The following is a 72,089-nucleotide window of genomic DNA, read 5'->3' as shown; positions in this document are numbered from 1 at the left end:
AAGACTGTAACAATTGAGCCTTATGAAGTGACAGCCAGTGCTTATACTTTTGCTTCCTCTTTCTAAGCTGTTCAGGTCTTTCATTCAGAAGAGCCCACAGTACAGAATCTGCATTGCTCGACCTACAATCAGAAATGCTGGCCATCCTGGACAAAGGCAAGTCAGGCTTACTGATCCTCCTGGACCTCTCGGCAGCTTTCGATCTGCTGATTCATCGGAAGCTCCGAGAGGCCCTGGAATCATCAGGGAACTGCTCACAGGAGGCTATTGACTGGGTGTCCTCTTTCCTCCAAGACAGAAATTCCAAGATTATATGGGGCGAGTACGCCTCATCAACCAGGCCAGTAGATTGTGGCGTCCCACAGGGGGCAAGCTTTGCTCCACTGCTCTTCAACCTGTACTTGCGTTGTTTACCTACACTGCTAACTCAAGTATGTTTATTTTTTACCAACTTCGCCGACGATACGCAATTGATCCTTGAGCTCAGCGGAAACTACAGCCAAGACAGCGAAAAGGTGTCAACTCTATACAATATCATAGAAACATGGATGAAGGCAAATTGGATGTGCCTTAATGCCACCAAAACAGAGCTCATGATTTTCGGCTCCCCCAGCGCCACAAAAAAGCTTGACACTGCATATTCCTCATTCAAAATCAAAGAGACGGTAATCAAAGTCTCCGAAAAGTTAAGACTCTGGGCATTTTCTTACAGGCATCATTGGGGGTAGAGGCCCAAGTTACCTACCTCAAAAGAAATTGCCAGTACCACTCCTTAGAAACATCAGACCTCTGCTCAACAAACAAAACAGTATAACAATAACTAGGGCCACTATTCTCTCTCGACTTGACTACAGAAACTCCCTCCTACTTGGAGCCAGCAATAAGAGTATAAAACAATGCCAGATAATTCAAAACACCATAAGAACAATAACTGGTCAAATTAACAGAGAACACATTTAAGGTGAAAGGAGGGACTTCCATTGGCTCACCATAGAAGAGTGAATTGTATTTAAATCCTTGACATTAGTCCATCGCTGCCAGGTCCCAGAATATCGAAAGAAACAATTTGCCTGGTATGAGCCCAATCGCAATTTGAGATCTAGAGACAAAGGACACTTACGTGTCATGCCGGCAAGAAGAACAAAGGGCCTAAGCAGATCTTTTTCCTCCAAGGCTACCACCAAATAGAATGAACTACCCTTGAACTTAAGAACCGAAACAAATTACTTATGTTTCCGGAAGAAACTAAAGACTAAGCTCTTTAATTAAAATCAAAATATCAAAGCATAGGTATCAAACTTTAACCTTCACTCCTTGTCGTCCTGTCACAAAGTCAACTGTCTCATTGTAACTCGCTCTGTTGCCTGTGGGCTGCAGCGCTATGTAAATACACAAAATAAATAAATAAATAAATTAGTCTTGGAAACTTTGATCGTCCGAAGGTACTTCCACAACTGCTTTTTTTCTAGGACTATCAGCTTGTCATAACAGTGCTTGGGCAAAAAATACAATCTAGTTCCTCTCTTGTCACTTACCCTAAAATCCCAGATGAGTGGAATATAATTTATCTCCCTTGGGCTACTCTGTAATTGCCTAGTACATTTTGTCAGGAGTTCGTCGACCTCCTGCGGTTTCATACATAGGTGATTCCTTACCAGAGAGATGTCCACATTTGGCCACCAGGTTATATTTTTTTGTTAAAACCCGTAGCCCAAGTCTTTTCCAGTAACGCATGGTAACTTTGGCCCCTGGATGTTACCTCAAAGGTTTTTACGGTATTTACCACGTTCCTTGTAACAAAGAAATAATCCAAAACTCTTGAGTGATTCCCATTGGACCAAGTGGGCTTACCCGGAATGTCAACAGCCGTTTGGCTATTAAGCACGTAAAAATCCCTAGTGTCCATTGCATTAGACCATGAGTCCAATCTCTAGTGTCCCTTGTTCAGCAAGCTACCAGCATCCTTAGTGAACGTACCATTTTTATTAATACAAGAAAGGTTCAAGTCCAAATAATCATGAATAAGTTATTAAATATGTTAGTAAAAGTATCAATAATGTCTGTCATAGAGTCCACCAAAGAGTCCACAAATACATCAGAAGCAAGGGCCTTAGGGCTCCAGTACACAGTGAAAATCACGTACTAGCTTGTTGTTTCCGAAGACTCCTGGGTGATTTTACAAACCTTACGCACCACCTAATAACTAAAGAGGATAGGAAGGGAATGGGGAAGGTAGTAAAATATTGAATGGACACAAAAAGAGAGGAGAATGGCAACTTGACTCCCTCCTGCACAGAACCTGTGCACTCAGACTAAGTACACACAGCTGCTGCGGCTCAAGATTTTCTCCAACACGTCCACGATCCCCCATCACAGCAGCTGGTCTACTCCAGCAGTCGTTGGTAAAAGTGAATTGTCTTTGTTTAATGTCCTCAATCTTTGACCGCAGCAATTTCATTCCTCAGCATACCCTTGTTTTTATTTCTCAGTATGATCCCATGGGTCCGGGCTTTGGCATTTCTTTGTCCTGTAGACTGTAGTGTGTGTCTATGTCTATGGGGAGGCATAACTAAACAGAACCCAAAGGCATAGAAACCAATTCCAGGACTGGCCTTCTTAAACCCTCCATGGGAGTATGTATCTTACTTGAGGGGCAGTTCACCCTATTGGCACCATAAATAGTCTGTCGTTATCACAGCAGGGTTTGGTTAAACTATCCAAAAGGCAGTTCAAGAGACCAATTTGTTTCTACCCCAACCCCTCTGTGGTAATTTCCGTTATGTTAAATCTGTCCACTCACTGACCATTTGCTATGAACATCTGGGGTCAGATCGGGATCCAGCTTTGAAAATGTAAGGATAAGAGCTGGAGTGCTGTGCTGTTAGGGACGTTCCTAGCTCATCACGCACCCCACACGTTGGTCAATACTCTTGTGGACCCCTTGAGAGTTAGAGGGTGGGGATATGAGAAAAAACACGCCATATCTTGTACAAGCCCTGCTGTTGTTGGAGGTCCAGATGCAAGTGATAATCATGTGCCCTGCAGCTTTTTTCCTGCAGAGCAGTGTGCAGAGGTTGACAGGGCGCTCTCATCCGAGGTAGTCGCTATAACACTGCACATTGCATGATGATCAGCTCTCTTTTTTCAGGAAGACACATCATTTTGTTTAAACTTTTTCAAAGTGGTATCGAACCCCAAATGTCCCCATATGTCCCAAGCAGCACCCCAACATGTATTTTCCTCGCCCAATTCACACATACACACAGGCGTGGCTAACTCTGAAGTCAGTGTTGCCAGGTCAGAAGGAAAATATAAGCTGAATGCCCCTTCAAAACAAGCCCAAAACTAGCTGACACCCAAACAAATAAGCTGAGAAAACAACCACACCTCTAAAACACTGTGGCTAGGTCTTAAAAGTAAGAAGAATAACAATAATGCTAATATACATAGAGAGAACACAAACATAATATCTTAGAACAAAAAGCATTTATTAAAATGGCATTTTTTTTTCAAATATATTGTGTCTATTTAGATCCTTGGCTTCTCTGGTCCATCGTCCAACTGGTCCTTGATTCATTACTCTCCTCCGGTCCTTGGCTCCCTTGCATACCTAATAAGACTGGATAAACACTAAGCACATGTAGTTAATTATAGAGTCCGTGGTGATTAGCGTATTTGTTATGTTGATTAGTGATCGTATTGTTGAGTTTTTGAGGTGCAGGGGAGAAACAGACAGCCTTGGCATCTAGGTTGTAATACAGGTTCCCAATTAGGGAACTCCCATCCCCTGCACACTATCCAACGTCTGAAAAAATACAGACAAATAATTTACTGAAATTTTAACTGACATTTTAACCTTGGTTCATTAAGTAATTAATCAGAAGATATGGTTAAGACAACATTCAATAGATACTGTTCAAAAAATGACATTTCAACATAATTATGCACATTTCTTCTTTTTATTCTTTGTAGTAAGTAAGGCCCAACGCGTTTTGAGAAAGAACTCTTCAACAGGGGCATAAACAGTCGTTTTTTTCTAAAGAAAAAATAGTATAACAGTAAGCTAGATTTATGATCTAGTTTTGTACAACCAGCTGAACTTCTTACCATTTTTTACATTTGTAAGCACGATTTACATCAAAAACTTTTTTATGTGTAATTAAAGCTTCACAAGTAGGGAACACTTTGTTCATCCTACCTCGACATTAATAAAGCAGAACAACAGTAACTTGTGGATAACATGACACAAGGGGGGTCATTACGACCTGGGCGCAAAGGGATACCGGGCACCGGTAATGACACCGGTGCCGGTAATCCCTTTGCGCCCTATTCCGAGGTCCCTTTGCGGGTCCTCCCTTAACGCCTGGTTTTACCAGGCGTTATGGACGGGACACTTAAAGGGATCCCGGGGTCAATAACGGTACCGCAATTTGCGGTACCGTTATTGCCACCTTCCCATTGAGCCCTATGGGGGCTGAAATGGGAATGGGGAATGGCTCTGGTGAATGGGGAATTACCGGTCCCACCGACCTCGGACTGGACCGGTAATTACTCCCTTCACCAAACCGGAGTCAGACCGATTTTAGAGGCAGCCATGGCGCTAACAGCGCCATGGCTACCTCCAAACTCGGAATGAGGGCAAATGTTTTAGACATGAATATGACTCGATGGATTACTCATCAACTGTGTAGATCTAATTCTTAGGATGAGTGTATTCTTTCAACTGCGAGTTCCTATATTAGCACCTAGCTGTGGCCAAAAATGTATAATTACTGACTGGGTCAAAAAAATCCGTTTACATATGGATATGCTGACCTTTTCTGATTAAAAGAACTTCTGTGAAGAATCAGTTCAGCCGAATACCAACAAACAAGAAGACAGAATCATACCAAACCAGTAGAATAATAATTGTCAAATGCAATAGTCCTGTTTTTATAATATGCCATATGTACACTTGTATGCCTGGACAACCTACTATGACAGATACTGCCTTTATGTACCATGTGCTGGCATCTTACACCAGCACACTGTCAAATATCCAGCTATAGCCATCACACAAAGAGGTACAGCTATTGTATGGCTCTTGTGTGGTCAGGTGTTTCCATGAAATGTCCAAGTGCAGCCCATGGTTACATAAGTAAGTAAGCACAGGTTCTACTACCATATGCCCTGTTATAGCGTCACAAGCTCAGGCTTTGCCGTCATGTGTCTGGTACTGGTTCACATGCTAGTGAAAACTTTCTATCACTTGCTGCTGTCATAAAGTAGCTACATCCCGTGTATGCCTATGGAAAGCTGTGCCACTCTGGCCCCACTCCCTCCCCCCGCCTCCTCAGCTTAAAAGGGAACTGTCCTTTTTAGTTTAGGTTATTATAAGCCATAACTATTGCATTAGAGTACAGATAGGAAGAAATGGAATATGAGAGACACACAGCTTGTAGGTGTTGTTTGGTTAATAGCCCACCCATTGACCTCCCATTGCCATGCTAATCCTTATGGCCATTCCCAGCCAGTTCATGCCCAAAGCCCCTTCTCATGGGAACTCTTTGAGCTCCATTTAATCAAGCCTTGATAATAAACTTTGCACTCGAAGTGCATGCCAGTGTTTTTTTCAAAGCAGTCTTCTGCGAGTTAATGACTTAATTTGAGCTGTAAACGCTAATGGTATAGTACAAATGGCTTAACCAGGTCTGCCTTCAGTCAATCGATATACATAAGCATTGTGCATGTTCTTCAGTGAAGTCCTGGTAAAAAAAGCATTGACAAAGCCAGCAGTTTTTGGCTTGTGTATGTGTATTAAGCATTTGCTAGGCTAATAGATGCCCAGAGTCAGAAAAGTATAAGCTTGTCCAGTAGTACTTTTGCTGCAATTTCCTCAGTTCCCTTTCCTTTTCTTCCTTTAAAGCAAGACTGTCCCGTCTAGTGATTTGTACCCTGGCATTGTCAAGACATGATCAAATAGAAACTGTATACATTATTTTCAAAACAATCACTGTGTCCAGAAAATGCAGCAGTTGACCCAGTGTGCTGTGTGCAATCGAATATGCATGAAGCATTTTTTTTAATGTATATTATATTTGTATAGTACTTATCTAGCAATTATATATATGTAGCAGCAGGGGTCGGCGCTGCAGCGGTGAAGTGAAGAAGCACAACAGTAACCCACAGGGCAGTTAACTCCTAGAACATGATTGAAATAGGAGTGAACTTCCCCGTGGCTAAATTGTTGTTGTGCTTCACTTCACCTGTGGTGCTGACCCCCTGGTGCTAAGTTTCATTAGAAATTATATACTTAGCAGCAGGGGCCAACGCTGCTGCGGTGAGAACTTCCCAGTGGCTTATTGTTGGCTTCTTACTTGACTTCACCGGTGCTGCTGCGCCGACCCCTGCCGCTAAGTTAGGTAACTCCTATTTCAATCATGTTCTAAATTAGAACATGATTGAAATAGGAGTTAACTTCCCTGTGGCTTATTGTTGCTTCTTTGCTTCACTGATGCGGTGCCGTCAGTGACACTTGCTGCTAATGAAACTTAACAGCAGCGGTTGCAGCGCCACAAAAGGGGGGAAAATGAATAAAAGGGGTGATTTAACTTTGGAAACGAAAAGGGAATGATAAAGTATGGTGTAAGGAAGGCATGGTATCAAACATTGGGACAGGCAAAAGTGATCACAGTTCAAGGTAGTTTATTGAACTTCAATTGGGTTTGAAAAACGCCTATTTAACCCTAAATCTAAAGATGGGTGCAAACTACGACCATCAAATAATAATAACGCAGTCCTAGTGGTGTCTTGTCAAAATAAAAGGGACTACACTAATAAACCTATTGCCAATCCTTACTTCTAAATACAAATAGTGTGGGAAACAATGTTATGCAAAAGAAAAGTGTTCAAGAAATAATATGTCAGGATACTCAAGCCGTTAGCTTCCCTTGCAGACGATTTCCGCATGGGACAAGGCGACACTCTCAAGCTTAGCACAGTCTCTGTCTTCTCTAGCACGAGGGTGCAGTTCAAAACTTCAACATCATGCCCTTCCGTGCCAAAGTCTCTTTGCCATTCAAAGTCTCTTTTCCAGAGGGCCTGATGGAATACGATAAACAACAAAGTTCCTTTCTCCTTAGGGTTTCGCACGTACACATTCTCGGGGTATTCTCTGTTCACCCCGTATCGCCCCCCCTGCCGGGCTCAGACCCACTTCAACACAAACCTTTCAAGTGATCTCCCTCTGCCGGGCTCGGACCAACTTTATTAACTTTGCCACAAATGTTCTTTACTGTATCAACATCGAAGACTTTCGCTTGTGCGCAGAGTTTTGCTTGACCTGTCGCAGGACCACTTTGATTCACAATTCTCTACAACTCTTTTACTTTTCAGCTGGATACCTAACAGAGACCTTCGATTGAGCACCCACGTGGTGCCGGACCACTCTGTCAAAGGTATCGTATCTTTGTTTCAAAGTTCAATCACTCATCAGCAGTTCAACTTTACTTGCGTCTTTTATCACACATTTTTCAAACAATGGTCGTTCCAGTGCTCGCCATCCAAGGTTCCCGTTTGCAACCTTGGCTTCAACACGGACTTCAGCCTGTTTTCTTGGTCTTACGCTTTCCAATCTCGAGGGCTCATGAAAGCAACAGTTCCTTGTCGAAAAGGTCAAGAGAACTTCCCTCCTTGCAATACCCTTCTGTTTCGGCCTCTTTCTCCTCTTGTTAAACTGCCATCTTGGAACTGCTGTTTCCTTGTGTGCTTTGCCACACTCTGAGTGTGCTCTCGTGCTGCGCCTTTTATCCATGTGGAGAAGCTTAATGGAAGTCAGGTGTGTGTGATGGTCAGTAATTGCCTGACCTTGCCTGACCATTGTGTTGAGACACGTTAAGGTATTCGGCTCGGGTGTTGTTCCGTTTTCTCTCATAGCGGGCTCTCTGTGAGAAAGTGTTTGTGTTGTAAAGGGGAGTGGGTGATTGGAGTTCCTAAATATCCTACTTGGTAGGATGGGGTAAATGTGTGATAAAGAAGGTGATACTGAGTCTCACCATCCGGTGTCCCAATCCCATTCCTGAAGAGGCATCACCCAGATGATCCTCCCGCACTGGTCCACCCCCAGGAACTGGATCCAAAAGCGATGTCCGTGTCCTGGCCACCTGGATGACAGATCCCTGGGGACTAGTGGGTGAGACACCTTCTGCTTTCTCACAATGGGGAGTCAATAAGGGGAGTGGAACCCCACATTTACAAATAAAATGGTCAGCAAATGGACTAATTTTCTCATTTTAGGCCGTTTGCGAATACCTAAATAAAGTACCAAAGTCTCAAGCAACGCTGTGGATAGCCATCATCTCTGGGTGATGTCACAACAGCCATTCCAATTAGACGACTGTAGTTTAGACTTTAGCATAGGAACATTTTAGAATAAACATCAGCACTAGATAGCCAGTGACGACAGCAATAAAAACGTTTGTACATCTGAATTTCAGTGACATACTGCAGTGGACTGTAAATGATCTACAAAAGTTGGTAAAACTAGAGGACTATCTCTGAGGTGGGGTCTGAGAGCCCTAAGGCAGCCCAGCACACTGCCATGCACAGGGCTGTCACAGGGTGTGGTGAGGCCCGGGGCAAAAGATTTGGTGAGGCCCCCTTATGATTATTTGCACTGGCCAGCGGCAGCATGGCCAGAAACAGACACGAGAAATATCCCCTTGAGTTTTTGTGTGGAGGAACCGAAATATGGTGTATTCCTACAACTGCGAATCAACTACAGCAAAGTTAGGTTTCTCTACTGAAGTAAGGTTTTGTCAGACTAACTTTTGTATCATATGCATAAATATGTATAGGATGGCATGCCGACGTGTGGTGCGGGGTGCCAGCATTAAGAAGCGTCCAGCACCTATATGCGTATTACAAAACACATTGTGCACAGTGACATGTGCAGTGGAGGCTGCTGAGGGAGTCCAAACCAAAAAAGGGGTGCTTGATAGGGGTTCTGACTCCCAAGAAAATATTTGAAATATGGGTTTAAATGGTGCATTTTACATCACTTTCTTTAAAAAGTTGGGTAGAAAGCCATACAGTTTGCAATTGGTTTTGTATGGTAGCACATGGAAAAAGACAATAGTTGCAACTCACCACCCATGGACCGCAACATTTTCAAATGCATGTCATGCCGCCTTTGCCCACAACATATGCCAGTATAAAAATATGTTCATGCTGCCTGTTCCCATGTATATCCATGCAGGCTGAACCAATATATGGAGTATTACCATATAAGGACTCCCAACTACTAAAAATGCCATGCCTACATTCAATGTGGTCCAGATTAGATATGTAGTAACACTTATGTTTGCTCTACCCTTGATGCATGAGCCTGTGCATCAAGGGTAAAGCAAAACAAGCATTGGCAATGGCAACAGTTTGGGCCTTCATGTAGGCATGGAAAAGGCACTGCTGTATTGGAATTAACTGGCCGTTGATGGTGGTAAGTTCAAAATGGTTCAATAACCTTCACATCTAATAGCAGTGCCTGGAAAATGTCTAATACTTATGTACACACCAAAACTGTTGTCTTTGTCAATGCTTGTTTTTAACAGGACTTCAGTAAAGGACATGCATGCTACTTTTAAATAAAGTGGCTGAAGGCAAATCTGGTTAAGACATTTTTATTACACCAGTGGTGTGTTTACAGTGTCCAGTAAGTCATTCACTCTAAGAAGACTCCTTTGAGAAATCACTGGCAGGCACTTTGAGTGCAAAGTTTGACAGTAAGGCTTGATTAAAGCTAGCACAAAGTGTTGCCATGAGGGTGTGTTTTTTCTATTCAGGGACTGGGTGGGAATTGCCATAGGGATTTGCATGGCCATAGCCGGTCAATGGGGGGTAGGTGGATATCCTGACAACATCTACAAGCTTTGTGCCATTTCCCTCTGTATGTACTCTAATGCAATAGTTTCAACTTATAGGTGCCGCACATACTAGCTAAAACTAAAAAGGATGTCATAGTCTACCACTTGGATGATTAATATTCAGGATGTATATGTCTGCATTCTTGAGAGCTGCCTGCCTTGGGTTAAAAAAAGCTGTGTATAAAAAAGCAATGCTGTATAAGAAAAAATGAAGTGTCTTGGCCTTGAAGTCAAAAGCACTTTGGAGTCTGAACTTTAATTTGTACTGTTCATGTGGGTATTTTAAGTTGGATTCATGCAGCGCTGTTAGCTAAAAAGTAGAACTATTTGAAAATGTCACACATGCTGAGCATAGGCTGTTGTGACAGGACATGTTCAAATCGGCTTAATTACTGGGCCCTATGGTGCCCTTCCAGTGTTTTCATTTCGTCAAAATAAAACTTGCTCACATACTTTGCTGCTGGTTGTATCGGATACTCACTTTTATTTTTTGTCAGAGTGACCACAATCAAACTGGTCAGGCAGAGAAAAGAGCATTTACAGTCAACAAATAATCACGATTCCCAAAGTTCCCAGCTGGAAATGCTGCGAACGCCAGAACCTCCCACAACAACCTTGATGAGGGCTGAAGATGTTTCTGTGCTTCTGGCAGCAGTGGGGTTATGCGCCCTCGTTCTGTACCAGTGGGTGGGAAAAGCGTGGCCTCCCCAGTCTGCATCACGGGTGAGGATATCGGCGAAACAGACTCCATTTGAAACCAGTGTAAGTGAGGGGATGGGGTCCCACATCGACAGTTCGAACACTGCATTGAACAGAAGAAAAGTTCAGCAGAGTCCAGGCAACTGCTGCTGCAGGAAGTGCCGAGGAGTCGGTGAGAGGGACAGCAACTGGCAGAAGGCAGGGGCTGGAGGAGAGGGCACCGCGAGGCCCCTCTCAGGCGTGAGGCCCAGGGCAGTTTGCTCCTCCTGCACCCCCCTCGTGACGGCCCTGGCCATGCATTAGATTGCTGAGCGCCTTGGGCAGGAAGAGATGGGGTGCATGTAGTCTCCTAGGGTATTCCAAGGCTAAGCAGGGTCCTGTCCGTTTACTGTGGAAAGGTGCAAAAACGTGGAGTCGTGCTCCCGTAGAATCTGCTTGTTGCGGTTTTTGTCCGCTTGAACTGAACAAGCGCAACAATACGTGCTTAATATGGGTAATAAGCGGACAAAAACCGCAACAAGCAACCTGCAAAAATGATAAGCGACTTTGGGCAAAAAGAAGCCTAAAGTCGCTTATAATAAGCATACCTGTAGCGAAAGAAGATAATCAGCCATTCCCAGGGACAGAGCTGTCGGAGGTCAGGGTCCAGTTATGTATCTAAGCATCTGTGGGTGGGCAGGGCTACCCTGTTGCCCTATAGGCCAGTCCGAGCCTGGTCCCTGCCTGCAGCAGAGAGTGGTTTACCATTAAACATTGTCCGGAAGGTGAATTGTAGAACTGCTGGATTCCAGTCATGGTGGAATGTGCTCCTCAGCCAGCTGTAGTTTGGGAGGGAAGGTGGGGTAGAGCAGGCGAGCCCAGGGCTTTGGATACCATTTGCTGCAAGGCACACTCGTCTGCACAGCAGGATTTCTTTTTCCCATGTGAACAACCGCCTGGCTGCTTGCAACCTTCTTTCGTTTTCACACTATCATCTAGGGCTGCACATTAAAGGGAGTGTTCTTTGGATTCAACCACTTTTTGGAAAAGAAGTTCGCTGAGGGCAAGGTTTAACGGTTTATGGTCATTTCATCTAATGCCATTCCATCGAAATTTTTCTATCTAAAGAATGTCCATCTAATGCATTTTCGTTTCTTTTTTGGGGGGGGTCCCCCCGCCCCCAAACCACCATTTTCTACCCTTTAAAATGCATCTGAACAAAAATTAACCCTTTACCCCCCCCAAAACATGCATTAGATGGACATATTTTAGATGGAAACATTTTGATGGAATGGCATTAGATGCAATGGTATTAGATGCAATGCCCAGATACCAGGTTTAACCCTTAGGCGAGAAGCCTGTGAATGAAATCCTGTTAAAAAGGCACACGGGACTGACATCATATATGTAGCACTGTGCTTAAACTTGCTGCATGTGGCTAGTAAAGAGCACAGAACATGTGTGTGCTCTGTTACATGTGTAGAATGCATTTTAAAATGATGGAAACCGGATTCCCATGGGGGTGAGGACCACAAGTAAGCTATGCAGTACCCATATTTAAGTCCTTCGAATGGCGGTGTTGTACAGGGGCGCAACAAAACCTACATTTCGGGGTGGGGTCTAAGTGGTGATGGGAGGGGCCACTTCAGAAAATAGACGGGGATAAACTTTGAGGCTCCTTCCCCACTGTTGTACCCCCCACCCCCCATGGTCTGGTGTGGGGACCAACTTTCAAATAGTACATTTTAAAGCACAATAAGCAGAGAGGCGAAGGAAGTCTTTCCATAGCTCTCAACCATTTGTCTCGCAAAGGCGGGTGAAATCACCCGATTTTGTTTCTGGCGGGTGAGACGCCCATTGAAATGAATGGGCGTGCAGGAGACTTGGCGGGTGAGTCAGCCCTGTGCAAGGCGGGTGACACCCGCCAAAAGCGGGTGAGTTGAGAGCTATGTCTTTCTTGAAAGTTTCAGCTTTAAAGTTTTACTGCGTTTGTTCAAGTACATTTTTCTGAACAAACACAGTAAAACTTTAACACTGGCAGTTTCGGGGAAAGGCTTCCCTCACCTCTCTGCCTAACAAAATACAAGTGTAGCGGAGTAGCGGCAGAGTAGCAGTCTTTGGCAAGTGACTGTCAGCTACTCTTTGTTTCCAGTGTTCCTGCAGACCTCAGTCTGTCTTCAGTGTCTGACCAGTGTACAGTGGGGAGGAGACTGTTAAAAGCCCCACTTTTCCACGGAGCGGCCATGGAGTAGCGGCAGAGTAGCAGTATTTGGCAAGTGACTCCCAGCTACTCTTTGTTTCCAGTGTTCCTGCAGACCTCAGTCTGTCTTCAGTGTCTGACCAGTGACCAGTGGAGAGGAGACTGTTAAAAGCCCCACTTTTCCACAGAGCGGCCGCGGAGTAGCGGCAGAATAGCAGTCCTTGTCAGTCTATGGCCGCTATGGTTGCCATAGACCCCATTGACGCTGTTCTGCTTAGCCCCTCCACTCAAGAGAAGGGACGTCGCCTGAGGAGCTTGCGCCCTCATGTTGAGGTCAAGAAGAAACACCCTCCCGGCATTCTGAAAGTGGATTGTCTCCACACCGTGTCGGATGGTATTCCCGACATCGACTACCTGGGTGCCGGGGAATCGCCTGCCTCAGACCAAGTAGCTGCGGCCCTGGTGACCTCCCGGGGTGCATGTTCTACGCCCAGCAAGCCTCTGGGACCGGTATCCTTTCCGGCCCTGTCCCTGCGGTAACCTGCAACGTTCATGGCAGCCCCCCTCCTGCTGCCTAGACTACTTCCAGATGACGAGCCGTGCAACGAACAAACTATAAACCCGCCTGCTCTTTTAAACACGGCGCTAACGGTCCTGGACCTACCTGTGGTGGTTCGAGCTTAGTCCGCCCTGCCTGCTATGCCCGGCGAGGGCTTTCTGAGGACTCGCCCCTCTCCAGCGGCCGCAGACTCCTCGCCGCCTTTTGGAGGACAGACAGCGCCTAGTCGTGGAGAGGAGGGGGGGGGGCCGGCCCAGAGGGGTTGGAAGTGAACAAAGAGCATGTGCTGGGCGGCGCAGGAGAAGCACTGCTGGCAAAGTCCCTCAATTCGGGAGAGGAGCCCTTTGTTACAAGTGCTCCCGTGCCCGGAGTGCAAGACTGCACTGTTATGGAAATGCCAAGCATTACACCACCTGGCAGCAGACCAGCTGGGGACGTTTTGGATGCCCCACAAACAGGGTGTTCGCCCATGGCCAACCGTTTAGGGTGAATGTTGAAATCCACACTTTGCCACAACGCGAAGGGCTGTTGTCTACTCAACATAAGGACAAAATGCAAATTACGCAATCTCCGACTCACGAGCCAGATCCAAACGGGGAATGGGTGGACTCAGATGATTTGAGCTATCCTTCAGACCTTTCCCCAACGAGAGCTCCTACTGTTAACAAGGGTGAAGGTCCTTGCTCTAAAAAATGTAAAAGAGCTGTAAGATACAAGGAAACATGGCCAGCCCAGCACGGCGGTCAATCCGCACATCCATGTGGGCTGACAAGAAACAAAGGTGAAGAACCTTCGTGCACCAGTAACCCCAAAAAACAGTTAGCAAAACGAACAACCATGAGAATACTAAAATCTAAAGAAATCAGTGGAAAATAACACTTCCTGATCACACACTTTAAAAGACTTCTTTGGGAAGCGTTGTAAAAGAAAATATGAAAATATTTGCGAAATCAGCAACAGTGAAATGTTGGAAGTTGTGTTTAGTTCAGAGGAACCCCAAGTGGCCAACAACCACAAAACAACATGTACAAACTTGCCTGTCCCTTAGCATCAAGAGGACCTACCCCGAAAAGACCCTTCCCTCGTACCAGAATTGACGGATGGAAATCATCCAACTGCTACGAGTTGTGAGGAGAAGACTACAGGTGATATTCGTGCCGCACCACTAGTGGATGCGAATAGGTCAGTTTGACAAGAACTCCCTGACCAAGATACGGACCAAAACCAAAGAGAGAAATCCATGGAAACTGATCCCTCCAAGGAACCTAAGGAAAAGGAAAAACCAGTTGCTTTGACTGCAACTCCACCTCGTCTTAGAACAGCAAAAAAAGATTTGCTCACATCAATGGCGTCGAGTCCCTTGAGAGCTAGAAGACTTCGCGAATTACCGGAATCTACTCCTGCAGACTCACCAAAGAAAAAACTTGACATCTTGACAATCATATGCAGTAACCGTGGCCCTTGCGCCTTTTACAAAATTTTACTAGACCATAAACGCTACTCTAAAAGACCACAGCACAATTTCAGCAATGATGCACTCCAAACTTCTCTACTTGGAGGGTTACATTGCGGCACTAGAGAAACAAAAAGAAAGAGAACATCTCATTTCACATCGACAGGCGATTAGTGAAGAGCAGATACAAGCACCTCCACCCACCCTCAAAGAGGTAGGGTGCCAGACTTTGCGTATTTGGACCAAATTAAATCAAACACTCTCCAACAGGCCAAGTGGCCCTGGCAAGGGCAAAAACAAGCCCAGCACCAGTCTACAAAAAACATCCAAAGTGTCGGAGGCAATCAGCACTTCTTCAAGAGATCCCAAAGATAGGGGCAAAGACAACAGCCAGCCTGGAGGGAAGCTTCGCCATAACTGTGTGTGCAAGGGCAACGAGACAATACTCCCGAATGACCTTGAAAATCCTTACTGCAAGGGTACGGAGCTACTGTTAAACAAAGACTTCACCATTTTTGTAGATTCTAAGTCAACTCACGTCGTAACATCAAATTGTGAGAAACAACTGGTCTTCCACCTACCTGCGCTGGAAAAGGGACAGGCCTCCAAATTATATATGAAGTCGGATCAAAAAGTGAGACCAATGGCAACCTCCAAATCCAGCGGCATGACTCCAAACCACACCGACGAGAGCACTTTACCCATCTGTATTGACTTGATGGAGACATCTAGTTCCCCAGACACTTGAAAAACCACTGAGGACTTCTTGATGGAGGAAGCCCTAGAAGATCTGAGTCAGCACTGTGAGGAAACTTCTGTGAACATCCTAGAAGATAATCTTCCGGTCGATAGTCTTAATGACCAAAAACTGGAACTGACAACAGACACAAATGCGATCGACACAAAAGACCAACCTCTCTTCTTGTCACTGGAAGATTGTTGCAAGAAGGTGGCCCAAATCGACAAATGGGGCTCTGACTTGACGCGGCATAAGGGAAATGAGAAACCGGGCAAACACTCGCAAAGGCACTATTTTTCAAAAGCAGCAAACTCTCTAAATTACAGCCCGGTGAGGAGATCAAGCAAACCAAAAGAAAAAGTGGAGACTGCACGAGAACGGCAGATGAAAGATACTCGGAGAGAAGGCCGTAGAGAGGACAGGAGATTTACTATGCATGAAAAGGAAAACCGAGGAAGAGGGGCATAACCGAGGAAGAGGGGCATCACCGAAACCCAGAAGTAGTGAAGAGTTTGAATCCAGCCTTCAAACTAGAACAAATAAGTAACAGCCGAGAATATGTCATCCTCAATAGAAGAACAGTCATGCAATTGCTCCACAGCATTTCAAATCTCAGATCAGTGGAATCTAACGATCTCCAAATAGTCAAGCTAAGCCATGAAGGCCGACAGGCGACCACCTACTTGTACATAACCTCCAGATCAGTAAAACAGAGGCTACGCGACTCCATGAGACACCGCCTAAAACTGGGATATGATCTCAGAGAAATTGACGTAACTAGATATCAACAACATGAGGAAACTGAGAAGGCAAGTAGAACATACTCGAGCTCAGGGAAAACCAAAGGGAACTACAAGTATATTAGATCTCCACATGACAACAACCAGAATAAGCACTTCGATCTGCGCCACAACTAGAAGCCAATCAGACCACTCTTGGAGATGCCAAGTAGACCGCTTGGGGAGAAAGGAAGTGCAGCCTTATCAAGAAAAGACGAAAGCCAATCCCCCACTTGCAAGCCCAATTGTCATGATCTCTGCTTCCAAAAGGTCAGGGTTTTCCCAACTCCCTTGGAAGCAGATCCATAACCCAGGTTCCGAGTGCCAACCAGTCCCAATTGGGACCTTTTGGACCCAGTCCTGGCGCCAGTGGCACCAGGCTCATAAATATGCCCAGTCCCAGCGCTGGAAGCGCCGGGCTCATAATGCTTGGGTGGACTTACCTGCAGCAGACCATGCTGCTTACTTGCCTGCCAGTTGAGCCTCTGATCCTCTTCTGTTTGGAACTACTTTTCCTGTTGGGTGGGGCTGGAGCCACTCCCTAGATTCAGAACACTGGAGCTCTTCTGGAATGCAGGAACTCTTTTTTTACCAGGAACTCTTTTCTTACTTAGGCGTGGCTGTGGAAGGAGACATCTAAGCACTACAGGAGGCTATTTAAACCACACCCGGTGGATGAATCTTGCTTTGCGTTATTCTGCACCCTCTGCAGCAGAACGCTCATCGTGTCTTCTGCATCCGGTCCTGGGCCTAAGGAAAAAGGCTTACCATCCTGAATCCAGTCTTCAGCAACACCTATAAAGACAAGAAAGAACAGGTTAGCATTCCGGCATCTGAAAGGCAAAGGCTTACCAACTCTTTGTGCGCTCCGGAGGTCTTCACACTGCATTCCGGGATCTGAAAGACAAAAGCTTACCAACTCTTCGCACGCTCCGGAGGCCGTCGGCGCTGCATCCCGCATCTGAAAGACAAAACAAGGTGCGTTTAAAGACATTGGGGAACTTTAATACTCACGTGCCATTACTCCTTTCCACATCTAACCCAGTGGGTATCCCGGCACCCTGCAGCCACTCCGAACTTGTACCTGCAAAATAAAAAGACAGTTAGAGCGCTTCGTAAAGCTGGCAACAAGCGCTTACTTACGTGCTTCCAGGCGCTTCTATTCATCACACGGGCTCCATCTTCAACTCACTTCAGCCCGTCATCCACCATCGCCGGAACCCTGCAAAACAAGAGACATCATTATTAAAGACTTTAAAGACATTTGAGTTACTCGAAACTTACCGTTCGTGCAGTAAACGACGGACAGCAGTCCTCTGAAGTCAAGAGGCCTGCGCTACCTATCCAGTGAGGAAACTGGTTACAGCACCCTGCCCCGAGGCAGATGGAGAGCTCGGCGTTCACTTACCTAAGACATCTTACTCTGCACGTCAGGCATACAGGGCACAGAGGTCCAGCCCAAAGAGCCAACCGGGTGCTGCACATCACCTTGAAGATACGGTAGTCGCCCAGTCAAGACCGGCGCCTCTGCGAGAATCAGGTGAGCGTTACACCAATAAAGAACGACAAGAGGAGACTGGTAAAAGTGAAAGAAGACCTTGTGGCCCCTTAACATCAATCAAAAGAACCTTCACGCAGAATGTTGTAAAAGACCTAGAGCAGCCGACCGAAAGGGAAAAACTCAACCCTCTACAAAACCTATGTGCTTGTCCCCCGAAATGTCTTGCTCTTCAAAGAAAATAGCAACTCGAGTCCGCCCAGAAATCTTCCACGCCAGCGAAACGACCCAATACCAACTCAACCATCATGCTAGGTTCATGGAACACACAAGGGTTTGCCCACTTTACGGTGCCGGGAGATGTAAACCTGGCGTCTTTTGATATCCTGTGCCTTCAGGAGACGTGACGGATTTGATATAGCCTTTGCCCCGGCTAAGAAAGGCCCAAAAGGGAGACCATCATCAGGCCTGCTAACTGCGATACGCATTGGGAAGGGGATGAAAATGACCAAAATTCTGTCAGCGACTCTCTTCATATTAACAGTCCAAGTGAAGTGGAACTACTGGAACCCAGACAGGGGGAAAACATTGACAACATCGGCCATAATCATAAACGCTTACTGGAACCCAGACGACATCTCAAACCAAGACTTCCTGGACATGATGGAGAAAGAAATCGATCGATCATACATTGATCATTCTGAATCCCATCTCTTCATCTGCGGAGACCTGAATGCAATCTGTGCAAAGATGTCTCTACAGCCGCCAGGAACTGAGGCAGAGTTGCGTGGCAAAGATTGGATCTCTCTGGTGACATCGAGAGACCTTGTTAATCTCTACACCACCTTCGCCTGCACCAACCGCATTCCAACCTGGGAAGGCCGTAATTCATCGGCCACTATTGACTACATCTTTGTTTCAACTGCTCTGCTTGCAACTATCGTCCCTTTCTACATTCTTAAAACCACGGCAAGCGACCACAATTTATTGTGCACAACATGGTTAATCATTTTGGCAGAAAAAGTAATGCCAAACTCTAATGTGGAAGTAAATCCAAAAGGAAATCGCCTCTCACTGAGTGTAAACATCATAACTACTTTGACCAACAAATATGCTCAGTTAGGACTATCGGGAGAGGTTTACATTCAACCGGACTACGGCTCACAGCTTAACATCTTTAAAAATCAAAATTGAACTGTACAACAGCCGACAAAAAATGTGTCCATAATTACGATTCAATTTTAGTCGCAAGGAGACGTCCCTTCAGAGAACTAAAAAGAGCATTTGCTAGAAACAGCTCCGACAGCAACAAACAAGCTCTGGCCGTTGAGATGAAGAAATATAAGATGTGGCTAAAAGACTATCGTCATACCTTCTATCAAAGGGACTCGGAAGAAATGTTGAGGCTTGTTTGCGGTAAAAACTCCCGCAAATTCTGGGCTTTGATCAAGTCCACAGAGCGAATTACAATGGACTCGCTAATAAATAGCATTGGAGAAGACACTTGGGTCAACGCATTTCAAAAGTCTCTTCTACGATTCTTCGGCACTATCAAAAACCATACAGGAACGAAGTACAGCGCATTGGGTCGAGCTTCATGACAGACATGGGATCTTGGAAGTCTTGAAAAATCTTTAAAACTCAAGGGCCCCTGGCCCGGATGGACTGACAAACATGCATCTGAAACAGCATCCAGAGGAATGGTCCCTGTTTATCAGCCAGGTCTTCCAAAGATCTACAATTGCCAAGGAACTACCTAAATCTTGGGCCACCTTGGTAGTGGTTCCCATTTATAAGAGAGGAAATAGAGACGACCCTAAGAACTTTCATCCTATTTCTCTCTTAGACGTGATTGACAAAGTATATGGGTCACTGCTCCTCTGTCACTTCCAAACATGGGCAAGTGGGGCACCCTGTGACAACCCCTTCCAGTCCGGCTTCAAAAAGAACATGGGGACTAACACCAACATGCTAACTCTGAGTATCAAAAAAAGAAAGTCTCTAGCTGGTGGCTCTCGAACCTATATGGCCTTCATCGATCTAAGTCAAGCATTTGACCAAGTAGACAGAGGAAGACTGTGGGAGAAGCTAAGAAAATGGAACTGTCCGGCTGCCATATTACACCCACTTATAGCACTCCACACTAATACCAAAATACAAGTCTGCCTCAACCATCTAGGGTCCTTATCCAAAGACATCATTACAAACCGTGGGGTAAAACAAGGCTGCCCACTGGCCCCCGCACTTTTTCTGAGCTTTATAGGCGATTACAAGGAAACGGAGCACAAGGTTAGAGCCTTTCCACCGCAACTCGGAAAGGTCAAAATATCAAGAATCCTGTACGCGGATGACATTATTCTCGTTGATCAAACCGCCATTGGTTTACAGAGACAGCTAACCAACTTCGCCGAATACATCTCAGAAAATTGCCTGGAAATTAATAAATCAAAAACTAAAATTCTATCCTTTGGAAAGGGGCGTGGAAAAGGAGACAGCTTTTCCTGGTACATGGAGGGCGAACGTATCGATAAGGTGACTCAGTTCAAGTATATGGGCATCATGCTTGACAGCTCGCAACATGAAAGTGCCACGCAAAAACATCTGCTAGCAAAAACCAAGAGTTTAACCTCGCAGGCCAAAGCCGTAGACAGGAAGTACACCTGTCATAGACTATTACAAAGCCAAGGTTGTTCATCACTTGTTTATGGTGCTGAAGCCATGCCGGGGATACCCAAAAAGATCTGGCTCACATTAGAAAGCTATTACTGGAGGAAAGTCCTGAACTTGCCCAGTTCCACGCCTATGGCCATAATAAGACGCAAATTGAGTCAGCTCTCGCTACAATCGGTAATAGAAAGAAACACTATGATGTTGTTCAGGAAACTTTTGCTGGAAAACCGCCCTGAGCTATTGGTAGCAGTCACTAATGAGCTGGAGGGAGGCCGATGTACTGTCCTAAACCAATGGTCTGCAGAACAAGAAGCGAAATTGGAACTGATCCATTGCTCCAAAGAAAGAGTTAATTGAAAATCTGACAAAGATCCATAAAAAAATGAATGAACTCGACTGGGCTAGCACCTGTGATCAGGCAGCAACCTAAAAACTGGTTTCGCACCTCCCGTATGTGCATCACAATCTCTATGTTCTTCAACCATTTGTGGCGAAATACCCTAATCGGAAGCTGAGAAGCACCTTTCTAAGAGCACGTCTAAACCTGTTACATACCAATGGAATTCTGGCTATTCGAGGTATGGCAACCTCGAATAAATGCGGATTCTGCAAAAACCCAAATGAAATCGAAACGACAAGGCATCTCCTCCTATCATGCCCAGGAGTAGAAAACATCAGGAAACCCTACCTGAAGTCCATTTTAGCTACAGCCCATATTTTCGATGAGGACGTTTGGTGGTCAAGACTAATTGGAGGTGGAAAAACAACTTGGGTAACGGCCACAGCGAAAATAATGGACTTGATTCTAACAGTGACTGATAAAGAAAAGTAAACAAAGAAGCTGGAAATTCAAAGCAAAAAAATCTTTTAAAAACCCTTGGGTTAACAAAGTATATAAAAACATTTTTTTTAAATGCAAGTGGGCACATATAGGGGTGCACCTAAGCTAAAATGTAGGCAGGGGCTAACCCTTCAAATGTTGGGAGAGGCGCTAACTTCAGAGGAGTGACAAACATACTTGCGTAGGGGCATCTAACTTCATTACTCATTGTAATGAGACAATTCTAGTGCAGCTTCAATTTTGCAATCAGTTAACTCTCCTTTAAGTCTGAAAACACCCACTTCTTGCAGATTCTGAAGGTCCTAGAAAGTGTGAAAATGGCAGATGGTGTGCAAGACTCAATATCATAGCATAACGGGACATAGCAGAGTGTGGGGCAGTACTCTGGACGGCCCAAGCAACTTCAGTGGCTGGGAGCAACAGGGGAGAAAATGTAATGTTGGTTCTACCACACTTAGTCCGCTATACTAGAATCTCTGGTGCACTGACTGGCTGGTGAGAGGCTGGCAGTAGTCATGCCTGTAATACAGGCACAGCTGCCTCCGGTATTCATTTTTTTCCGGCGCCCAGAAATGGCCAATTAGCGGGTCATTACGGCCTTGCCAGACCCGGTATTTGCCCATTCCTGGGCACCGGAAAAGATTCTTCCCCATTCCCATTGAGCACCATAGGGCTCAATGGCAATAGGGAGGTTGGATGCACGGGCACCGTTTATAACGTGCCCGTGCATCCGACATGCTGTGCTCGCGGTGCCTTTATTCTGCAAGGTCAGTCCTGGCGGAATGAAAGGCAACCGCGAGCACAACTCAGAGTTTGCCGGTCCGGATACAACGGTACAGGTAAGCTTCCCGGTACCATTGTATCCGGACCGGCAAACTCGTAATGAGGCCCTATGTCTGCATGTCAAATCAAGTTATTGGAGACTGGCGGAGGGCCAGTGCAGCAATAATGCAATTTTATGCAAGAGTATTGGAGCCATTAGCAGAGGAGCACCAGGATACACTAATTTGTCCCTACACTTATTAAAACTGTCCTATTGTAAGGGTGTAAACGTAATCACTTATAAGCACTCCAATTTTTGCAGTTGAAGTCAGCGTGAGATGACATTATTTGCCCGGGATCACACACTTACGCTAAACAGCGAAGCAGGGATTTTAACCCACTCTGCAATTTGGGCACAGCCACCTTCGTCCATGCTGTACTTGGAACAAATACGTTTTGGGTGTCAAGACCTACATTAATACTGTCCTATAGAGTCCACAAATCCACAAATTGAATTGTAAAGCATCATGACAATGTGTAAATACTTATAGCAACAGCATGTTGGGCCAAAATAATATCAGTGTACTTTTATTTTCCACATCCTGAATGGAAAACTATAAGATGCAAAAGGCACAATATCTATGTACCCGCTTTATTTTCAGCACTTTAAGACACACAATGAAAGAGGTGTAAAAACGCACTAAGGTTTGGAGATTTGTCACGAACCTCCAGCGTGTTGTTATGTATGGTTTTAAGAACATTCAACGAAGCACATCAAAGTAAACTTTACTTTTTAGCATATTAAGCTATGGGTATGAACACAGTTTCAAAGGGTGCTTTATTGTGTTGCTCGCTTTAATTGTCACAGATTTTCAGGGTGACTGGTAGTCTTTCAGTTGGAAATTCACCATCATGCATAAGAAAGGGTATACTGCTGTTGACAAACGAAACGTGTTGTCGAGTTCATCAGGGATGCAGCCTGTGTGCCTCAGGGGGGCTGTGACTCTGGGCAGTGAGCAGTGCTTGGTCATCCGAGCGCTCCTGGCATTGAATGACATTCTGCATCTCCCACAGATGACAGGAATGGGCAGGGGTGGAGCTACAAAGATCATCACTGGCCAATCCCAGGAACAGAGCTGTTGATGGGTGGGCTATCACGCTGTATTTTCATATTTAAATGTTTACAATGTATGGCTCTAGCCATCTGTGGGTGGGTGGGGTATCCAAGTGGGTGTGGTCTGGAAGATTGCCAAACACTGCCTCCCTCATGCTGATGCAGGATATCTTATAATACCAGAACAAGACAGAGCTCTGCTCCGCAAAAATTGTTTAGACAGAGCGGTGCTCCATCTAGACCAATGGCCCAATTTGCTCCTGTGCCACTGGGCTGTCTGCAACTGAACCGATGGCAGATGTTAAGCTCCGAGAACTGGGACACTGCCATTAGACAAAGCACCGCCTGGCTGGCCCAATTCGAAAACAGTGATTGACTGTTTGCTAATGCTTATGATTGGCCAGAAGCTGAATAGCTGCTTAAGCTTCCAATCATAAGGAGGAACAGAAGCAGCCAATCATTGTGTTTGAGGAAGTGCAGTGCCGGTGCCATGTTTAGCTTGATGCAATCCTCTTCCTCCGCACCTTTCATAGTTCCTGCGCTACTTTAGGTAAGACAATAGTGTGCTTATGTTTCTAGTACTAACGGACGGTGTTCATAAGATTTATTTTCCTTTCTTCCCGCCGTTGCTCGCAATTATTATTTTCCTTAGGAAGAAAGGAAAATAATCCTTGTGAGCACCACCGTCCCCTCACCTTTATATTTACAAAAAATACAAAGGCGAGCAGAGAGTTAACATGAAAGCCCTAAGCAAACGCGTTCATGTTAACCCTCTCCTCGCCTTTATATTGTTTTGCAAATCCATTTAACAGACACTGGTGCACGCAAAGATGAAGCCTCAGAAAGGTGCAGCTTCTTTAAAATGACCCATGAATGCAGACGTGTTGTATCACCTACCATCTGATTTATTTATGTTTATTTATTTATATGCTTGTAGCGCGCCAGTAGCCCGCAGGCATCAGGGTGCTTAAAACATGAAACATGAGACAGACGTACAGGAGAATGATATAAGCGAGAGTTAACAGAAATTTCTGGATAACTGAACCCAACTCATTTAAACAGGTGAGTTTTCAAGGACTTCCTAAAGGTCAATAAGTCTGTTTCCAGTCGGAGAGCGGTCGGGAGGTTGTTCCAGTGCTGTGCTGGCTGCACAGTGAAGGCTTTACCCATGCCGGTAGCCTGGCAGAAACGTGGTATGTTAAGTAGGCCCTGATCTGTTGATCGTAATGATCGTGAAGGGATGGATTTTTAGAACTGTTTCTCCAAATACTTGGGGGCTGTGCCATACATGCACCTGTGGACTATCGTCCTAGATTTAAACGTATTTATGTCCTCTATTCTCAGCCAGTGTAAAGATTTCCCTCCTTCTGTGATATGTACTCTATTCTTGATCCCTTTCACAATACGAATAGTATTGTTCTCCATGACTTGACATTTTTCTATTTCTTTCTTGGAAGATCCTAGGAGCAAAGCATTGCCATAATCCAGTCGGGACATAATAATGGCCCTAGCGATAGTGGCTGTATTTTCCTCATTGAAGAATGGGCGGATTGCTCTCAACAGGCGTAAATAGTATGCATTGTTCTTATGGAGATATTTCACCTGTGCTTCTGAGCCCGTTGATGCCTCCATCATCATCCCTAATGTCTTGACCTGGGTTAGGACTGGAATGATTTCTTCCTTTATAATAAATGCTTCGTATTCAGCGCCCAGTTTGGCTCTGGCCTGAAGTGAGCCAAAGATCATCAGCTCAGTTTTGGAGCCATTTAGGCACATCCAATTTTTCACATCCAATTGTCTAAGATATTATAGACTTTAGCTATTTTGTCGCCATCTGCAGTATGGTCCCCTTCTAGTTCAATGATCAATTTAGTATCATCGGCGTAGTTAGTAAAGAACACGCCGACGCTTTCTAGAAGGTCACATAGACATCTCATATATAAATTTAAGAGCAAAGTGGATAGACTAGTTGCCTGTGGAACTCCAAAATTAATTGGCAACGGTTCAGAGAATTTGTCCCCCCAATGTACTTGAGCGCTCCTATCTGCTAAAAAGGACGTCAGCCATGCCATAGCGACTGGAGAACATCCTGCTATATTGTCTAGGGCTTTTTGCAATAGTTGGTGATCCACCAAATCAAATGCAGCACTGAGATCAAGGAGCATCAAAATCACTGCCTTGCCCTTATCCACAATTTCAAGCAAGTGGGTTTTTAAATCTAGCATGGCAGTTTCGGTACTGTGAGCCGCCCTGAAACCGGATTGTTGTTCATGCAGTGAACCCCTGGCTTTTATGTGCTTTTATAATTGATCCGTTGCTATTTTATCTAGGATTTTGAGGATCAAATTTGAATTAGTGATTGGACGTAAGTTTCCTTGGTCTTTGGGATCAAGACCTGCCTTTTTTACCAAAGGTGAGATGGTTACCTTTTTGAGGTTTCTGGGTACTAGGCTCTCTTTAAATGAGGCATTTACTATTTTGGTAAGTACGGGGGAAAAGAGTTCTTTATTATCCAGGATCACTTTAGCCGGCAGGATATTCTCAGCACAGGATGTTGGTCTCATCTTTCCCAGTACTGACAACATTTCTTCCTCTGTGACTGGGGCGTGTTTCAGATGCACCTTTCTCACACTGATAAACACACTGGTTAGTGGTTACAAGAGTGAAACTGGTTTTCCAACATGAGTAATTCTGCCTCATTGAGCGCAAAAGTGGACTTTTCAACGCTTTCATGTATATTGGTTGGGACACCACTCATGTACATTTAAAATTGTGGACATCCTTATGTTCCAATAATACTCTTTGCTTTTATGCAAATCGCCACGATTGGGTTCTGTGAAGAGATACTGTACTGTAACCTGGAAAGGGGCTACGCCTATTGGTCGCACCCGCTCCTCCCTACAGTGCCGCCCCCTTCAAGGATGCAAGGGTTCCCAGAATACATTCTTTCCATTTCCAGCACTGTCCCGGATGACATGTCAAGGAGAGGAAGACCAAAATAGAGAAACTGTGAGACTACAGGCAATCAAAAGAAAATGCCAGTGGTCCATCTCACAAGGCAAAATGAGATGAGCAGAAAATGATGGGGAGTCAGAAGTGAAAGGTAAATGGAAAAGAGGGGAGCAGAAAGAAGTGATGGAAAGAGAAGGTTGCGGGATCAGGGTGAGATTGTGGGCAGATTGCAATTGAAAAGAGACTGGATACATTCTGTCAGAGAGCTGCAGCAGTTAAAGTGCGACAGGGCATCAATGAGCATCATAAAGAGAAGCACAGAAGGAAATAAGAAAAAGAGCAATGATGCTTTTAGAAAGAGACAATACTATCGGAGGGAGAGGACATTTAGGGAGTGGAAGACAGGTGGTAAATGCTTCCCCCTTAAGTGTCGTAGTCCACAAAGACGTTCTAAAAATCTAACAGACCGAAACCCCAACTTTCCATGTCACCTTTCACACTGGCACTGATGGACTGATGTTATCCACTCAAGCGTCGCCTGCTTCGTCTTCCTGAGTACAAAAGCCCTCATTCATAGATGGATAGAGAGATGGATAGTCAAGGCTTTAAGTTGGATGCTGCCTTCCAGCCTTACACCTGCAGGGTATTGAATTCTGACCTCACAGTAGGCTCTGTCATGGCTCAGCACATTCAGCGGATTTGCCCAACTCGTGCTGAGATGCCTCTGCACAGCAGGAATTAACATCAGTGCCGGGGGATTAAAATACAAAAAGGAACTAACTGAACGTATTAGCAATTCACTAATGACTGGCAACTACTGCTAGATGGTGTCATATGTCTAGGCAGAGAGTACAGGGCAGAGGCTATCTCTAACTGTATGCAAGTAAATTAAGGGAGATTCCTGAGACAATGCTAGAATATAACAGATTAAAGGTACATACCAAGCTGTTAGTTGAAACAGGTATTCACAGGAATGGCAGGAGCAGGCTGTAAACAAAGAGACAGAGAAAAGGCAAAGACAAGCAAGTACGCTGGGCAAATTGGATTGATCAGAAATAAGGGTGTACTGGAATATGATAAGGGGTCTCCAGTGATTAAGGAAAGCCCTTGGGATAGGTACCAGCAGATTACTCTTAACAACCGTCCTACAGCAACGTCATGACTTGGGTGTGCCGAGGAAACTGTTGTACTCAGTGCAAGAGTAAAACTGAAAGACCATATACTGAGGCAAGTACGACTTCAACGGACTAGGTGAAGGCAACAGAAGTCTTCCCTTATCTGATCTGAACGGAGACCAACCCAGGGTCACACTGTAAAATGGATTCAAGTGGAGACACCACAGTGGACCAAGATGTATACAAGTAGAAAGCAGTGTTGAAAGAAATAACCAGGTACAGGACAGGATAGGATATTAGAAGTTGGAACAGGCAGGAAGCAAGGTAAGGAGCCCAGAGGAACAGGGCAGAAGGCAGAGGAGTGTGGCAAGGCTGCCAGGCAGGGAAGCCCAGAGGAAAAGGGCAGAAGGCAGCGGAGTGCGGCAAAGTGGTCAGACGGGAGCCCAGAGGAACAGGGCGGAAGGTAGCGGAGTGCAGCAGAGCCGTCAGGCGGGAGCCCAGAGGAGCAGGGCAGAAGGTACAGGTGGGAGCCCAGAAGAGCAGGGCGTAAGGCAGCAGAGTTTGGCAGAGCCGCCAGGCGGGAGCCCAGATGAGCAGGGCGGAAAGCAGCGGAATGCGGCAGAGCCGACAGGCGGGAGCCCAGAGGAGCAGGGCGGAAAGCAGCGGAGTGCGGCAGAGCCATCAGGCAGGAGCCCAGATGAGCAGGGCGGGAGGCAGCAAAGTGCGGTAGAGCCGTCAGGCGGGAGCACAGAGGAGCAGGGCAGAAGGTACAGGTGGGAGCCCAGAGGAGCAGGGCGTACGGCAGCGGAGTGTGGCAGAGACGCCAGATGGGATCCCCGAGGAGCAGGGCAGAAGGCTGCAGCAGACTGGAGAGGAAGCTGCAAGCATCAACAGCAACAGGAATCAAAAGGCCAAAAGAGGATTTCCAGGAAAGGTGTCATAAACTGTTAACAGGAGCACCAGCACGAACTCCCAGAGAAAGCAGTTGACTGACAACTGCTTTTGTTCAAAGTGAGCTTATAAAGGCCCTCGCAGCCAGCAGGCCAGCAGGGTGGAGCTGATTGCAGACTCTGGCAGCTGTGTTCAATTAAGCCCAGCCCTGGCTTCAGTAGCCTGCAGCAGTAGTTTGTAATCAAGTGCTCTCCAGCTCTCTGCAGCCTAGCCTGCAGTAGCGAGAGAGAGAGAGAGAGAAAGAGAGAGAAAGAGAGAGAGAGAGAGAGAGAGAGAGAGAGAGAGAGAGAGAGAGAGAGAGAGAGAGAGAGAGAGAGAGAGAGAGAGAGAGAGAGAGAGAGAGAGAGAGAGAGAGAGAGAGAGAGAGAGAGAGAGAGAGAGAGAGACAGGGGGGGGGTTCTGAACTGAGAATATCTGGTTGGCATAACAACAGGAAATTCCTTGGCATTGTAAAGGCCAAATCACTGAAATCTTTTCCCGTTCCACCCAATGAGAAGCTCCCTAACAATAGTTGCTCCAATCAGCAGCTTTGCAAAAAGCAAGACAGGTGCTGGGCTTTCCATTTCCCAGCCGTCCAGTGATTTCATATTGGGCTATTGTGGGCTATTTATTGCTGGTAATTGGGTATTTGTGGGCTACCTTTAACTGCAGATCATTTTTTTGTCCTCCTGAGGCTGCCTTTTAACAACCACCCAGCCATCCCAAGCCCACTATCTCTATCCTCACCCCTCACCCCACGCTCTCTATCCTCACCCATGCCACTCCCACCCACTCACAACACCCCCATTACATGTGCTGGTTGGGTTTTTGTTTGGGCTATATTGAACTACTTTAGATAAGTCCTCCCGAGGCTGCTTTGTTCATGTTTTGCCCCAACCAACTACAATCACCCACCCACCCCATCAACTCACTCACCCTACCTTGTCCACCACTCATCCAATCCCCACCCTTTCTACCTTCACTTTCTCTACCCCCACCTACTCAAAGTCCACTCTCTTTACTTCTACCCATCAACCCTACCTCCACTCTCTATACCCCCACAATCTCTACACTTAGACCATAGCTCCGCTCTCTCTAGCCCATCCACCAGACCTCCACACTTTCTACCCTACCACCCCATCCTCTCTAACCCCACCAACTCATCGTACTTCCACCCACCCTATCCTCACCCTATTCTCTAACACCACACACCCACCCACCATTCCGCCCTCTCTAACCTCATCCCCACCCTACCTCCACTCAGTCTACCCCCACTAACCCACCCTACCTTCACACTCTGTAACCCCTCTTACACCCTTCTGCCACTCTCTGCCCCACTCGCCCACTGTACCTCCACTCTCTACCCCAATAGCCCACGCACCTTAGCCCCGCTCTCTCTATGCCACCCACCCTACCCCTACACTCTACCCGCTTGCTCTACCCCAATGACCCACCCTGCCTCCACTCTCCCTACACCCAATCTCTCTACCCCCACCAAAGCAACTGTCTCTACAACCCACCCTCTACCCCTTCTCATCCTTCCTCTCACACCCTTGCTTTATTTCCTCTTGCTCATCATTAATGGCAACCTCTCTCAATCGGTTCCTCCCTTGTCCTATTGTCCTTCCTTCTCATTCTCCTGCACATCAGCACCCCTTATCACATCATCCTTTAAAACGTTCAATTCTTCTACTTGCACCCATGTGCCTATACATGCAAAGAACAGCAGTAAACACCAAAACTATTGGATTTGCCAATGCTTTCTTTTCTTTTATGATATGATATGGCATTATTAACGCACCTATACACAAGTGTTTCTAGGCGCAACGTGGCAAGGGAGGGGGAACAGAGGGAAGACGGAGACAACGATCCTACTAGGCAAGGGGTCATTCAGATCGCGCAAGTGCAGGCGAGGGGGGATGGGACAGTGCAGTATATAGGATAAATGGAATAAATAAAAACAATAAGAGAAGTACGGCCAGCTTGTGGCAAGTGCATGGGTAAGTGCAGACATCAGTGTCAAGTGCTGGTGGGGACTGTAGGGATAAAGAAAACAGTCCCCAAGTGCCGGTGTTGCCAGGGAGGCAGTGCAGGTGTGCAACTGACGAGGGAGGGACCCTGGACACGAGATCAGAGGGTGGCCAGGTAACCAGTGCATTTTCAGCCAGGAGTTCAGCAGGGGAGAGGAGGAGAGAAAGCAGAAGCAAAGAGGAAGGTTTTGAGGTGCTTCCGGAACCGGAGATGGTTCTCCTCAAGTTTTAGGGAGCCTGGGAGGTTGTTCCAGAGGGAGGCCCCAGCTGAAGAAAGAGATCTACCACCAACTCATTGCTTGGAGAAGCGACTAACCCTGAGGGAGTTGGAGGCGGATGAACAAAGAGATCGCGAAGGAAGATATTTGGGAAGAGAGAGTTGAAGGTATTGAGGCCCCAGGCCCCAAAAAAGGCCTTATGGACAATGCAGAGGGTTTTGAACTTGGTCCTCGCAGCCACTGGGAGCCAGCGCAGAGATTTCAGTCCTCGAGAGATACGATGCCTGGGCTTGAGGCCAAGGACAAGTCTTGCAGTCCTGTTCTGGATGAGTTGCAGAGGGCGGAGAGTAGAAGCAGGCAGATTTAGAAAGAGGCTGTTGCAATAGTCCAGCCTAGAGAGAACCAGAGCTCTGGAGACAGTGAGCTTTTGGGGGAAGGAGAGGAAAAGAAGAATACCTCTGAGGAGGCGCAGCTTGTAGTGTGACTTCTTAGAGACGTCAGAGATGTGAGGAGAGAAGGAGAGAGTGGAGTCGAAGATGACCCTGAGGTTTTTAGCCTTGCAGGTGGGAGCAGAAAGAGGGCCAAGAGAGGCCGACCAGAGAGTGACAGGAAAGGAGGGAGCGGGTGTGCCGATGAGGAGAATCTCAGTCTTGCTGGCATTAAGGCAGAGATCATTGGCGGCACACCACTCCTGGATAGCAGACAGACAGTTGGAGATGAGAGAATGAGAAGAGGTGGCTGAAGGTAGCCTGATAATGAACTGTGTCAAGTGTCATCCGCATAGTACTGAAAGTTGGGGCAGAGAGCGGCAATGCTTTGGGCAAGAAGTGCCAGGTATTGGCTGAACAGCCAGGGATAGAGGTTAGACCCCTGGGGGACACCACAGGTAGAGATAGAGGAGAGGAAGGACCCAAGTTGGACCTGGGAGGGTCGATCAGAGATGAAAGAAGTCAGTTACGCCAGGGTCTGACCGGTGATATCCAGGTTATCACGGAGACGGTTGAGCAGGATGGCATGGTTGACTGTGTCAAAGGCAGAAGAGAGATCAAGTAAGATGAGGACACATGGGGTGTTGGAATCAAGGTTGGAGAGCAGGTCTTCACAGATGTTCAGAAGAGCAGTTTCCATGCTTCTGGCAGCTCTGAAGCCAGACTGATGGTCATGAAGACAACCAACAGATTCAGTGTGAAGATTAAGCTGCGAGATGACCAGCTTTTCCAGGAGTTTTCCCAGGAAAGGAGTGATGGAGAATGGCCGGTAGTTAGCCGGCAGGACGGGTCGGCAGAGGGTTTCTTAGGAAGAGGGTGCACAAGGGAGTGCTTCAGGGTGGATGGGAAGACTCCAGTGGTGAAGGAGTAGTTGCAGAAGTCAGCCAGTGTAGATGTAGGGAGTCAATGTGGTCCTTGATCAGGGGCGTTGCTAGGGGGACTAAGGGGGCTATAGCCCCTGATCTTTTGGTTGTAGCCCCGGATAGAATCTCAGGAGCTACAGCCAAAAGACTAGCTAGCCCCCAGTCCCAACAGTTCCGACATCAGCGTAGCCCCGGGTCTTTTCCAGACCTAGCAACTCCCCTGTCCTTGATGGTTTTGGAGGAACAGGGATGAACCTGTTTTGATGAGACTTTCATAGATCAGACATGTTTAGAAACCTCATCTGGGGAGAACAGGGGAAAGGCAGAGAAGGAGGGAGGAGTGGTGGCCGAAGAAGGGCCAGAGGAAGAGCAGGGAGTGGAGGGGGCTGGGGGGAGAAGAGGAAGAGAGAGAGGACAGGATGTCCTGAGTTTTAGAGATGGAATGAGAAGCCAGAGCCGTGCAGAGGGCCTGGGAAAGGACAGGAGAGGTAGAGACTGCAGGATTGGCCAGTTCCTTGCAGATTTTCAAGAGTTCGGACGAGTTGTTAGATGCCGCAGAAACTCGGGCTTGGATGTGAGCTCTCTTCTTGGTGCGGACAGAGAGCCGGTATTGCCTTTGGAGCAAGCAGCAGGCCACAGGCAGCAGGTGGCAGGCCAGTTTGTTGGAGGATGTACCAGAAGGGTGAAATTCCCACTCAGCCATCCTGCACTTGCGTTTGAGGGTGGCGAGGTCTGAGTCATACCAGGAATTGTGCTTGGCTTTGGACTTCAAGCGGATCCTCATGACAGGAGCAAGACCATCGAGAGTATCAGAAATAGCAGAGTGGAGCATGAAAAGGGCTGTGTCAGGGTCTGAGTCAGCCAAAGGGGAACAGGGGTGAGAAAGTGGCGGCGAATGTCTCAACTGACACACGCTTCATGGGTCGGATAACCGAGAAGGTGGGTGGCAGTGCTGGAGTTGGCTTGGCCTGAGGGGTAGAGAGGGTGAGCTGGGAGGAAAGGAGGGAGTTATCACTCCAGCAGAGAGGAGTGGCGAGATGGATAGAAAGGGGAAGGTCTGAGGAGATCAGAGCATCCAGAGTGTCCCCTGCAGAGTGAGTCAGACCAGAGGGGAGAATCGCAGAGGTCGCGAAAGAGTCCAGAGGAAGGACGGGAAGCATTCAGGTGGATGTTGAAGTCTCCAAGAAGGTGGAGTTGAGTGGTCGAGACCAGGAGGGAAGAGGAAAGGTCCGCCCATTCAGAGAGGAAGGAGGAGATCTGACCAGGTGGCCAATAGATAGTAGCCAAAGTAAGGGAATGGCTAGGAGAGAGAGAGCATGCAGACGAGGCATTCGAAAGAGGAGTAGGCCTGCGTAGGAATGACAGAGGCAGGAATCTACTCGGTGAAGATTAGGGCTATACCCCCTCCGGAACGGTTGGACCTGGGCGTGGAGAGGATCTTGTAGCCATCAGGGAGGAGAGTGTCAAAGCTTGTGACCGAGCTGGCCGTGAACCACGTCTCAAGAAGAACGAGGACATCGAGGTCAAGTTCCTCCACGAGGCGGCAGATGTCCAAAGAGGGTTTGACAGCTGAGTGAGAGTTAAGAGTGGAGAAGGTTGCTGTCCTTGAAAGACTTCCGGGGAGGGGTACAAATCAGAGGTATGCCTTGCAGAGGTGTGGAAGAGGGAGGAGAGGGCAAGGCAGCCAAGGAGGAGACAGCAGGGGGAGGGAAGGAAGCCGTGGAGAGAAGAGAGGGGACAACAGGCGAAGGAAGGAAATTGATGAGGCGCGGGAAGAGTCTATCAAAGGGGAGAAATTTGGCCTGAGGGCCTTGGACCAAGACAGTATAATTCAGGTAAACATTAGAGTGGAAGCAGGCCAGGAGGGCCTCCCACTGGGTGCCACCATTAACGGGAGAAGAAGAGAAACGAGAAAGCACAGAGACCATATGAAGAGTCCCTAGGTCTGGCGAGGGAACGACAAAGAGGGTGTCAGTGAGGGTTTGCCTAGAGGCGGCACTGGTATAGGTGTCATCGATAGCTAGGCCTGGGTTGGAGACCAGGATATCCTTTTTAAACTTCTTCCTACCAGATTTAGTGAGGAGAGAAGGATAGTCAATAGAGAAGCAGTTAGAAAAGATAGGAGAGACAGAGAGCACCATAGAGTAGGTGGGGATAGGGGAGAAGAGTAAGGGGGGTGGGGAAAGGGGTGGGGAGAACACTAGGGAAGGACGCAGGGATGGGTGCAAGCAGGTGAGACAGGGAGAGATGAGACAATAGTAGGCAATTGGACAAGATGACAGGCGCTCAGACAATGGTAGACAGTTGCTAGATGAATGCTTAGCTAGGAAGTCGACCACAGACTGGCATTACTATCACAGTCTTGTTTAGATTTTAGATACTGGAGAAAAACACACGAAAGTCTGGGAGTCCTGTAAAGAGGAAAATGGCCTAGGTTTCTCAATCCAATTTTAGATACTTTCACAATGCAAGTCAGAGAATCTGCTATGTGGCAGTGTTGTCAGGGTAGAGTACAGGCTCTAATAATAATGATTAACCAGGGTCACTCCTATATTGTTTAGTCGCTTCTGGTTGATGACTGGCTACTGGCTTCCCCTGCAGACCATGGCTGGAGCCACCTCTGTAGGAGCCGACCTTTGCCTTGGGGCCCTTAGCCACAGGCGCTGCAGGGCAGGAGGCTGCCCAGGGAAGGTCAATATGACCGTCACACACTCCAATCCGGGATGGTGGGCGGGCTGGGAGGTGGGAGGGAAGCACAAAGGGGAAGTGGGAGCAGGGGAAGGAACGCAGTACACAGGGGGGTGGGAGGGGCTCAAAAATCACACGTTACCAAAATTCCAGGCTCAGGAGGGTCATGGGAAGAATTGAGCTTACCTGCCTCAGTAAACAAGTGGTGGGCACGGTGTGCAGAAGGTTGCTAGACCCCAATCAGGGATGGCGGGCCGGGCTGTGAGGCGGGAGGGAAGCACGAAGGGGAAGTGGGAGCAGGGGAAGGGATGCGGTGGGCAGTAAACTAGATAATGGCGGGCACACATCTATGAGGGAGGCAGAGTATCGTGTTCAGCTGTCTGTTTTACAGGGTTTGGATCCTGTATTTGACAGCCCTGGTCTAAAAGGATGACTTTAGAGACCATCCTGGAGTCATCTGATGGTCATCGAACTACATTAGAAATAATTCTCACATCAGATGTCATCACACTGTTAAAGTCATCAGCGAATGTCTCAGAATGGTGGGTGATGATTTGGGGATGAGTTTAGTGTAAAGACTGGAGGGTGGTATCTGTACTTCTGCCGTCTATATGGCAGGGTAGAGGCACAGAGCACCCCAGCTAAGGTTCTCTATGTGGTAGCTAGGTTTAAGCTCTCAGGTGGTGATGCAGGCTGGTTCTTAAGTACAGTGAATCCGCAAGGCCCCCCAAAGGAATGTCCACAAACTATGTTATGTGCTAAGAATTATTTATATAAAGAATACAGCTCAGAGATGTATACACAATTCAATAACCCACTTTGTACTCTGGTAATTCTATAATGACAAATCTAGATTATTCTATGTGGTACCACACTTTAGATTCCTTTAAAATGCATCAACTGCTGGCAGTTATAATAGAGCATACAAAGCCTTAAGTAAAGTGTATCAGCATAGATATAAGGAAGGCAGGTTAAGCAATGGCAGAATGCTTTCTTTGGATAGGGATACACAATTCTGAGTGAGGATGCCCCCCACCTGGGTAACCTGTAATGAAAGAGTTAACAAGCCCAGTCCATACATGCTTAATAAGCCTTACTTCTTGGTTAAAATGTTCAACCAACCCAATGTACCTGAAGTGGAAGAGTTTCTTCGACGGTATCCTTCGAGGGTGGACTCCCTTTAAAGCAGGACCCACTGGGCGTCGAGAACCTCGAGGAAAAGTGGAACACTGGTGCCGATAAAGCCGCTTCGATTTTTGCGGTGAACTTCAATTATCTTTTCCTCGAGGTGTGCGGTAGACCTCGATGCAAAGTGTTTGGTGCCACAAGTAAGGCTCTGTGGTCTTGAAAGACATTTGCCGCTTATGGATGCAGGCCCAGCAGCAGGCGTCGGGGGTCGCGTCGGCAGTCCTCTGGCCTGTCGGTGCTGCATGTGCAGCACGTACCTCGGGATAGCTTCGGGGATCGGGACACGACCACGGGCTGGACCTCGGATCTTCACTGTGTCTTTGGGATGCCTTTGTCGGCTTCTGGTGGCGTAAACCCACTAGCTGACTTTTCTTGGTAGCTGGCGACCTCTGCTTTCTTACGGGCAGGACAAATTGGTCGGCAGTGATGGCAAGGGAGCCCTCTGTCAAATGTTCTTAGGCAAGGTGGAGCTTTCTCAGCTCTGGGCATCGAGCAGCACAGCGTCCAAGATGTCCCCGCTTCTGGGCAATATGATTCAAACTGATTTCCAGCGGTCAAGGAAATCTTCCGAACCCGTCGACGTCAATAGAATTCGACCTTGATGTCCAGATGCTCTCTTCAGGATTCTCGGCGGACCCCTTCTCTGGACGTCACTCACAGATCTGGCTTCCAGGGTGCCTCGATGAAGAACAGCAGTTTTTGCACGATGGTCCCTCGTAGCTCAGGGAGAGGTTTCCTAGCCAGGTCCTCTTTCGGATCAGTCCTCGACAGACTCAACAGCTTTTGGATTACATCGAGGGAAATGCAGCAGTAAACTTCTCCTCCAGCTGGGCTTCGAAGAACAGCTTCAATTTTCGACTTCAGTTTCTGAACAAATTGGAGAGAGGTCCCCAGATATACACATCTGACCCTCATTCACTCTGGCTGAGCCAGCCTCAGTCAGCCAATAGCACAGAAGGGCATTCAAGTAGGCAGACAGCCAATCAGGCTCAAAGGCATTCAGGCCATTCACTTCCACCCAGACACCCATAACAAGTAATGTGGATTGGGGCAAGCACCCAACCTTTCAGCACACTACACTGCACTCATGTCAGTTTCAGGCAGGGCTGTCTCATTCATTGTGTCATACACACAGAAACCAGCCTGGACTTCCCCACAATACCATACATGGTTCTTCCACCCAACAGCCAGACAGGGGAAGGGACAGAGTCAGGGCTTCCCATGACTTTGGGAAAACAAGGTAACGGGCAAGAGAAACCAAGAGACCCTAGGGGCCATCTTGCCTTCTATCAGGAATCCACGGATTCCAATGGCAGGGCCTGGGTATCCCAAAATGGAGGATACTCTGAGCTCCTGTCATATCAGCATGAATCTGCTACTAGCTCATATCCTGCTCTGTGGGCAACACAGAGGTGCCAAAAAACATACACTGGGGGCACAGGGTTGTACCCCCCCCCTATGGGTGCCATAAGGGTATCCCAAGGGTCTCTGTTCACCACAACCAAAATGAGGAAGAGCTGCACTGCCAAGGGTCTCAACTGGACTTGTGTGCAGAAAATAACATAGAACATACATACGGGAGTACAGGACACGGACAGGGAGGCCCTGTCCCTCAAATGCATTTCCAGCATCACACTTAGGATGACTTGCTGATGATGCCAACATCATCCCTATTTTAGAAAACTCTTTGTTCCTGATGATTTTAGGATGACTTGCTAATTACTTCAAGAGCATTGCCATGCTTGTCCCTGAGGATTTGGGTATGATCTGCTGATTACTTCTGGAGCATCGCCATGAAACATGTTTTGTTCTTGATGATTTGGGGATGACTTAATGAGTTTGTAGGATGATTTGCGGGCTAATACTGATTGTCATTCAGCTTTTGCGTTGTTGCACTTGTGCAGGATGATTTTAGAATGCCTTGCTAAGCACACCTTTTTGGTATTCCTTTTTAATTGCATGAACAAAGCATAATATGGATGTTATTTAAATTGGAACTCTCAATATAAAAGTGTTAAACCATTCAACAGCAATCGCACTTAAAAAGCATACAATCCACAGAAATAGTTTTCTTTCAGTAATAAGTGACTAACGAATATGTAGGGAAATCATTTTAATTAGTTCATGCACCCTACCAAAACAAATCCATGTGTTTCACGACACATGTTGGTATAGCCTGCCATGTAGCCAGTCATGAACTAAGCCAAGTGTGTCCTCTATTCTGCTGCTAACCACAAAAGACCCTCACATCAAACGGACTTGCTAAAGTAAGTCAACCAACACAACAAATACACAAGAAGAAATTGTCCACACAATATATCTTGGTAAAAAAAATATTGTCTTTACATAAACATTTCGATATAAATGAATCTCTACATTACAGGCGAGTAATGTATTTGACATGAAAATATCACACTATGTATAGGAGCCCACACAGGGTCTCCAGATCATATATACTTAATGGATGGGCCACCCGGTCTGCTAAGTAACAATCCCTAGTGTGGCAATGGTAAGCTTGAGACTATGTTGGGCCAAAGTGGAAGACCGACAACTAAAGATAACATGCACCACCTGGGTGAGAATCCTTTGCCATCGCAGTCAAAAGCAAGTACTCGCCATCCTCAATGGGGCAAACAGGTAAAGCTTGAGACTGTTGGGTGAAAAATCCCATGTGACCTTTGTCTCAAATAAAAACACACATGAAAAAAAATCTGCTGCAGGCATTACAAACCAGAGTTTTCCAATGCACACTAAAATAATGCATCTGAAATTCATTGTAAGAGCTGCAATAACGCACTAACCTCATAGATGTTGCCTGAAAATTAAAAAGGAGCTTTTGGTAAAGGCAGTAATTATGCTGCTTTCATGTTTTTGTTAATGTTAATTGGTCTTGTACCGCACACTCCTGCCACTTGCGTGGTCTCTTGGTGCTCTGACGGACCTGAAAAGGAAAGCGGGCTGGGGGAAGGTATTGTTAGTAGGATGGAGTGGCAAACGCACAAGAGCTATGATGTGCTGTTGGTAGCTTCAGTTCGGTGACAACAGTCACTCTGTGCTGGTTTGTAGTCTTTGGTGTTAGTTGGTGGGTGTGGGTGTGTTTGTATTTTGTGGATGGTTTGTTTTCTTGCTATGTGTGCGTAGTTTATGGTGGTTTGAGGGTCTAGTGCAGTGGTATTCAAACTGTGGGGCACGGCCCACACTAGCATTTTGCATTTTTGGTACAGGCATTGCCCTATTGCCCTATAGGCCAGTCAGAGCCTGGTGGCTCATCCATAATGGCTCGGTGCCCACCCAGTGGCCCCCTCACCCATTATGGAGGAGCTACGGAGCCAGCCCAGTGAAACAGTGAGCACTCCCTCAGCTGCTTTTTCCGAGAGAGTGCTCCTGGGCTGGTTGAACTGTCAAAGGGAAACACTATTTCCCTTTGATAGTTCAGTTCAGTTCCCCAGCCGCACATGCTCACTGAGCCATGCAAGGCTGGGGCGTTTTGCTTCACCAGCATTGCATAGCTCATTGGAAATGCTGGCTGGGCACTGCATGTCTGTATGTGCGAGGGGGAGCCTCCTCGCACATACGGACAGAGCTTCCTGGATCAGGGCTTTTCAGCACCCACATTCAGGCCAATGCAGACGGTACGTTTATGTTCATTTTAAATTCTTTTTAAACATGTGTATGGATGCGTGTATGCTTGTGTTATGAGTGAGTGTATGGTGATGGGTGCTTGTGTGAATGATGGAGTGATTGCTGTATGCATGTGTGTGTGTTAGTTTGTTTTGGCCCGTTGTGCTGATTTTGGCAAGTGGCGGATAGAGGGGGCAGGAGGGTTGTACAACAAAGGCATTTTAAAAATGCCTAAATGCCTTTGTTGCACAATCCCCCTACCCACCTGCCAAAATCAGCTCTCCTTCTGATGCACTTTGGAGCCCAGGGCACAGGGATTGTATTTGTTTTACTGGATTTCTATCATAGATGTCCAGTCAAAAATACCATGCTCTCCCCCTCGGCACCCCAGCGCCTTGCATACACACATAATCATGTTGATTGTGTTAGGCCCAGTGGGGCCCTGGGGACAGGGATGGTATATTTTTACTGGACATCTATCCTAGATGTCCAGTAAAAAATGTCATGCCTGCCCCCTGGACCCCCACTACCAATTGTAAACTGTTTGGCTATTTACCCATTTTTTTAAAGTATGCGCTACAATGCAACATTTTAACTCATTGTTTTAAAATAAATTCAGGCGGAAAATCCCCCCATACGCCCCTTGATTGGTTCGTGCTCCCTCACTGTGCTCGGTCGCTATGGCATTTTTGGGGGAAATTGTTATGCCCCTCCACTTAAAAAATGTACCAGCCGCCACTGGCCCTCGGACTGTGTTGGGAACGGGATGGGGGGAGCCCAGGGACTGTGGTGGGAGCAGGATGGCCGGGAACCATGGGATAGTGGTGGGAGCAGGGTGGGGAGAGGCCAGAGTGCGGGATGGGGTGGGGAGAGCCCAGGGACTGGGTAGGAGTGGGATGAGGGAGCCCACCGACCGCGATGGGAGCAGGTGACGGCGCGCAATACATACTGTCCATTTGGCATTTTTGGGGGGGCCTGGCCTGCCCAAATTTTGCTCAGGGGGGGCCCAGGCCAAAAAAGTTGGAAGACCGCTGGTCTAGTGTTTTGTTGCATTAGAGGTATGTAGTATGAAGTTATGTGTTTTAGAGTAAGAGGAATATTTGAGAGTTGTTAGTGGTTTTGAGCATCTATGCACAAGTAAGGTCCTGTTTATTTTGGCATGTCCGTACATGTACCCGAGCATTGCTAGTGCTACTGTGCATCATGCTTGGCTCCTATCCCTTTCCTGTGAAAACATCAGACGAGGATGAAACCAAAAGTGGATACAGTCATAGACCTCATAATGTTATAATGTCCCGAGCCTCCTTTAAATATTTGACAGTACTGGAAACTTAACCTTTTCAATACTGCATCCTCAAGCAACTGACAGTCATGCTTTTGAGTATGGCTTGTGTTACCATAAGTTGAGCCAAACTGTGCTTTACAATTACAATCACAGAAACATCAAAACTATGTCAAAACTATGTCACAGGATTTACAACCACATCACAAACACATGCTGCACCTCATCTAAATATAATTAAAAATGCCTTACAGTTCTTCGAAAAATACATTTATGGTTTGTTGCTCTCTATGGTTTCCTATGCATTTTTAAGGTTGTGAGACTAGGTTTATAAAGGGGAAAACAAAAGAAACTACAAGTCCCAGAATGCACAGCAAAGAACAGATATTGATGACCATGTCATGGTGAAACCTAAAGCTCTTGGTGTGCATGCATTTGTTGCACCAGATAAGAGGGGCAACTTTAGCTTTTTTTTTCTTTCCAGTCTGGGCCTATGAGCAGAGAATAGTCCAAAGCAGAAAGAGAGCAGCTGAGCGCAAATGGAGATAAAAGAGTAATCCTACATATATGAAATGCTGAGTGTTTAATCTATGTCTACCTGAATGCCACACTGCGATACTGTTGTGTCTACCTGGGAGAGAAGAAAGCAGTGTTGCCAGGTCTGCTTATTATAAGGGACGTTGGGCTTCTTTTTGCTCAGTAGCTTATCATTTTTGCAGGTTGCTTGTTGCGGTTTTTGTCTGCTTATTACCCGCAGGAAACGCTTCTTTTTGCGCTTGTTGAGATCAAGCAGACAAAAACTGCAACAAGCAGAATCACTTCACAGCCCTGCTTCATAACATCATAACATGAATGAATGAATTAACTACTTCCCTGTGCCGTCACTGGCGCCTTCTTATCTTAATTTGAATGACACGACCGCTGCAGCGCCGCAACCCCTGCTGCTACGTTTCATTAGCAGAGGGGCTGAGAAGAGCCTGTGGTTTAAGCCCAGGCTGCAGTCTGGACACCCACAGGGCAAAGACGTGAGGATAAAAAGTCTTGCCTTAGTAAAAGCATAATGAGACCAGACTGGTCTGACCAGGCGGGCAAGAGTGGTAACATGAAAGGTCCTGCCCTGTTAGGCGCATGCAGCATTTTAGTCTGCCATACGTTCTACATGCTTTTCTCCAAGCATTACGTGCTTATCTTCAAAACACCCTCGATAACCGCTTTCCCCTTCAACATACAGTGATTAAATGACACGCTGCAAGAAGCACACGCCAGCTACAGATGCAGCCGGTAGGCCTTCTCACCAGTGTCAATCGGCTTACTTTTTTTAATTCATGTGTCACTTGAGGGACATTTTCATATTGGTTGACAGTACACCTCATTCCGTGTCCGTGTCATTACCGACATGAATACACAGGACACATAGTAAACCCAGTGACCCACGTAGACTTGCTGATAACAGAAAGGTAAGGTGGCATATACAATTGCAAATCCATTCTTGGCGCGGAAATGTTTCACCAACACAGACATTAGTTTGGTTCCTGTTATGGGGTCCGGCCCCTGTTTTTTACAGAACGTGTACAGTTCAAATGTCTATGAAATAAAGACATCGGAATAAAGTTGATTATACTTGGCGTGCCTCGCGCAAAAGTACTGACCAACTTTGGAGTGGTTATGACATAGCCCAGACTCTGAAGCTTCCTGTGGTCACGAAGGTCTGTTTTCCTTGGAATTCTGGAACTTGTAGTTTCCTAAATCCAAAACATAAAGTTCCCATAATCCAAAGAAAAGAACACACATGACTGGATGGCTTTATCACGCATGGCCATGGTAAACTTGAGATCTTTACATACCTAAGCCCCCACGAAGGCTGTCCGTATGTTGAAAACGAGCTGTCCTACAAAACGATTGCACAGCATAGCATTTGCACCTTTCTACTATGGCACAATCTCCTCTGCCCATTATATCTCTACTTTCTATACTGTCTCCACCCTACATTCTCCACTATCTGTCTATTTGCCCATTCTACTTCTGTTTATAGTTTCCCCATTAATTGCTCACCAATGCCTTGGCCAGTGATGTGCTTCTATAGGTCACACACATACAAGAAATTAAAATAAACACCAATTGTTTGAAAAAGAAAATGCAATTGTAATGCTTTGGTTCTAACATATTATGTTTGTGTTCACCTTGTTTTGAAGGGGCATTCTTCCTTCTGACCTGACAACACTGCAAGAAAGGTGACTGCAATCATGGCTGCCGGGCTTGGGAGCACGCACTTTTGGCGCAACTTGGATCAACCAGAAGTAATTGTCTTTCCTTTAAAGAGGAATTGGGTGAAACTGGGTGTGAGGTAGGCTAATGTAGTCAGGATAGGGGACTGGTGTCTCTGTTTGGCTGGGCTCCATGTGTGCTTCCTCGCTTGCTAAAGTTAACAAAGGAATGACGTCGTGTCCATGTGTAGTTTGAGTTAGTGCAATCATTTGGAGATGTGGTTCAATGTAAGGCATAGCGTTTTCGGCAGACAAAGGGCTTGTTTACTCTGGGGATTGAGGGGAAGGTCGTCTTGCTGTGTGCAGCAGTGGGGAACCCGTGCTTTTCCCCACGCGCGCGAGTTCGGATACACAATAAAGGGTGAAAGCAGATTTAAACGCACAATCGGCGGGCATGTTTTACTGCATTCGGAACCCTGATTATTGACCTGATCAGCAAAACTGGCTATTTTGTTGCTGAGTAGCATCCCACCTGTTGTTCATAAAAGGACTCCACTGGTGTAATACAGAGCTAGCGGCCCCTTTACAGTTTCTGGGTTGGAGTAATCAGCCCCTCATGGAAGAAGGGGGCAGTTGGAGGAGAAGGGGTGGCAGTTGGGTGAGAAGTGCGAGCAGTTATGGAGGGTGGATGGGGTGAGAAGGGGAGAATTGATGCAGATAGGTATGGAGAGTTGCAGTTTTTGGTGAAGGGGCTAGTATTGGAGCAGATTAGGCAGGGGCACTTGAGTGAGAAGGGGACACTTGGAGAAGGGGGTGGGGCAGTTGGTGAGGCAGTTGGTGAGGGCCATATATGGGGTTTGGGGCAGTTGAGGCAGAAGGGGGACAAAGGGGGATTGGGGCAGTTGGTGGAGAAGGGGGCAATTGGGGAGGAGGAGGGTTGGGGCAGCTGAGGAAGGCAATTGGGGAGAATGGGGCTGTGGGGTAAATTGAGGGAGATGGGGATGGGTCAGTATAAGGGGAAGGGGAGAGAAGGGGATTCGAGGGCAGTTGCATGAGAGAGAGGGGGCAGTTTGGAGAAGGGGTGGTCACCTGGGTGAGAATGGGGCACTTGGAGGAGGCAAAGGGGCAGGGCAGCTAGGGGAGAAAGACAGCTAGGGGTTTGTTGGGGCTGAAGGGCAGTGGGGCATTTGCAAGGTGGGTGTGTGTGAAGTAAAAGGGGTAGTTTAGGAAAGAAGGGGGTAGGCGATGGGGAGAAGGGAGGTGGAGGGTTGGGGGCTGATGGTGGGAGAAGGGAGGTGGGGTAGTTGTGAGAAGAGGAGCCACTTGGAGGAGAAAGATGGGGCAGTTGGGGAAGAAAGACAGCTGTTGGGGGGGATGGGGCAGTTGAGGCAGAAGGGGTGGAGAGGTGTTTGAGGTAGAAGTGGGTGAAGGGAGTTGGGGTGAAGGCGTTGGGTGGCTGTTGGAGAATAATGATGCTATTTATATTTATATGGCACTTTGCCAAAGTGCTTTACATAGAACATAGTTACATGCAATATCTCCCAACTGAAGTTGGTACTGGAAAGGCTGCGCTTGCCTTGCTGGGAATCGAACCTGCTGATCAAACAAAGATCGCAGCAGCGAGTGCTCAACCCACTGAGCGATCTTACTGGGGCTGCTGACGGAGCGGAAAGAAGGGGGGGGTCAATTGAGGGAAAGAAGGAGCTGGGGGCAATTGAGGGAGAACGCAGCTTCTGTTGGATGTCTTTGAGGCATGCAATAAATAAGTTTGCTCGCTCGAGTGTTCAGCTAGTAGGATTTCATCCCAGGTTGTCATGTTCCAGTGCAGATGCTTACCCACAAGACCAAATAAAAGTGTCATCAAAGCACACGTCTCCTGTTTTCCTTGGAATATTTCATTATACTTTGTTGTGTTTTAAAAGGTGGACGGACATAGTTATTGGAAAGTCTCCTCGCTCAGGATATTTTTCCAGTGCTGATTACTTTTTAAAAATGCTCATTCATATACTGGGACTGGGCCTGGCTGCATTGTCATTGCGTAAATGCTGTGGGCCTGTCTTCTTTCTGCAGTGTTTTATTACCTAAAAGCTATGACCCTGCCTGCACTGTGTCATTACCTAAGTCTGTGGGGGACTGTGACACTGTGACACTGCCTAAAGGCTGTGGGTCTGGGTGCACTGCCATTACCTAAAGGCCTGGGTACACTTTACACAGAAAGTCTTCACTATAAACCATTGACTCAGGGTCTACAGCAAGACCACCTCACCACCATATGGGCACAATTCCCTGACTAGCCTACTGTCTCTGGTCCACCCTGTCAACGCATTACTTGACCCTCACCCCTGGTTCCCCAGGCACTTGCCCTCTTGGGCTCCATATAACACTTGACCAGCCCCTGCCCCCCCCATTAATCCCCCCTCCTCCTTACACCATCCTTCCTCCCTGACCTGCCTCCTCCCCCCTGCACTTCCTCTTACTGCACTTGCACAATCCGAATGTCACAAGGCCTAGTCAGACCGTTTTTATTTGTTTTCGCCTTCGACCCCCACCACCCCCTGCCCTCCCCCCCCCGCCTCCCCCTTTGCCTTGAGGCACCTGGAAACACCTTTTGTTGTATAGGAGGCTTACATGTGCTTAATAAATGCATTTAAATAAATATACAAATGTAGTTCACTTGACCTTTAAAGTGGAGCAGACAAAAGAGCACTGGCCTTTCAAAAAAAAGTAATCAACAGAAAAATAACCTGAGAGGAAATGGTTCATTAAATACGCTGGACAAGTATAAAAGGTGCTCGGCTTTATAGCCCAGCAATATGTAGTGAAATATTCCCTAGAAAACAAAATCCCAATACGGGCATGTGCTTCGATATCAATGTATGTGTCTTGTGGGTAAGTGTCTGCACTGGAAACATGATAACATGGGTATGCTTGAGCAAGCTTGCCGACCTCAAAAATGCCCAAGCTGGTTGCGTCCGCCCTCTGAAAAAGGTTACTGTATCCTTTACTTGTGCCCTGAAAAGCAGCACATGGCCACAATCACAGAAAAATAACTGCACCAGTCTCCAGGATTTACCTCTTTCCACATCCTGGGCAAATATTCAGCCTCTCATGCCCTCTCACCCATCTATCCTCCTCAACTCAAGTCTGGCTTTCAACAATATTCTGCTTCAGAAAGATGACTTCAAAAGTACACATACCTTATTTAGTTATTGGATATTTATAAGGCACTTATACAGTAAGACAGTGTTTCAAAGCGCCACAAGGCAAAAGGGTAGGAAACAGGGGAGCAAATAAACATTAATAATGGACAATGAATAATTAGAAACAAAAAGTGGTCCTACTAGGCCTTGTGACATTCAGAACATACAAGTGCAGTGACTTGAAGCAAGGGGGTTGGGGGTGAGTGCTATTGATGACCCCCCGTGAGGGGGGTGCAGAAGTGCCTGAGGTGCCTATTGGGGAGGCAACAAGTAAGTGCAAGGGTGGAGGTCTACCACCCAACAGGTTCAGGTCGGAGGCAAACAACCCGACAGGCAGGTGTGTGCTCAGAAGTCAGTGTAGGGGGGATGCTGGTGGCAATTGGGCAGATGGCCAATATTTTATTGGACTCATGAGGGACCAGGCCGCCAATCTCACCGACGGAGGGAATGGTTAGCACAGGAGGGGGAGAGGGAAGGAGAAGAGATGGGTCTTGAGTTGTTTACGGAACTTGAGCTGGTCAAGTTCAAGATGGAGAGAGATAGGGAGACTGATCCATAGGAGGGAGCCAGCTGAGAAGGATCTGCCCCCCAGCTCTCTGCTTGGAGAAACGTTTGACCATCAGAGATTTGGAGTGATAAGATCGAAGGGATCTGCAAGGAGAGCATTTCATGAGAGAACTGCAGGTAGTGTGGTCCCAGGCCACAGACAGCCTTGTGGATGATGAAGCGGGTCTTGAATTTGATCATTGCAGCAACCGGGAGCCAGTGGAGAGATTTTAGAGCTGCAGATATGCGGTCCCTGGCCTTGAGGCCAAGGATAAGTCTTGCAGCCCGATTCTGGATTAGTTGAAGAGCACAGAGTGAAGAAAGAGGCAGGTTGAGGTAGAGGCTGTTGCAGTAATCCAGCCTGGACAGGACCAGAGCGTTAGAGTTGAGCTTGGGGGGAAGATGAGGAAAGGGAGAATGCCTCTAAGGAGGTAGCGTTGAAAGTGGGCCTTCTTGGCAAGATCCAAGATGGGAGGAGAGGGTGGAGTTGGTGATGACTCCAAGATTTCTGGCTTCAGTGGCCATAGTAAGGTGCACAGTCAAATATATAAATCATTACAGCTATAAATTAGAGCAAAAAAGTGTACAGTTGAGGCATTATTCCCCCTCTTGACTGGGAGACTACCAATATCAGAATGCAATTCAGCAAAATGCAGAGTAATTGCATTTGAGTTTTGAAAATGTGAAAAGGTTACCTGTTTGTGTTTAAGTGCAAGTCAAATGCAGAATTCATATATGATGTGGTATTTTTATCACATTCTACCAAAAAAAGAATGTAGCTAATTTTTAAACTGTTTGTTTGATATATTGTAATTGACCTGGAGGAAAGAGTAGATTTAGGCAGCTAACTGGTGCCTTGTGTGTGCTTTCAGAATGCAAATGCTTATTTGCATTTCAACACAGAAACGTTATGAACATCTCATCCAAAACAATGATCTCTTAAATGGGCCATTATTTGTAAATCGCCCCGCTTTAATGCGCTGCTTGAAGAAAGAAAGTGATAAGCATTCATAAAAGGGCCTGCAGCATCTGATGGGCTGCTTGGAACGGGTGTCTCTCTAGAGAGCCACAGGAGGTTGGGAGGCAACACCATGGTCTCACGTGAGCTTCGTACATGGAGGCTGCACAGCAATTGAGGCAGACACTGATGCTTTGTAGGAGCCCTCTGACACCGTGGCCCTGGCCCACCATACAGACTGCCTATGCCTCAGGCTGACTCTGGATTTGTTCAGATATATTCCTGTGCCACCTGGTAGTGCACGCACGCCGCCGAAATACTAAGGAGGGGAACTTTTTAACAGCCATTAAGACGACAGCAATTCTTTGTGAATATTAAATTTGGGCCCTCGGCTTCAAAGGCATTAGTAAGATGAAGCTCTGAGGGCCCGGGCTGCTTGTGTGCTTCTGTATGTGAACATCTTTGTGTGTGTGTGTGTGTGTGTGTGTGTGTGTGTGTGAGAGAAAGAAGGGATAGGATAGTTGGGGATGAAGAGGGGTGTGGGAAGGGGGGCAATTGGAGAAGAGGGGCAGTTGAGGCATCAGGGGGGTTGGGGCAGCTGGTGAGAAGGGGACAATTGGAGAACGGGGGCCGCTGTGGGGGCTGGGTGCTGTTTGCTGTCTGCTGTAAGGGCTGACTCAGTTTGTGTAGTGGGGTGTGTGTATGGGGGCTTGGGTACTGTGCGTGTTTGATGTCTGGGTGCTGGGGCTGAGTTGTATGCACATGTGTGGGAGATATTGTCTTGGGAGCAGACGGTGGGGCAGTTGGAGGAGAGGTGGGCAGAAAAGGGTAGTTGGGGTTGGCAGAAGGGGTTATTTGGGAAAGAAGAGGGGCTTTGGAAGGCTGTATGTCGTGGCTGTGCGTGTGGGTTGAATGTGCATGTGCTGGGAAATGTGTGTGCGGGTGGGAGAAGAGGGGTGGAGGAGCAGTTGGGGGAGAAGAGTAATGGGGGAACTTTGGGAGAATGAATGGGAGGCCATTGGGGTGAAGGGTGGGGGTAGTTGAGGCACCTGTATACCGGGGGGGGGGTCTGGGTGCTGAATTGGGGCATGTGTGTGGAGTCCATTTATATTCATATATTCTTTCTTTTTTTGTAGCATTTTTGAGTTTTGTGTGCAAGGCCAACTGTTGGCCTACTTTGGACTGCAGAGGGATGAAAAGTAAGCTTGCTACCAAAATCTGCAATGCCAGAAGAGTCCCAAAGAAGGTTCCACCTTTCTAAACGAAACACAGAATGGTTGATTTTTATTTGTATTTTTGCAAACTGTGTTCGTAGTACACAGCTATGCCCGTTGAACTGCATTTGGTAAATAAAGAAAAAGGTTGAACACATTCCGAGTCCGTTTGATTCAAGACATTTTATAGCCACAGTAATTTATACCTGCAATATTTTACTATCATAATGTAAACTACTTGCACCCTAATGCAAGTGATATTACATAATTGACCACGTAATGTACAACAATGTTCATCTTTAATCGATTGCCCCAAAGTCACTGATTACTGTGGTGAAACCATACTTGTATAGATTAAGTGTGTGTGTAGAGCGCACATGCTGCTGTGTGAAACTGAAGATGTAAGTGCACAAGTGCACTTGTGTGTAGAACTATATAGTTGATCTGGTGAATTTGTAGGTTGGTGCCAACTTGTAAATGGTTCATGTTTTTGTGCTATTGGGTATGATCTATGATTTCTGGTGGAGTCAACAAGTGTTTTGTTGGAACTAATTGTTAGCTGCTCACACCCATATTGGTTGAAGTGACTGTCGGTATTCTGTCATACAGGTCGACCTTTAACAGATTCTGTTTAGGTCACTGAAAGTGTGTATTATTACCACAGTGATTTGTAATTGTGGGAGTTTATTGGGTGTGATGCCCAGTTAGCTAGCGATGAAAAATGAAATGAGGGAGTTTACAGGTTGGTTTGTGACATTGTGGGGTGTATTTGTAGTTTTGTACAGCAAACTTGGTTAACGACATTTGGGTGCTCTAGCATAGAAGGTACAGGTGGAAAGTGATGGCTGCAAATTCCCTTGAAGTTTCCCAGTATACTATTCATAAGTCTAACTGGACTCGCCCTAAAGTAATACCACCCGTCTTACTCACAGCGGATACATCCTGGGGTAATCTATACCCTTTTCCTAAATCTTTTGGAAGCATCTTGAAATAACTTTAAACTCATCCTAGAGTTGTCGGCAATAATCAGTCACAATTCCAAACCCATCCTAAAGTTCTCATGGAACCATCCTGTAGTAATTCCCACCCATCTGAAAGTTGTCACTGGGTCACCCTGGAGTAATCGCAACCCATCCTGAAGTTGGCGCAAAGTCATCACTGTAAGTAATCGGAACTCATCCTGGAGTAGTTCTCTGATAACTCTAGTAATCTCATTTTAAATATTTCAGCCCATACACATACTTCAGGATGGCTTTGGATGATCTTCCTGAACTATCCACCGATGTAGTCACCGGATGACTCCAGAATGATTCCAGGAAGATCTTCCTTTTTGACTTGGGAGTAGGGCAAACATATCTGTGATAGGTTACGTTAAGAGGACTGTTTTTGGGCAGAGCGTACACATTTAAAGAGGCACAGCCCTTAGTTTGTGCAGACTGATGTCTCCTTAGGGAATATGTTCATACCACGAGCACCAGCGTATAGCCTATTCTGTGTCAATATCCTAGTTAAAGCACTGAAGGGAGGTGGTAATACACTCATATTCAAGGGCATCTTCAAAGCGGTAGAAAGATAGTGGCTTGGGAGCCGTAATGACCACTTAAGCTACTACTTTTTCTTTCAGTCACAACCCCCTCCACCACACACACCTCCCCACCACCAAGGTGTGATGGTTCCTCACAATTGAAAGCTTGAAAGGGCCGGATCCGAAACCTAGTGTGCGACCAGCTCCCACCTTTTCCAACTCTCAATTAAGCTACCCTCTCATCTTCCCACCACAAGCAAAGGACTAGAGGCTTAGGCGTAGATCATTCACAATACAAGCACACCTTTGCTTACTTGGAGCCAATCTAGACTAGAAACCAGATATTGGGGGTTTCGATGTAGGATATTCTGGATCATTTAAAGTGCTTGTAAAAGGCCTCGCATCTAATGTGAAGGGAAGTTATCTATTTCCAATAGATGGCAGTGGCAGCTTAAAAATGACTTATGGTTAACAGGAACTACAGAGCATTGCTACTGCCTGTAGGTCGACCACAAGTGTAATAATAAAAAAGGGTTTTGATTTAAAATAATTATGGGCACGCTGTGTATTTGTGAGGATGATGCGCGCGAATAAGAAGCAGCGCCAACCATTTACCTGCCTAAACCACAAGAGTCGTTGACACAACCAAAATGCATCAACACTACTCCTTCCTGCAACCGGCACATTGACAGTCAAAATATGTAAATTCGAACTTTCAATATTTTTTATGAAACACCTAACTTTGTTTGAACACCACCCCATCCTTGCCCCCCTTGTGACTTTTTTAATATAATGGTTAGACACCTTAGACACTCAAAAAGTGTCTAAGGTGCATCGAATAAATGTCATTTTTTTTTTTAAATGCTTCTTATTTATTATAACCTAAAAAAGGGAGCATACGAATTTCCAAATTGGTACAGCAATAAAGAAAAAACGAATGATCTTTATGAGCGCACAAAAGAATGTGCGCATTCATGACAGAGCTGGACGATCCAGAGGAGGCCCAGGCTGGCCGAGCTTAAATGGCTTGCTCAAACTCGACCTGACTGCCACGCTAGTGCTTGGCTAAAACACCGGCTGAGTACAGCCCGCTTGCGAGAGTAAAGGTTTGTGGCAAATACAATTGGAAGAAAACAAAACCTGCCTGACTTCCTGTCCTGCCCCTCACACAACTCATGATTGGTTGGAGGCAAGACAGGGGCAGGTCATCCATTCTTTAAGGCTTATCATTTCCTCTTTGAGATTTGGTAACTGGAGAGGGCGGGACATGGGTTGAACATTAGAATCCGAGGTTCCTGTAGGTGAGTGTGGACGCGGCACAGTCCTAGTTTTCTACTCCAACCCAACGTTCATAACGTGGATTTTCCTTCTGTTATTGGGCTTGGCCCACGCTCACTGCCCCATCCTTGCCCACCAATTCACCACTTTTCCACCTGCTGCATTGCGCTGGGACACTCCTTCAGCTCCTTCATCTGAGCCATCTGACTCTCTGACCGAGCTTCTTTTTTTCCCTCCACACCATTGTCCAGTCCCAATCCTGTTTCCACCCGCATCTAGTACATAGCAAACACACAATACCCTCCTTTACCCTTTGAGGGTGTGTCGTTTGTGAACCATCTGGTTGCTTGTTTTTGTTTTGATGAGGTGAAATATTTCAGGGCGTATAGTTCCAGTGTTCTGGTATTCCAATTGTGGAGTGTCTGTTTTTCCCCCCCAGGAATCTGTGATGTATGTCTTCTAGGTTTAGTTTGGTAATCTCCACAAGTGTGTTGACTTTCTCTAATTTGAGTGTTTTCTAAGTGCGCCTCCAGATTGGTTTTTACTACTTGTGAGTTGCCAGGGTGCCTGTGGTGTACCTCTTACAGTGGCTCCCCTCAAGGAGCCTCCAGCTGATGTTGTCATAGCGACAGAGTCATCCCTATGCGGGTGGGAAGTCACTTTGGGCTGTTTTCTAAACAGGAGAAGACACAACACATAAATGCTTTGAAACTGCAAGCCATCACCTATGCGCTGTGAGCATTCCTACCGAACATCAGGAAAAAATCGGCCCTGGTAGAAACGGAAAGCTTGATGTCCGCTGGATAATATCGATCTGGGAATGAGCTCTTGTACACAATATACTGCTGTAGCAAGTCCATCTGAGGGGTGTTCTGAACGAGAAAGCGGATGTCCTCGGCAGGCTGAACCATGGAAAATACGAGTAGGAGATCAAACCCCATGGCTCTGCATCCCACCTGCCAGCAGTGGGGTCCTCCTGAGACTGAAATGTTCGTGTCATGCCAGACCAAAAAGTATCTTTGCTATGTTTCTCCAGGCAGCGCGGGCACAGGCTTTCTCGGACATGCTCTAAACATTCCCTGGATGGGGGGGAGTTCCTCTACGCCTTCCCACCATTTTCATTGATCTCCAGAGTATTGACCAAACTAAAAGAAGCAGCACCAAGCGGAGTACCTGCTGAGTGCCTCTTTGCCTGACGGACTGCCTCTGCGCTCCTGCTACGTGCTTGGACTTTGTGCTTTGAAGCTGCTTCACATGAAAGAAAGAAATTGCAATTTTTGTATTGCCGAACTAGGCCACGCCGCCCCCTTTTCGGCGTGAGGACCCAAAGAGAGGTGCCCGCGTGCACCGAGTGGAGTACCTGCTGAGTGCCGCTTTGCCTGGCGGACTGCTTCTGCGCTTCTGCTACATGCTTGGACTTTGAGCTTTGAAGACGCTTCACACAGTATTTCCTGAACTGAACACTCAGCTTTGTTTCCACAGTTCACTCAGTAGCAGTAAAATAGATATTATATCTATTGTTTTTGCCTTCCAGAAAGAAAGAAATCGCAATTTTTGTATTGCCGAGCTACCTGCTGGATGCCTCTTTGCCTCTTCGCCACTTTCGGCGTGGGAGGGGGGGGGGGCACACCAGCAGGTCCGCCGTGGATTCACAGGTACAGTGGAGGGTTTTTGGAGTTTCACTCGGTTTCCCAGAGCTGCACCCCTGAATGAGTTGGTTCTGAATCATAACCTCAGGGTCGTTCCAGGCACAAGGTGCTGCCAATCGCCGCAGCCACCCAACAAACACATCCAGAGTCTCATCATCTTTTTGTCGAGCCGTTCCCATAAGAAAACGTTCATAGTCTGCATTGGCCATCGGCAGAAAATGATTGTGGAGTGCCTCCTTCGCCGCCGCAAACGATCCGTCCACCGGCTGCAGGGACATAAATACCTCATGCACCGCAGGACCAGCAGAGTATAGGAGAGTGGCCAGCTTGCCGTCGTCCGTTGTCTCCATTGTGGCCCTGAAATACATCTCCAGCCTATCCATCCACATCTTCCACCTCTGTCCCAGGCTAGATGGAGCACCCGAGATATCAAACTCAGGCATTGGCTGTAGGGACCCCGGTGGTTTCGGCAGAGGAGCAGGCGGAGGTACAGGAGCGACAGCAGCAGCAGCAGCAGCAGCAGCTTGATCCATGGTGGAAAGCGCACAGGCACCCCAAAGGATTGAGAAGAAAGGGGCCGCAACTCACCACCAGCCGTGATCTTCGTGGAGGTGTCACACCAGCCGGCATGCAGACAATGAGGTGTCCAAAAATTGAGTAGAGGAAGAGACCCCTAGTGTAACAGCAGGCTTTCCATGGAGTCTCCGTGCCTCTCCTCGATAATAGTAGTGAAAATGTCAAAATTTCCTTTTGGAACTGACATGTGCTGTGTTCAGCGACCATCCGCCGCTGAAATTCCCAAAAATTGTGTCCGGATGGCTCACCGGCGCTTCGTTACGAAGCCGTGAGTCTCCGAGGCCTAATGATCAAAATGGCCGCCGGCCGCGTGCGTCGCTTCCTTCTCTGCGGCCGGAGTTCGTCGGAGCGTTCACACGCGATCATCTGCGCTCCCGACGAAACTCCCCGCTTGTCCCAGGAAGCGATCCGGGCCTCGTCGCCACTGTTGGCGGTCTCCTGTGATCCGCCTCCGTGAGCCCCCCACCCCCGTGGTAGTGATACACGGAGACAGAGATGTTGTTGGTGTGGGCTCCCCGGTGATCTGTCGTTACCAGGAACCGCCCCGTTTATTTAACAGCGCACGCGACGGAGCATACGTCACTCCGTCGCGTGCGTACCCTTAAAGGGGCAACGCCACAGCGTGCTGCACAGATTTTCTGTAATCCAAAGAGTTGCGTGTATCAAGCGAGGGCTTATTCACGAAGTACGATGCAATTCAATGGTCCCTCCCTAAAAACAGGCATGCCTCTAGCACTAATGCTGCCTGGAAATGCCGCAAGAGTTCGCTCGCAATCTGTGAGTGGACTCAAACGAGTTCTAAATATAACTACTTCTGCCAAGGGGCAGAACGCTCTCCAAATTGAAAAGGTTGGCTTGTAAGGAAGACGTAATGTCTGATATTCGTAAATATTGTAAGGACATTCGAATTGGAACCACCTCAACGAACTTACAAAAAAACCAACTACAAGCACTAGAATGGAGAGGGCGTCAAGAGAAGCAGACCCTAACTCTCCTCCGATGAACACCGTGGACACGGAGCTTGTGCCTCCATTAATACCAGAGTTGCCTTCCGCATATGTTTCACCCACAGACTGCATGCTTTTAAGTATGGTGGCAATTACAGTTGAAAATATAGTTCAACCACAGACACCACAGCCAAGGAATGAAGAAGAGGTTGTGATTGACATTGATTTGCCGAATTTGAGCTTCTCTGTGGAATCTATGCATGATAATTTGTCGAGGTCCCCGGTCTTGTTTATTGATGCAAGTCAATCAAATATAGGTTCTATAGCCTCCTATATTGCCCCCACTCCAAGAAAAGCGAGGGAAAATCCTAAGTCGCCCCGCAGGACGGCACAAATTGATCCGATGTCTAAAGTATTAGAAGTTACGTTCACCACATTGAATTTAGCCCTTCAGACCATGACTAAGCTATTTCAAACGTTAGAGGGCAAAATGAACATACAACATACCCAAATAGAAACAATCTTACAATGGTAGGCAGAAACCACTGCTTTCCTTCAGAACAAAGTAATGGGACCGACTAGAAAAGAGGAGCTCATTTGGAAGAGCATCTCTCAGGGTACCCAGGCTAGCGATGGACCTTCGAAAAAATGCCACTTCAGAGTGCCATTCCAATGATCAACGGCCTTATTCAAGATGTGAGTACTACACCACAAACATCCAATGCGGTGATTGTTCTAGTAGAAGACACTCAGCATGTCACACCCAATCCACAGCATGCGGTACCAATAGTGGTAGAGGACACTCAGCAGCCTCTTACGAAACTGCCTAAGGATAAGAAAGCTGCTTATACCATCTTTGATAATGTCAAAATAGCTTCAAATGAAACAGCTGCCCACACCAAATTGTCGAAGAACCAGAAAGCTTTGACCAAAATTATTACATCGAAAACAAAACAGTTCTTTAAGGCTCTTACAATGCCAAAGCCAAGGAAGAATTCTATCATAACATCTAAGGCGATACCAAAAATATATCGTCAAGAATTAGAGAAAGCAGGTTGTGGCACAAAAACCATTGACTTATTGACCATGTTATATGCCCGATTAGATAATCTGGTCAAAGCGATGACCCTGCAATAATCGAATGACAAATCTGCCAAAACAAAAAACTCTCAAGTTATGGAGGCAGATACACATCAGCGTAAGGAGATTCGCAAAGCAGTGGATGCCTACATGGATGAGCATAGGGTAAGCCTACCCCAAGCTAGTATAATCAAGAGGAAAGGGGTGGTGAACTCATATGTGCAGCCCCAACCTGCTCCCTATAAAGAGTCCTTGTGGGTCCACGCGGAGGAAGCCGTTACTGACCCAAACCACACGGATTCACAAGGATTAGATTGTAGAAAAACCCCTGTTTCAGTCATCAAATCTGTGATTTCGCAGAGTGTGTCGATAGCTCAAGTCAATGAAGTGCCTGTCCTCCAAGTACCTAAACATAACCCAGACCCATCCTTACTTCCGGCACAAGCTTTACAGCTGATACAGACAGCCCTTGCCAACATGATGGGCTCAAGTGATGGAAGGGGAGCAGATATGACCAACAAGGAAGCTAGCGGTGGCTCCAGTTGAAAAGTCCCCAATTTAACAGTTAAACGTCTGGCCCCTTACTCTTTAACCCTGACCTGTCGCCCTTATCCCGTCACTCAATATGATCTGAACAGACGCTCAGTGTTGGCAATTTTCTCTGACATTCCGCAGCTGGAAGACATCATGCCAACGGACATAGCCTTAGTAGAGTTCATAAAGGACAATAGCGTGTCATCTGTAAGACTATGGATGCACTCCAGAGTCATACAGAATACTATATGGCTAGCAAAAGAACATCGGTTTAAACTGGGCTTTATAATACTAGCGGAAGAAGCTCAGAGCATAGGAACACTGTCTACTAGACGAGAGGTCGCCAATGCAAGAACCTCTTACACACACAACAAACAGGTGACCCAAATTACATGTTCATGCAAAGAAGGGGATACACAAAAATAACTAGCACTAGAGAGCCAAAATGTAATTCTCTCACTAATGAGTTGGAATACTAGAGGTTTCAAACACTTGATAGGCAATTCAAAAAACTCTAGAAATATGACATCATTTTGTTACAAGAGACATGGCTATTAGAGCCTCCTCTGTAGGATGGTTATGATATATTCTTAAATGCTGCTAGAAAAGCACTTCACGGGCATCCCACTTCAGGCCTACTAATTGCAGGTAAAGTTAAAGCTGGAACTTTGGCCGATGCCAAATCAGTTTATGCAAATGGTAAAAATCACGGCTCATAACTGTGTTTATGCGATAATACATTTGTATTGGAATCCACAGGCATATCGGACACACGATTCATGGAAGATCTTACTGAACTAATGATATTGACATCACAAGATGCTTCGGTTCACCACATAATAATAGCAGGTGATCTAAATCTGAACTGCATAAGAAAATCTAATATAAAAGATTCTAGTAGAATAAAATCATGGAAACATTTTATCAAAACATTTAATCTGATAATGCTTAATGAATCGTGTGAAGCGGATATGCCAGCTCATTCCACATGGCGCCGCGGAAGCAGCGCTGCCACAATTGATTATATCTTTGTGAGTGCTACTCTTTTTCCTGTTGTAGAAGACTTTTGAGTGTTGAAAGTAAATGAAAGTGACCATGATCAGTTTACAGCGAAATGGTTGACAAGCCATACTCAGGGGAGAGTCCACAAGGCTGCTTATTTAACTGGCGTAACTATCAATGCAGGTGAAATAGACTCTGATGCTCGGAGCCAAATTTGTGGCTCTATAACAACTTTTTACTCAGGAATATAACGCAAGTGACTCTATGATCTCAACCAGACAAGGGAGGTCATTACGACCCAGGTGGTAAGTATCTGATATTACTGCCATTTCGTAATGAACGTTTACGCCGTCGATCGATGGCGGAAAGAGCGTCACATTCCGGCCCATCGCGCACAAGCATTAGGCCATGGCGGTAATGTAAATTACGCCATGGCGGAAACGGCCCCTACCGGCATCGTACGCCGTGCAAGGTGCACTACCGCCACCCATTTTAGCGGCGACCGTAGTGAGCGGACACCGTAGTTAGCGGTGACCGTAATTAGCGGTCACCGTAAATAAGCAGAACCGGAAGTAGCGTCGTCGCGGTGGAACGGGAAACAGCACGGCGGCCATCTTGAAAAACACAATCCATTGCCATCCTCCCCAACCATACCAGATCCAACTCTGAGACCTGTCCCAACCCATCACCCACCCAATTACCTACATAAAAATGCCCAAAGTTGTGAAGAAGGCATGCGATCGGCAGCGCCAGGACCGATTTTCTCGGGAGGAACTGACCATGCTCGCTGAGACTCTTCAGGACAATGCTGCCGTAGTATTTTCTATGCAAATGACCAGGCCAGCAATAGCCAAAAAGAAGGCCATATGGTCCCTGGTGGCAGAGCGTGTCAGTGCGGTGGGGACTGTACCCCGCAACCCACAGCAGTGCAGGAAGCGGTGGGATGACCTGAGGCTCCGCGTCAGAAGCATCATCTCCGCTAATCGCAACCTGGGCCTGGCTACTGGGGGAGGATCTGACTCCCGTATCAAACTCCAACCATGGGAGGAAATATGTGCCAGCGCAATAGGCATGGAAGGCATCGAAGGTGTAGGAGGGATGGAAAAAGGAGCGCCGACATCAGGCGATGAAGGTAGGTGTCTCAAATCAAGACATGCTATAGTCACTGAAGTCCATTCATGTGTAGCACAATGTTGCCCTAGAGTGTAAATGCAACACATCAGCTGGACACTGCCCACAGCCACATGCAACCTCCACCCTGTATACATGTAGCATGCACACCCTAACTGCAGGCACCCACATACCTCCATCCTTATTCCACACAAAAAGGAGACAACCTGCATGCCCCTGCCTCAAATGTGCCTCATCTAGTGACCAAAATCATGTCAATCATTGCCATTCCAATGTCCGCAGACCCATCAATAACGCTCTCCCTCCTTTGCTCCACCACAGGCTCAGAATCCAACCCCGAGGATGAGGACACCCCTGCCACAAAAAAAGCCAAGAGGGCCAAGACCACCGTGCACAGACGCTCCACCTCAGCTGCAGTGAGCCAGACCCCGCAGCAGGCAAAATCCTCTGCCAGCACACAGGACGGGCCACCGACAGGCACCCCAGCAGGCAGCAGACCAGCAGCTGCAGCACCACACATCCCCACATTGTCCACCACCGAAGGCACTGCTTCTGCAGGCAGCAGCACCATAGGTGAAACAGCTGCCATTGCAGCATGCTCTGACTCCGATACAGAGGAGCCCGATGTTGGACGCCCCACTGACCTGCCTCATTCCCCCTGTTTGTCCCATACCAGCCCCCATGAGGATCCCACACAGGGGCAACCAGAGGAGGAGGACTGGCCATCCACCCCATGCCCTGCTGAAAGTCCACAGGAGGGGAGCAGCCCCTCCGTGACACCACCTGCAATGGGCATGGCCCAGCAGAGGCAACAGTCCCTTGAGGATGTCCTTGCACGTCAGCAACAGCTGTCCACGCTCCTCAATGAGCATGCTGCGGAATGTGGGGGGGCTAGGGCAGCCATAGAACAATCTGCGGAGACCCTAAGGTCCGAAATTGAGCGGAGCACAGAGACCCTGAGGGCTGCAATGCAGTCCACCTCAAGGGACATTTGTGGGGAACTTGCCGCCGTGCGCCGTGTGCTCTCGGAGCTGTCCCACACCCTTCAGGACATGTATGCACGTGAGCAGCCAGGGACATCCTCCGCTGCCAGTTCTGCCCAAAGCAGCCCCGTCCGACGATCAGGACGGAACCTGCGCTCCACAGGCAGGGATGCCCCGGGGGCCAGGAGAGGGGGCTTAAAATAGCGTGTGCCCACTGTTACAGGCATCTTTAGCCACTCACAGGGTGTTAGTTGGGTTATTCAGGGGAGAGGACGGCGGGGGGAGGGGGTGTGTTGGGGTGTTCAGGGGGAAGGGGGGAGGGGGTGTGTTGGGGTGTTCAGGGGGAGGGGGGAGGGGGTGTGTTGGGGTGTTCATGGGGGAGGGGGGAAGGGGTGTGTCACAAGAATTTACAATTGAAATACACATTTTCCTTTTTCCCAAATCAAATGTGTGGACATTTTCATTGCGTATGTGTGCTTTATTGGCGTACAGTCCACAGTGTGCATGACCCAGAGACACACAGTGCCCCAAGTGCCGTCTCCATGTGATACACACCAGCCGTGTGTGCTAGAAGCATTGGTCGATGATATTTTGACGCATTTCACGCCCCTCCTGTGCATCGCCTCCTCCATGAGGTGCGGTCCCTCCTGCACCCTCCTCATCCTCATCGTCAGGTGGTTGCAGTTCTGCGTCAGGGGGCAGGGGCACATTTCGTCTGACGCACATATTGTGTAGCATGACACATGCCATGACCATCTTTGCCACCTTCTCATGGCGGTACAGGAGTGCCCCGCCAGACCTGCTGAGGCAGCGAAACCGTGCCTTCAAGAGGCCGAATGCCTGCTCAATGACCACACGGGTACGTGTATGTGCACGGTTGAAGTCCTCCTCGTGCTGGTTCTGTGGGTTCCGGACTGGTGTAAGGAGCCACCTCTTCAGGGGATAGCCTGCATCACCTGTATGTGGGCGAGAATGTATGTGTCAGTCATGACGTCTAATTCAGAACATGATGTGCCACCATGGCTTGCATCCAACTGTTACTTTGGACCACTTCTAAATGCACTAATTGATTCACACTATGCGACCGGTATATGCTCCTGGCTCTCATGGCCTGTTTTGCATGCCATCAACCAATGTATGCAGAGGGGTCGAGTGCCTTGTGAGTGCCCATCCACTGTGTTCGTTCATGCTGTTTGTTTTGGTGGTCTGGCACGTGTCCTGTGATGTCAATGCTCACATCATTGCAACATTGCTGTCGGCCTCATCATGACCCCAGTGAGCAATACTAATGTTGATAGGGACATTTTGGGGGCCCTGCTGTCTGTGTAATGGTGTGTTGATGTTTCTGTCCGTCATGTGCCTCCTTCGTGCGCAGTTATGGGGGACAGGCCTTTCGGTTGATGGTGTTTGGTGACGTGCATGTAGGTGCATTTTGTTGTAGTCAATGTGGTCTGAATTGGTACAATGCACTTGCAGATGGTTGTGTCATGGTTGGGACACGACCTCATTCACATGGTAGGGCTGCAACATCATGTATTGGGTTTACTGGTGTTGGGTGAAGTTTGGGTTGCTTTAGGGTATGATCTGGCTCCGTTGTCTCTGCTACTCACAGCCAGGTGTAGTATGCATCATTCCCCCCCCTTTCAGCCAGGTGGAGTATGCATCATTCCCCCCCCTTTCAGCCAGGTGGAGTATGCATCATTCCCCCCCCCTTTCAGCCAGGAGGAGTATGCATCATTCCCCCCCCTTTCAGCCAGGTGGAGTATGCATCACCCCCCCCTTTCAGCCAGGTGGAGTATGCATTGGTACGTCGTTCACCTACCCACTTCACATTTCCATGGTCATGACATTAGACTCACCGATTAGCCAGGATCTTGGGCCTGCATGTCGCTCCATGTAGCGTGGTATTGTGGAGGTCCTCAGGACCATTGAATCATGGGTTGACCGGGGAATCGGGCACAACAATGTGTGATGATCCTGTTGGAGTCACAGACCATTTGCACGTTGATTGAGTAGAATTGTTTCCGGTTGCGGTACGGTACCTCCATGGCATGTGGAACCACCAATTCCACATGGTTGCAGTCGATGGCACCAATGCAACCAGGTATGCCGGCTAGTGCATGGAAACCCGCTTTGGTGTTTGCAATCTCCTGGGCAGTCCGTGGTAATGAGATGTGGTCGTCTGTGTGCCTGAGGAGGGCATCGAGCACTTGGATAAGTGTACGCGAGAATAATGGTTGTGAAATGCCATGCAAGTGCCCCACTGTGTGCTGGTAGGTGCCTGTGGCCAGGAAGTGGAGTACAGACACTACCTTCAGTCGGGGTGGGATGGCGGTTGGAGTTTCTATCATGCTGACGATGTCGTTGTGTGTCATGTCTACGATGGTGGTGATGGTGTCCCGGTCCAAACGCTACAGGGTGTGGATCTGCTCAGCAGTGAGGTTGAATGGATTGGCTCTGATGCGTGGGATTGGGGCTGCCTGCGTGGTGGCACTGGCTGTGCTGGTGGGGCTTGCTGGGCCTGCCTTGCCCTCCTTCTCCTCCTGCGTCTCCTCTGTGCTGCCTGTTGTTGTTGTTGTTGTTGTTGTAGCAAATGCATTGCTATCAGGTCCTCCAGCCCCAACATTGCTAGTCCTATTGGTATCATTGTGGAGTGTGACTGGGTGTGGGAAGGGGTGGGGTGTGCTCTTTTTGTACTTCCTGAGTCTGTATTGCCTCCACCTGTGCTGTTTCTGTGCACCTGTGGCAGCTGGATTCACTTTACATGGCCATTTACGGTTGGTTCGCGATGGCGTAATTAGCACCATGGCGGTAAGGTACTTAACGGGCTGGGTGATGGCATTAGGTGCATGTCCGCTTGGTTCGGCATTCGCGTACCTTTCCGCCATGCCGGTAATTACTGTGTGGGAGGTCGCGTGCGCGCGTCCTTGGAGCAGTTAGCGGCAGCGTTAACTACGATGCCGCTAATGGCCTCGTAGTTAACGGTCACGGGTCATAATCGGACCTAGTGGAAATCGATGGCCTTAATCATTTACCGCCATCGTTTTTCACTTAGCGCCAGGGTCGTAATGAGGCCCAATACCTTTTACAACAAAATGCCACAAATGTTAAAAGGCATCCTGGATAAGCTACTGAGTCAAAAACGCCCTCTCCATAGTTATGATGAAGACCTGAAGTTCAGGAAATCAAAATTTAGAGCTGATAAACAAGAGGCTCTAAAATTGCCTAGTGAAATCAGGTATGCTTCTTTGGTTCGCATAAAGACACAATATAAGAATTGGCTACAAGCAAAACGCGCCTCTCTTTACCAAAAAGATGCGCTAACATGTTAAGTACATTACAATCTAAGAATACAGCCACAACTTGGGCAATCCTGAATCAAGTGACTCCAGGTAACCAAGGGGCAATCCAGGCCAATGGTGTCACTGAAGGCAAGTGGGTTAAACATTTCTCCGCCCTCTATGCGCCCCCTTTAAACTGTGTGAGCCTTGACTCGTTATCACTACCGACTAAATTCCACCTGGCCTTTGATCTTCTAGGTGTATCATTATGCATAAAATCTATAAGTAGATCTAGAGGATGCGGCCCAGACGGCCTTTCGAATTATGTGTTTAAACAACATCCGACCATCTGGGCTAAGATTTTATTTAATATCTTCACACGAGTCAATTATTCCCAAACCATTCCAGAGACATGGAGACACTCACTCACAGTCCCGATATATAAAAACGGTGATCGGCAAATGCTGAAAAGTTATAGAACTATTGCATTACTAGATGCGCCCGGTAAAATCTTTGCCCGAATCATCCTGAAAGAATTCAATCGCTGGGCTTTGAACAACCAGTTGTTGGACCCCTTTCAGGCCGGTTTCGTGTCAGCAACAGGCACAATTCCAAACGTCACAATCCTCAATGTGATCAAATCTAAATATGCAACACAAAAGAAATCATTATACATTGCATTTGTGGATTTTAAGGTCGCATTTGATTTGATTGATAGGGTCTTGCTCTATCCGAAATTAAGAGGCTACAATTGTCCGGCCTCCTTGCTAGCTCTGATCATGCTACTACACACTAACACCTCCATTCAACTCAGGCTAGCCTTGGACGGAGCCCTTTCAGATCATATTCGCACTCAAAGAGACCTAAAGCAAGGATGCATTTTGGCATCGACTCTATTCAACATGTTTATCCTTGATATGAGACATATATTCCCGAAAATCATGAGTGATGCTCCAAAATTAGGCAATCAACCCATCAGTTATCTCCTATATGCTGATGATCTAATCCTTTTGTCACAAACACCTATTGGATTACAGAACATGCTGAACACCTTAGAGCAATATGTCTGTAAGAACAATCTCACTATAAACACAGCTAAGACGCAAATCTTGGTCTGTAAAAACAATACAAATGTCAATATCAATCGTTTGCAGTGGCGGTTAGGAAGTGAAACACTCGAAAGAGTCTTGTTATACAAGTATCTGGGAGTACTGGTAACAAAGACTTTGAAAGACCACGAACAAGAATTGCCCACTCAATGCAAATTACAATAATAGCTCAAGCAAAAATTCAAACTTATAAGTTTGCAAAATACTCTTATAAACATATTGTTATGTTTTTCAAACAAAAAGCAATACCTGTGCTATCATATGGCGCTGAAGCGAGTCTACCAAAAAATCGTAAGTACTGGGATGTAATTGAGTCTAAATTCTGAAAAAAGGTCTTAAAATTACCAAATAGCACTCTGTGGGCTGTAATTCGATTTGAACTAGGGTTGGTATCGCTGTACTCTCATGTACAGCGGAATAGGTGCACCTTGTTAAGAAAATGCTTGTTAAACATTTCAGCAATAAATGTCTTGGGAATTTTAGCCCGGTATTTGCTTTCAGCAAAAGATACCTTTCTAGGTAAATGGACCCAACACGCTTTGAATATTTTGGCGGATGCTGATATTACTTTAGAAACGCCAATACATAATCCTAATTGAGCCAAAACCAAACTCTTTCAAAACGATTGGATCATGACATTAGACAATTGCAGAAATGTGAAAGACTTTGATATCAATCTTTTTGGACATAAAAAAATGGGAATTCTAGCAGATTATCTACAAAAATGTCCATCGCCATAAATACGTAAACAGTATCTACGCTTCAGACCGAATTTATGGCTGATATAAAAGATATTTTAGCGAGAAGGCGACAAATTTCAGAAAATCAAAATTATTGTCGTTGGTGTAATGACAAGTCTCATAAAGAGACTTTGCACCATTGCCTAATAACGTGCACAAGTCTTGTAGATAGGCATAAAAATCATTTTGGCAAACTCACTGTTTCATTAATCCCAATGAATGAAACACAAGCTTGGCAATGACTTTATACAAATCCTAATCTATCCGACTGTATTGCTATTATACACTTTCTCGATGAGATATTCAAAACAGAAACATAATCTCAGGATGTTTTTGGTATCCATATAATGCATTTTACTATGAAATGTAATGATGTAAATCAGTGTACATATAACAGAAGGGTATTACCAGCACATGCACGGTAGAGATGGAAAGGTATTTCACTGCTTCCTTTTTCTTTAGATATTATTCACCATTGATGAAGTATGGATTTTTACTGATTTAAGTGAAGTTGTACATTTTGTGTGAAAGAATAATGATGAAATAAGTATGAAATGTAAATAATGTAATTAAGTATGGCATCTAAAGATTTTGTATCCCATTTTTGAAAGGTTCAATATTTGAACCCAAACAATAAAAAATAAAAAAAAAGAAGTAGCAAACTGCACATTCATTCTAAAAGTGCCACAGTGGCCAGCCTGGTTTTGGTACTCTGAACTGGTGGGACTGAACGAGCTGGGCCCTATTCGTCTTCCAAAGTAGCATGGCATCCTGATTCAAGAACTTGGCAAGAACCTTCATCCATGCCCTCAGGTCTTCAATTTAGCAGTCTGGTTCTTGAAGACTTGGCTTTAGGTCACTTGGGGCTGTCCGCCGAGAGCATGAAGATTATTCAGGCGGCCAGAAAGCAATCTACATGGTCTCAATACCAAAGTAAATGGGCCAGATTCTGTCATCGGGGATTGGAAAAAGTTATGAACCTCCTTTCCAGTGGCTTGGATAACATACTATACTTCATCTTGTACCTGGCATCTTCAGGCATCCCCGTCAGTTCCCGTCACAACTATTAAGCGACTAATGGAGCCTACTGGAATGTGGGCAAGTTGTCCTTTTCAACAACAAATAAAGTGGTTTGCAGACATTTGGAGGGCCTTCTGTGGTTGCACCCACCTATTAATAGGCCTCACCCTGGTTGGGTCTGAACATTGTTTTATCTGCGCTAATCTGTAAGTACTTTGAGCCACTGCATTCCACAGAACTCAAGTTCCTCTCTTGGAAGATGGCCCTGTTGGTTGCCCTCATTTTGGCTAGGAGTGCGCGAGATACAGTCCTTCTTGGCTTCGGTACCTTACATGTTCTTTCACAGGGACACGATCATGCTGAGCACACATCTGGCCTTCCTACCCAAAGTGGTTTCCTACTTCCATATTAACGAGGAGGTGGTCCTGCTGATGTTTTTTATTATAACCTCAGTCCTCCGGAGACTCTACCCTTCGCATCTTACATGTCTGTAGGGCGCTTACATTTTACCTGCACAGGACTAAAAAGATCTGAAAATCTGATGCTCTCTTTGCCACCTTTGGTGGGACACAATCCAGGCAGTCAAGCATCAAAAGCTACCATCGCTCAGTTGCTTGTATCTGCCATTAACTACTGTTATTCGCCTCAGAAGCTGATTCCACCTAAGGGTATGTATGGTCATGCAGTGAGGGCGATGGCCACTACAGCAGCTTTTCAGAGTCACATCCCATGGGACGTCATTAGAAGGGCTGCCACATGGTCCATGCTGTCAATCTTTTGCACATACTATTGTCTGGATACAGATTCTAGGGCTGGTGTCGGATTTGGTCAGGCAGTCTTGCAAATCCTGTTTGCTCCTAGTTAGAAGACCTCCACCCGTGAGTATTTTATGCTACAAATCTCACATCAGTATGGAGGAAAGGGGATGGAATGTAGGAATAAGAAACAGTTACTCACCAATGTGACTACTCTACTCTTAGTCCATAATCCCCTTTCCTCCATACAACCCTCTCCCCATTCCCTTGCTAAATCGGTTCAGTTAGGCTTTGTAGCCGACGAGCAGTGGTGAGCGAGGCATGTGGGTGGAGTCAGTGTGGGGTGGGCATTTGCAGCCCACCCTGCGTGCATTCTTTTCAAGGGAATGTTTTTTACAGTGCAGAAAAATCTCTGGTCCTGTCCTCGTGGGACGAGGTACCCCATCAGTATGGCGAGTAACTGTTTCTTATTCCACCATGACGTAAGTGATGTCTTTGAATTTCTTGGTGAAGGTGAAGTTGTAAGATGGAGGTTTGTATATTAAAAGGAAAGATATTATTTTGAAGGTTGAACTGAATAAGGAGGGATTCCCAGTACAGAATGTTCATTGATAATAATGTTCTTGTGCTGCAATGCTCCTTGTAGACAATTTCCATCTCGATTGGCATGGATGATTGTTTCATGCATTGCCGGCCTATAGTCCTTCATCAATCATGCTTCTGCAATGAAGAGTACTTAGGAACTTCTGTGAATAATGAGGTGTAGATGTTGGTGTATGTGCGAAGATGGAGCGCATGCTGATGGGGAGGCAGTGTAGCATTTGTTAGGAAGTGGTCCTCTCTCCGATATGGCTTGACGTCCTGTATTTCTGCTGTGGTTGGCCTGATGCGGGTCCCTTATTTTGATATCCTTTTCTGATCTTTTGATCAGAGACTGAGTTAGCGGGCTTGGTTTCTCCATTGTTTTGAGCTCTTCATTGCACTGTTGTAAGAGGTTTCTAACAATTATGGTCAAGAGTCAAGGAATTCAATGTCTTTTATTTGTTCATTCATTTATTGTTAATTTATAAAGTGCCCACTGAAAAAAAGGTTTGCTTCACTGTGCCCCATGGAAAACGATGGGAAGGTGAGAGCTGATAATTTCTTGGCCATTCAGACCTGATACGTGCAAGTGGGTATGGGGAGAAGTGGGAGGTGGTGAGGCAACATTAAAGAAATCTAACAGCATGTGGTGTCCAGAGTAGGTAGACACTTATTTTCATCAGTTGGAACATATGATTGCTGTGAGAGGAGGCAACATCAATGGTAAGGCAGGGCCCACCCCGATCTGCAAGAGGATCCTAGTTTTCCCCAGAAGATAGGTCAGCCAACACCAGAGGAAGAGGGCTCCTTCAAGTATGGGTAATAGTTGAAGGCTGATGGCATGGGGAAGTGTAGCCGATATGGAAAGGGGTGTCTTGAGGCAAGGACCAACACTTTATCTTATATGTCAAAAGCTTCTTTGAAAAGCCAGCCCTTCAGGAGTTTACCAAAACGCCTGTGATTTTTCTTACTAGAGTCTAGACCTGGGTTGAAGGTTGAGCAATCCTTAAATCAGCAGAAAAGTTAACATTGAAATCAGACTCAGAATCTCTTAAAGGAGGGCCCAACATCTGTTGATTGCAGGGCGCAATCGGGTAGCCTCTGGTGCTGACGCCTTAAGCCACATCCTGTTCTTGCCTTGTCCTTGATCCAGTCATAGACCCAGATACACTCGCAGGTACATATTTTTTATCATGCCTATTGGTCTATTGTGATGCTCTCACGCTTTCATCACCCAGCCATTGTGATTGAGAGGGGGTGTCAATTTGCAACCACCCTGGAGCATGAATCTTTTGTATCTATAAATATAATTGGCATTAAACCAAACCCTTTAGGACCAGATCAATACAGCAGCAAGGAATGCTGATTAATTGCTGTTTGCCTCTTAATTTCATACCATCCGATATCTACATGGTGTTAGGTCAAACATTTGTCATACCAAATGTCCTTATGTCAAAGGGCAGAAAGTCCAGAGGTCCTAATGAATGGTTTGGTTGACTCTCTCTTTGTGCTTTACTGAAGGCGTCAGCATCAGAGGCTGCCCAATTGCACCCTGCAAGCAACAGATGTTGGACCATCCGTTAAGAGATTCTGAGGCTGATTTCAATGTTAATTTTGCTGCTGATTTAAGGATTGCTCAACCTTCGACCCACATCTAGTTTTCTTAGCTATGCCCTTGACATCTTTTACAGCTTGTATTGTTGGGAGATGATGTGAGTTTATCAAGAGCAATGGGATATGAGGCATGTATGCCACAAAAAGCAGGGCTAGAATTTTTTATTTATTAGTAAGCCTCTTTAAGAAAGGAAATTTAGACAACCTCTTAACGATAGCACAACAATTAGTACTCACGGGGCGGTCTCTTCTTACACTGGTATTTCTTTTCCGGTCTTCAGTTCGAAGTAATGGAATACCTCCCAGAAAGCGCTGAAGAGACCAGAATCTGGTCTACCAGCGCCTCGTGGGCGGCACCCTCGGGAAACCCTCCGGGGAATAAAATCCGATGTCAGCGTTCTTGTAGGTGTTCGGTTAATCAAGCTCAGCAGCAGTTGAAACTGGAATGCCGTATACTGTAGTTTGCCGTCAGTGAAGAAGAATATGGCAAGGAGCTATGTCTGCCGTAATTGGAAGACTCCGTGAGACAGGAGCAAAGTCGCAAGGAAAACACCAGAGGCGGAGGAGCCGTGGTACAAAAGCGGGCTCGAGAGGTAATACTTGGGGGTAAAGCCAGTAAAACTGAAGGAAAGGCAAGCTAGGAAGCAACCTGGAGGAAAGGAAGAAAAAGGTGGATATAAGAGAGAGTAAGAACAGAATGACCATAGTCGAAACGGAAGAAAGGTAAGAGCAATGCTTAGAAAGCGAGCGTGGTACAAGTGGCTGCACAAGGTGTGGTGCGAGTAGAGATGCACCTACCTGCTCCCGTGCGGGAAAGATATGGTACTGGGAGAGAGGAGGTCGCCATCTGGAGGAGAACTAGACCTGCGCTGTTGGTTCACAAAAAGGGAACCAAATAGTCGCCATCTTGGTTTCTGTTTTAAGTAATAAGGATGATGTAATTTCCAATACTTCCAATAAGACCTTTGGGTTTTCCTAACAGTATGCCCTCCCCGCGGGGCTGTTGGTCCAGGTTTCCAAGGGTGAGTGCGATGAAATCTGTGTTGTAAGGCTGGTGCATTTACCGTAGACCAGGTTCCCAAGAGCGATCAGAAGGACTGTAACCTTTCCAGTCGATTAGGTACTGGAAAGTGCCTCGATGATATCTCGAATCACATATCGCTGAAACTTCATATTCTGGCCCTTCAGGCGTGAGAATCGGTGGAGGAACGATGGTTTGTTTTCTCTGGTAACCATCAGGAATATGTTGTTTCAGTTGAGAAACATGAAAGACATTATGTATTCTGTTCCAAGTTTTGGGTAATTGAATACGATATGCACCTTTCCTATGGCCGAGATAACTGAAAAAGGACAAAAGTAACGAGGAGAGAGTTTCGAAGGAATTAGATGCCTGGGAAGAAATTTCGATGCTAGCCATACCTGATCCCCAGTATTGTAGAAAGGTTCTTGAGATCGTTTCTTATCGGCTTGTTGTTTGGCCTTAAACCGAGCTTCCATGAGAGCAGAAAGAGCTGTGGAGTGAGCAGTCTGTATCTTATCAACAAGGGCATCCACTGAAGGTATTTTAGTGGACGGCGGTGAGGTAGTTGGAAACACAGAAGGGTGGAATCCATAGGAGCAATAGAAAGGAGACATCTGAATGGCAGAATGAAACGCATTATTATATGCAAATTTAGCATAGGGCAGCAATGAACTTCAATTATCTTGTGATGCTGAGACAAAACAGCGTAGATGTTGCTCTAATGACTGATTAAGTCTCTCCATCTGGCCGTTCGATTGGGGATGGTATCCAGAAGTGAGGCTACGTTGAATTCCTAAGTTCTTCCAAAAGGCAGAGACATATTGCGGTCCTCTGTCAGATAGGATACTTTTGGGAAGTCCATGTAGGTGAAAAATGGTATGGAAGAAGCACTGAGCCATTTGAGCAGCAGAGGGTATTTTAGCCATAGGTATGAAATGTGCTTGTTTGGTCAACGAATCTATGGTTACCATTATGCTGGTGTAATGGGATGAAGGAGGAAGATCCACTATGAAATCCGTAGAAATCTTTTCCCAGGTTGTGCCGGTAACATCGGCTGAACAAGCTTACCCATAGGTAGTCTTCTGGGGGTTTTGGATTGGAGACAGATTGTACGTGAGGCGACATAGTCCTTTACATTTTTTTTCAGAGTTGGCCACCAAAAATACTGAGCAATCAATTCCTGAGTGGTAGAAATACCTCGATGCCCTGCCGTTTTGTGATCATGACAAAGGTGGAGGATTTTATGCTTAAGGTCATGCGTAGGGATGTACAAGTGCTCGTTGTTATAACACAATCTGTCTTTGATGTTAGATTGTATTGGGTTATGTCTTGCTGAGAAATGCCTTGATTGTGTTCTCAAACTTCCTGTAGTATGGAGGAAACAAAGTGGATAAATGTAGTTTTGGGAAACATTTTTTCTGTTGTATCCGGAATATCCTCTGCTTCAGAGCTGCGAGAAAGGGCATCTGCAATTTGGTTGTTGGTTCCTGGAATATAGGTAATTATCATGTCATATGATAAAAAGAAATAGGGCCAGCGGGCTTGTCGACTATTTTGGCACTCGAAATTTTGCAAAGCTTTCAGATTTCGGTGATCAGTCCGGATCAATACAGGATGTCTTGCTCCTAGCAGAAGGTGTCTCCATTCCTGACAGGCTCTCTTTATGGCCAATAGTTCATTTTCCAAAACAGTGTAATTGCACTCAGAGGATGTAAGTGTTTTGGACATGTAGGCGATTGGATGTTCAATTCCTTTACTCGATTTCTGTTTAAGTACCCCTCCGATAGCTGTAGAGGAAGCATCAGTTTCCAAGATGAAAGGACAAGACTGATCCGGGAGTCTTAGGATGGGTGCAGAGGTAAAGGCTTTTTTTAAATATTCAAAAGCTTGCTGAGCTTCTTGGTTCCAGTAGAATCGTGTCCCTTTCTTGAGGAGGGTGGTCAGTGGTTTGATAACTAAGGAGAATCTAGGGATACATTCCTATAAAAGTTGGAAAATCCCAAGAACCTTTGTATTTCTTTAGTATTATGAGGTGTCTTCCAATGAAGAATAGCCTCGACCTTTCTTGGATCCATAGCTGCACCATCAGCGGAAAGGATATATCCCAGATAAGGTATGGTGGATTGGTGGAATGAGCACCTTTCGAGCTTTGCATACAAGTGGGTATCTTGCAGTCTTTTCAGAACTTCAGTCACATTTTGAATGTGTTCTGGTAGATTTTTTGAGAAAATGAGAATGTCGTCTAAATAGACGATAAGGGAATGCAGGAGTAAGTCGGAAAAAAGATGGTCTACAAATCTTTGGAAGACAGAAGGAGCCTTAGCTAAACCGAAAGGCATCACCCTATACTCGTAATGTCCAAAGGGGGTGAGAAATGCAGTCTTCCACTCATCCCCTTGTTTTATTCTGATGAGGTGATAAGCCCCTCGTAAATCCAATTTTGTGAAAAGAGAAGCGCCCCTGACTGCTTCTAGGATATCCTGAATAAGCGGCAATGGATACCTATCCTTGCGGGTCACTTGATTCAAACCCCTGTAATCGATACAAGGTCTTAATTCCTTGCAGTCTTTTTT

General features: G+C 46.6%; 1 long non-coding RNA gene across 1 annotated transcript; it reads left to right on the top strand.

The window, feature by feature from the left end:
- Window positions 1-23,614: 23,614 nt before the first annotated feature.
- Window positions 23,615-48,846, top strand: LOC138566014 (uncharacterized). Its single transcript, XR_011301782.1, has 3 exons — window positions 23,615-23,742; window positions 42,760-42,864; window positions 48,612-48,846. It is a non-coding gene; the product is annotated as an uncharacterized lncRNA (long non-coding RNA).
- Window positions 48,847-72,089: the final 23,243 nt, after the last annotated feature.

This window comes from Ambystoma mexicanum, chromosome 2p (assembly GCF_040938575.1).
Source record: "Ambystoma mexicanum isolate Mex_15411 chromosome 2p, UKY_AmexF1_1, whole genome shotgun sequence".
NCBI lineage: Eukaryota > Metazoa > Chordata > Amphibia > Caudata > Ambystomatidae > Ambystoma > Ambystoma mexicanum.
Note: the sequence above shows the minus strand (reverse complement) of the source record. Positions and strands in the feature narration are given on the sequence as shown.